The sequence below is a fragment of the Mustelus asterias genome, chromosome 2 (assembly GCF_964213995.1).
Source record: "Mustelus asterias chromosome 2, sMusAst1.hap1.1, whole genome shotgun sequence".
NCBI classification, from domain to species: Eukaryota; Metazoa; Chordata; class Chondrichthyes; order Carcharhiniformes; family Triakidae; genus Mustelus; species Mustelus asterias.
Window position 1 is genome coordinate 53,279,934 of NC_135802.1, and position 72,089 is coordinate 53,352,022.

Sequence of the window (72,089 nt, forward strand, 5' to 3'; positions counted from 1 at the left end):
TTCAGAAAATCACAGCAACCTTGTTATCTCCACAGAGGCATTAATGACGTCTCTGACTGCTTTTTAAGTTTATTTAAGTACTGTCATAAGTAGGCTTACATTAACACTGCAATGAAGCTACTGTGAAAATCCCCCAGTCACCACACTCTGGCACCTGTTCGGGTACACTGAGGGAGAATTTAGCATGGCCAATGCACCTAACCAGCACATCTTTCAGACTGTGGGAGGAAACCGGAGCACCCGGAGGAAACCCACGCAGGCACAGGGAGAACATGCAGATTCCGCACAGACCGTGACCCAAGCCGGGAATCGAACCTGGATCCCTGGCGCTGTGAGGCAGCAGTGCTAACCACTGTGCCACCATTTTTCTTTGCGGAAATCAACTTCCAAGGAAATGCACAAAGGTCCTTTACATTTCTGAGGCAAAGTCCTGGCCAAAGGAGATGATCCGTCTGCAAAGACAATGGACCCTGACACATCTGTTAAACATATTAACTAACATAAACCATCTCAAGAATCCAGACCAGGAATACACATCCATTGTCCAAACCAAGAGGAAGAAGTGGGAGTTATGTAACATGATCCTCCCCACCACTCCACCCTCCGCCTCCCAACCCCCCCACCCCCCCCCCCCCACCCCCCAAGCTATTAGAATCTGTAACATTGTGTGTAGAAGTGTGTCGAAGACTGTGTGCCATAGAAGCAAATCCATGTGTTTCCCAACCGGCAACCATGGATGCTTGCTGAAGTCCAGGTCTCAGGCGTTCAAGTCAGGTGACCCTGACCTACAGTCCAACGCCGGCATCTCCACATCATGACTACCATCGACACCGCAAACTGCCGGCTCCAAGTGGACTTACTGTGATTACCCCAGTCCAACGCCGGCATCTCCAGATCATGACTATACAAGAAAGCCTGATAAGATCTACGGAGATTAATCAAAGATGACAAAAGACAGTACCGGCCCAAGCTAGAGTCCCAGGCTAGCCGACTATGGCAAGGTCTGCAAGACATAACAGGCTGCAAGATGAAGGCATGTAAAATCGCCGGCACCAATGCACCCCTCCTCAATGAGCTCAATGCATTCTATGCCCATTTTGAGCAAGTGAGAGCACGTGCTCCATCCCGGAAGCCTCGGGCAAAACAAGGACACCATTGCAGACCTCAGAGCAGCCTTCTCAAAGGTCAACCCGCGGAAAGCGACTGGCCCAGATAGGGTACCCAGACGAGCTGTGCTCTGAAAGCTTATGGTATTTGCTACCAAATAAACCTGTTGGACTTTAACCTGGTGTTGTGAGACTTCTTACCCAGATGGGGTACCCAGACGAGCAAGCAGATCCTGCCTCGGAAAAGCAGCCAGCGTAATTAAGGACCCCACAAACCCTGGACATTCTCTCTTCCATCTTCTTCCACCAGGAAAAAGATACAAAATTCAGAAGACATGTACCAGCTGACTCAAGAACAGCTTCTTCCCTGCTGCTGTCAGACTTTTGAATGGACCTACCTCGCATTAAGTTGATCTTTATCTACACCCTAGCTATGACTGTAACACTACATTCCTCACTCTCTCCTTTCCTTCTCTATGTATGGTATGCTTTGTATAGCATGTAAGGAACATTACTTTTCACTGTATGCTAATACATGCGACAATAATAAATCAAATCAAACATTGCTTTGTGAAGCTAAACTAAATGAATGTTTTCAAGAAGAAATTAGATATAGCTCTTAAGGTGAAGGGATCAAAAATATAGGAGGGGAAGGTGGGATCAGACTATTAAGTGGGATGATCAGCCATGATCATAATGAATGGTGGAGCAGGCTCGAAGGGCCGAATGGCCTACTCCTGCTTCTATTTTCTATGTTTAAACTAAAGAAGTGGAGATGCCGGCGTTGGACTGGGGTAAACACAGTGCGAAGTTTAACAACACCAGGTTAAAGTCCAACAGGTTTATTTGGTAGCAAAAGCCTCAAGCTTTCGGAGCCTTAAGCCCCTTCTTCAGGTGAGTGGGACTTCTGTTCACAAACAGGGCATATAAAGACACAAACTCAATTTACAGAATAATGGTTGGAATGTGAATACTTACAGCTAATCAAGTCTTTAAGATACAAACAATGTGAGTCAGTCCGACGCGCCACAGCAAAACACCGCACCAACCTCCTCAGAAGACAAACACGGGACACGATGGACAGAGTACCCTTCATCGTCCAGTACTTCTCCGGAGCGGAGAAGCTTCAGCATCTCCTCCGGAGCCTTCAACATGTCATTGATGAAGACGAACATCTCGCCAAGGCCATCCCCACACCCCCACTTCTTGCCTTCAGGGGGGTTTAAACTAATTTGTCAGGGGAGTGGGAAAAGGAGTTGTAGTCCAGAAGTCAGTGTTGAGGGTGGTGAGGTATTGGGGAAGGTATCAGGGTCAAGGGTGGGTAGCGGAAGACAGGAAGGTGGGTTGAAGTGTGTCTACTTCAATGCAAGGAGCATCCGGAACAAGGTAGATGAACTTGGGGCATGGATTGGTACTTGGGACTACGATGTTGTGGCCATTACAGAGACATGGGTAGAACAAGGACAGGGATGGTTGTTGGACGTTCCAGGGTATAGATGTTTCAATAAGTGTAGGGAAGCTGGTAAAAGAGGTGGAGGAGTAACATTGTTAATCAAGGATAGTTTAACGGCTGCGGAAAGGCACTTCGAGGGGGATCTGCACACTGAGGTAATATGGGCTGAGGTTAGAAATAGGAAAGGAGCGGTCACATTGTTAGGACTTTACTATAGGCCCCCAAATAGTAATAGAGATGTGGAGGAAGAAATTGCTAAGCAGATTATGGATATGTGTGGGGGTCACAGGGTAGTTGTCATGGGGGACTTTAACTTTCCAAATATTGATTGGAACCTTTGTAAGTCAAATAGTTCGGATGGGGCAGTTTTTGTGCAGTGTGTGCAGGAGAGTTTCCTGACACAATATGTGGATAAGCCGACAAGAGGTGAGGCCACATTGGATTTGGTACTGGGAAATGAACCGGGCCAAGTGTTAGATTTGGTTGTGGGAGAGCACTTTGGAGATAGTGACCACAATTTGGTGTCTTTTGTTATTGCAATGGAGAGGGATAGGGCCGTACGGCAGGGCAAGGTTTACAATTGGGGGAGAGGTAATTATGATGCGATTAGGCAAGAATTAGGGGGCATAAGTTGGGAACAGAAACTGTCAGGGAAAAGCACTAATGAAAAGTGGAACTTTTTCAAGGAACAAATACTGGGTGTCCTTGATAGGTATGTCCCTGTCAGGCAGGGAGGAAATGGCCGAGTGAGGGAACCATGGTTCACGAAAGAGGTGGAATGTCTTGTGAAAAGGAAGAGGGAAGCTTATGTCGGGATGAGGAAACAAGGTTCAGATGGCTCGATTGAGGGTTACAAGTTAGCAAGGAATGAGCTGAAAAAGGGGCTTAAGAGAGCTAGGAGGGGACATGAGAATTCCTTGGCGGGTCGGATCAAGGAAAACCCCAAGGCTTTTTACTCTTATGTGAGGAATAAAAGAATGACCAGGGTGAGGTTAGGGCCAGTCAAGGACAGTAGTGGGAACTTGTGTATGGAGTCAGTAGAGATAGGCGAGGTGATGAATGAATACATTTCTTCAGTGTTCACCAAGGAGAGGGGCCATTTTTTTGAGGAAGAGAAGGTGTTACAGGCTAATAGGCTGGAGGAAATAGATGTTCGGAGGGAGGATGTCCTGGCAGTTTTGAATAAACTGAAGGTCGATAAGTCCCCTGGGCCTGATGAAATATATCCTAGGATTCTTTGGGAGGCAAGGGATGAGATTGCAGAGCCTTTGGCTTTGATCTTTGGGTCCTCGCTGTCCACGGGGATGGTGCCAGAGGACTGGAGAATGGCGAATGTTGTTCCTCTGTTTAAGAAAGGGAATAGAAATGACCCTGGTAACTTTAGACCAGTTAGTCTTACTTCGGTGGTTGGTAAATTGATGGAAAAGGTCCTTAGGGATGGGATTTACGACCATTTAGAAAGATGCGGATTAATCCGGGATAGTCAGCACGGATTCGTGAAGGGCAAGTCGTGCCTCACAAATTTGATTGAATTTTTTGAGGAGGTAACTAAGTGTGTTGATGAAGGTAGGGCAGTTGATGTCATATACATGGATTTTAGTAAGGCGTTTGATAAAGTCCCCCATGGTCGGCTTATGATGAAAGTAAGGAGGTGTGGGATAGAGGGAAAGTTGGCCGATTGGATAGGTAACTGGCTATCTGATCGAAGACAGAGGGTGGTGGATGGAAAATTTTCAGATTGGAGGCAGGTTGCTAGTGGAGTGCCACAGGGATCAGTGCTTGGTCCTCTGCTCTTTGTGATTTTTATTAATGACTTAGAGGAGGGGGCTGAAGGGTGGATCAGTAAATTTGCTGATGACACCAAGATTGGTGGAGTAGTGGATGAGGTGGAGGGCTGTTGTAGGCTGCAAAGAGACATAGATAGGATGCAAAGCTGGGCTGAAAAATGGCAAATGGAGTTTAACCCTGATAAATGTGAGGTGATTCATTTTGGTAGGACTAATTTAAATGTGGATTACAGGGTCAAAGGTAGGGTTCTGAAGACTGTGGAGGAACAGAGAGATCTTGGGGTTCATATCCACAGATCTCTAAAGGTTGCCAGTCAAGTGGATAGAGCTGTGAAGAAGGCCTATAGTGTGTTAGCTTTTATTAACAGGGGGTTGGAGTTTAAGAGCCGTGGGGTTATGCTGCAACTGTACAGGACCTTGGTGAGACCACATTTGGAATACTGTGTGCAGTTCTGGTCACCTCACTATAAGAAGGATGTGGAAGCGCTGGGAAGCGTGCAGAGGAGATTTACCAGGATGCTGCCTGGTTTGGAGGGTAGGTCTTATGAGGAAAGGTTGAGGGAGCTAGGGCTGTTCTCTCTGGAGCGGAGGAGGCTGAGGGGAGACTTAATCGAGGTTTATAAAATGATGAAGGGGATAGATCGAGTGAACGTTCAAAGACTATTTCCTCGGGTGGATGGAGCTATTACAAGGGGGCATAACTATAGGGTTCGTGGTGGGAGATATAGGAAGGATATCAGTGGTAGGTTCTTTACGCAGAGAGTGGTTGAGGTGTGGAATGGACTGCCTGCAGTGATAGTGGAGTCAGACACTTTAGGAACATTTAAGCGGTTATTGGATAGGCACATGGAGCACACCAGGATGATAGGGAGTGGGATAGCTTGATCTTGGTTTCAGATAAAGCTCGGCACAACATCGTGGGCCGAAGGGCCTGTTCTGTGCTGTACTGTTCTATCTATCTTCTATGTTCTAACCGCACAACCTCAAACAGACCATTGTCCGCAGCAAACTACCCAGCCTTCAGGAGAACAGTGACCACGACACCACACAACCCTGCCACAGCAACCTCTGCAAGACGTGCCGGATCATCGACACAGATGCCATCATCTCACGTGAGAACACCATCCCATCCATCAGGTACATACTCTTGCAACTCGGCCAACGTTGTCTACCTGTTACGCTGCAGGAAAGGATGTCCCGAGGCATGGTACATTGGGGAAACCATGCAGACGCTGCAACAACGGATGAATGAACACCGCTCGACAATCACCAGGCAAGACTGTTCTCTTCCTGTTGGGGAGCACTTCAGCGGTCATGGGCATTCAGCCTCTGATCTTCGGGTAAGCGTTCTCCAAGGCGGCCTTCACGACACATGACGGCGCAGAGCTGCTGAGCAGAAACTGATAGCCAAGTTCCGCACACATGAGGACGGCCTCAACCGGGATATTGGGTTCATGTCACACTATCTGTAATCCCCACAGCTTGCCTGGACCTGCAGAGTCTCACTGGCTGTCCTGCCTGGAAACAATAGACATCTCTTTAACCTGTCTTAATGCTCTCTCCACTCACATTGTTTGTATCTTAAAGACTTGATTAGCTGTAAGTATTGGCATTCCAACCATTATTCTGTAAATTGAGTTTGTGTCTTTATATGCCCTGTTTGTGAACAGAATTCCCACTCACCTGAAGAAGGGGCTTAAGACTCCGAAAGCTTGTGGCTTTTGCTACCAAATAAACCTGTTGGACTTTAACCTGGTGTTGTTAAACTTCTTACTGTAAACTAAAGAAGGCAGTTCGCCATTTTCCAGCAACCAAGTGACAGCAGAACCAGAGCTCTGTCCATGTTTTAATTGTCTGGCCCTCATCTATGCTGTTTCTATGAGAACTTCTGTACCATTGTATACTATAAGACTAATTCATCTCTGCTTGCTTCTCCCATCATAGAAGTCAGTGCTACCGGCAAAGTGGGTTACCCAATGTCAGCTTCAGCCTGCTAACCTCTCTAAAGGAATACACTTTTGACTTTGGACTCTGGACTCACATGAAACAGTAATTCTTTTTTTGTAAGTAGTCTTTGTTCTGTACCTCTTTCTCTCCCTTATCTCTCTTATATTGTATGTGAACACTCCTGCATTTTGAGTGTGTAAAATAAACTAACCCTCTGATTTTACCCTACCTCAAAATATGCTGGGGGAGAGGGGATGTCATTAATAGAGAATTGGATCACTCCAAAACTGGAGGGTTGGGGGGACTTACTTACAAAAGGGGAGGGATCAAAAATCACAAGAAAACCTTTCTGTTTACAGACGACTGGTGAGAGGGGAAATCAGGGCTGTTTATAATTAACCAGTTGCCTCACGTAATAAACAGAGCCAACAACTCACACCAAGCTACACCCCTGAAAGCTGCCCCCAGTCCCTACACTCAATCAGACAGCAGCTTTTCAATGGGAAACCGCACCCGAAGTGGATACACGGTGGGAGAGACCATCGTGACAGAGAGTGTGGGGAGCGACTGAAGAGGAAACCCGACTGACAAAGAAAATAGAACAGGTCGAGATCAAGTAATTGCATCCCCATATTCTATTTTCAAGCAATTGACATCTATTGATACAAAATAAGAGGGTAGAAGTATCTTCTGCGTGTGTACTTTGTTTTATTGGAGGAGCTGTCCTCCCCTGGTGAGAGTGAGAGCGTCCTGTATGTTGCGAGTTGTGGAAGAGGAAGCAAAGCTGAAACTGCACCCGGAGGCTGATACTGACCTACAGACTGATACACTGGGACAATGGCTTATCCTGGATATGGGGGGGTATGTATTTGCTATCAGAAAGCACATCCTCATTCGGTGCACCCGGAGGGGCTTTGAATTACAACTGAACCGGGTAAATTGTGTAAAAGGAGATTGTGGGCAGTTGGACTTTCAAACCAGAAGTTGGATTCTTTTCTGTTCGTGTGGCAACGTTATTTCTATTTTCTGTTTTACTCGCTATATAACTTAATGTTTAAACGATTCTGTGCACAAGTTAACCGCATCGGTGATCTCCCCAGACAGTCAAGTCAATGTGCAACTGGCCACGGGGTAGAGCATCTTTCAAATGCTTCCGGAAATTTGGCCTACTTGTGAATGGTTTGAGTTGTACGTGTGTCTGTGAGAGAGACTGGGATGTGGGTGTTTGTGGCAAGTGAGTGAATACTGCGTGTCTGTGTGTGTGCGTGCATGCAAGACATAGGCGGCACAGTGGGTGGCTCAGTGGTTAGCTGCCTCTCAGCACAGAGACCGGGGTTCAATTCTGGCCTTGGGTGACTGTGTGGAATTTGCATGTTCTCCCCGTGCCTGCATGGGTTTCATCCGGGTTTTCTCCCACACTCCAAAGATGTGTGGGTTAGGTCAATTGGCTATGCTAACTTGCCCCTTAGTGTCAGGGGGACTAGTTAGGGTAAATGTGTGCGATTACAGGGATAGGGCCTGGGTGAGATTGTTGTCAGTGCAGGCTTAATGGCCTCCTTCTGCACTAGGGATTCTATGGTTCAGGTGTGTAGAATAGTTGGCCACTTCCGCTATTCTTTCCAGCTTGGCCTCGCTTACCTACTGAGGTTTCACCTGTGGAACTCACTGTTTTGGTGACAATTTGTATTCTGTTGTGTTGAGCCTCCTGGACTTACTTTGACTCTTATACCAAGATCTGGAGTCATAACTGCACAGAAGAGGTCATTCAGCCCATTGTGTCCATACTAGCTCTCTGGAGAGCAAAATAATCAGTCCTATTTGCCTGCTCTATCCCTGTAGCATTGAAAATGTATTTCTCTCAAACATTTCCTTTTGAAATCATTCATCTCCACTTTCACCACCCTCGTAAGGCAGCAAGTTTCAGCTCATTACAACTCGCTGCATAAAATAAGTTATTTGTTACATCCTCTTGGTATCTACTGCCCAAAACTTTCAATCTATGTCCCCTAGCCCTTGAATCATTAGCCAATTTCCTTGTCGAGTGCAGGCATTACAGGGTAAGTCTAGTGAGCATAGGAGAATCAGGGGAAGGAGAGTATTCAGGTGAATTTTTAAAGATAGAGTCTTTTAACAGATGTTAAAGTTTATTTATTGGTCACAAGTAGGCTTACGTTCACACTAATGAAGTTACTGTGAAATTTCCCTTGTGGGATGTGGATGAGTGAATGGGTAAATGGATAGAGAGGTTGAGGGTGGTCAAGTTTGGTGGGGAGAGAAAGAATATTTGGCCTTTGTCTAGCAAATGTCTGCTCCCCCATTGCATTATACAGTTTAAATAAATCCAGGGACTTCACTTATCCTAACTGGAGGCCAGTTCTGCACGTGTTCGTTTAAAAAAAAAACTCAGAATATCCGTCTCAAATTTCACTCTTGTGGTTTTGAAGTTGGGTTTCTTTCACTCACTGTCAGGTGGTGGGGCTTTGAGTAGTGTGTTGTATTTGATTCTCTGATAGCACTTGCTACATTGTTCATTGATCTGTGACCTGCAGCGTAGTTGTACAATCTAACTGCTGCCTATCACACCTTTGTGGTGGAATTTTGTCAAAGCCTTTTTGGGAGCGTAAGCTTGCCGGTAACAGTATTTCCCATGGTCCACTTAAGGTGTTATTCATTAGGAAAGTAAAGGAATCAGTGTTGATTCTCCAGAAGGAACTCTTCAGTTGTAGGTAATAAAATAATGATGTGGAGTTGCCAGTTTTGGACTGGGATAGGCACAGTAAGTAGTCTCTCAACACCAGGTTAAAGTCCAACAGGTTTATTTGGTAGCATGCTACTAAATAATGGTGCTACCAAATAAACCTGTTGGACTTTAACCTGGTGTTGTGAGACTACTTACTGTGCAGTAAAATAAAGCATACTCCAACTTTTAAATCGAAGAAAGGGGTTCAATAAAGACATTTCAACTTTTCCAACACTTGAGGCTGGACCATTCCAAGTTCCCCACAATTCCCACAGATTTTTATTTATGCTGAGTCAGCTAGTCAGCTGATCACCATATCATTTTGTCATTGGTTACATAGTTTACTGGGTCAGCTGACCCTTATACTTTGTTACCATTGGTCATGCTACAACAGATCCAACGATATCATTGGTTACATTCTAACAATCAGCAGGGTCCCCTCACACAACAATGCTATTTACTAAGTTATCATACAAAAAATGTTGAAGTTTACTGCTAATTGGTTCCATTATTGTACCTTGTGGCCATGTAGAACTAATGGATTTGCAGATTCTAGGATACTTTTTGTCATCCATTTTAAATTGGTTGCCACATTAACTTGTTAAATTAGAGTGATCTCCCCCATGTTTATGGTGACCATCAGTATTCTACAAACCTAATCCTTCTCTCTTCCTTTAGGACAAATATCATTCCGGGAGATTTCTTTGAGCCCCTTTACCATGTTGAGACACTCCACCTCATTGATGTCAAAATTGCTAATTCTCCTTTGAATGTGGAAGGCCTGTTTGTGTTTTCCCTAGTGAATAGATGGAGGATTGTTCACGCTTGGTTTCAGCACATTATCATCTGTTAGGGTATTCTGACTGCCTTCCTACTGTTCTGCTGGGACAAAAAGTCTTGCTGTTGTCAGTAGCATCTGCAGCTTTTTGATTTCTGCGTTGCCCTTGTAAGTCATGATTGTAATGTGATTCTGAAAGTTTTTCTTTGTTTCTGTTGCCCCCTGAAATGTTGACCTCTGATTTGTAGTGTTTTTGTTCATTTTCCATTTCTCATTTGCTTAAGGCTGCTTAAGGCCATGAGTTTTTAAAAAAAGTTCAAGGAATTTCTTTTTTTCAGTAACTAGAGATGGACAGGTTCATGCTTGTAATCTTGAAATCTGATGAATAACTAGTGAGCTTTGCAAAATGTGCTGACCATACCATTATATTGCAGTCAGGCTAATTCTGTGAAAAGCTGCAGTTATTTCAGCTCTACACTATAATCTAGCATAATCATGAATACTGAATTAGAAGTAGCATCAAGTTAAACTGACCTCAACGATTGATTAGATGATGATCCAAGTTTGGACAGATGCTAACATGTTGATAACAGATGATGCTAAGTACTGTGTACTCTATAGTCTGTATACTTTGAAAACCTGGGCATTCATGCGCAATATAGAGTCATGGAATTGTACAGTGCAGAAAAGGCCCTACGATCCATCAAATCTGCATTGACAGTAAGTTGAATTTGATTTATTATTGTCACATGTATTAACATACATTGAAAAGTATTGTTTCTTGCGTGCTATACAGACAAAACATACTGTTCATAGAGAAGGAAACGAGAGAGTGCAGAATGTAGTGTTACAGTCGTAGCTAGGGTGTAGAGAAAGATCAATTTAATGCAAGGTAAGTCCATTCAAAAGTCTGACAGCAGCAGGGAAGGAACTGTTCTTGAGTCGGTTGGTACGTGACCTCAGACTTTGGTATCTTTTTCCCAAAGGAAGAAGGTAGAAGAGAGAGTGTGTAGGGTCCCTAATTATGCTGGCTGCTTTGCCGAGGCTGTGGGAAGTGTAGTCAAAGTCAATGGATGGGAGGCTGGTTTGCGTGATGGCTTGGGCTACATTCATAAACTATTGTAGTTCCTTGCGGTCTTGGGCAGAGCAGGAGCCATATCAAGCTGGCTACTACTTACGACTACTACTACTAAAGTCATGCTAATCCCATTTCTCAGCACTTGTCCCATATCCTTGAACGTTATGATGTTTTGAGTGCTCATCCCCTCATAACCTTATGCACCTCAATCATATTCCTCCCTCAGCCTTCTCTGCTCTATAGAAAACAATCCAAGCCTATCCAGTCTCTCCTTGTAGTTCAAATGCTTCATCCCAGACAACATCCTGGTGAATTTCCTCTGTACCCCATCTAGTGCAATCACATCCTTCTTGTAGGAAAACAACCAGAACTGCACACAGTACTCCAGCTGTGGCCTAATCAAAGTTCTGTACAGCTCCAACATAACCTCCCTCTCTGCCACAACTGATTAAAGCAAGTGTCCTATTTGCCTTCTTAACTAGCCTATTCACCTGCTCTGCTGCTTCAGGGATCCGTGAATAAGTACCCCAAGATCCATCTGTTCCTCTGAGCTTCCTAGTGTCCTGCCATTCATTAAAACTCCCTTGTCTTGTTACTTCTTCCAAAGTGCATTACCTCGCACTTTTCTGAGTTAAATACCAATTGCCACTACTGTGCCCATCTGACCAACCCACCTATATCTTCTTGTAACCTGCGACCTTCTTCACTATTAACCACCCTATCAATCTTAGTGTCATCTGCAAACTTACTTACCCTCGCATTATCACCTATATCATGTATGTATATAACAAACAATAAGGGTCCCTGCACTGAAACTTGCAGTATGCCACTCGACACTGGCCTCCAGTCACTCAACCTTCGCCCACCATCCTTTTATGTCCTATTACTAAGCCAGTTTTGGAACTATCTTGCTATGTTTCCCTGAATTCCATGTATTTTAACCTTCTCAATCGGTCTCTCATATGGGACCTTGGGGCAGCATGGTGGCACTGTGGTCAGCACTGCTGCCTCACAATGCCAGGGACCCAGGTTCGATTCCCAGCTTGGGGCACTGTCTGTGTGGAGTTTGCACATTCTCCCTGTGTCTGCGTGAGTTTCCTCTGGTTTCCTCCCACATTCTGAAAGACGTGCTGGTCAGGTGCATTGACCCGAACAGGTGCCAAAGTGTGGTGACAAGGGGAATTTCACAGTAACTTCATTGCAGTGTTAATGTAAGACTTTTGACTAATAAATAAACTTTAACTTTGTTAAAGGCTTTTCTAAAATTCATATAAACAATATAAACTGCACTTCCCTCATCCACACACTCGATCACAAAAAGATTCAATTAAATTTGTTAGGCATGACCTCCCTCTGACAAACCCATGCTGTCTATCCCTAATTAACCCATGCATTTCCATGTGGAGACTTCTTCAGAATTTTCTCCAATAATTTCCCTACCACTGATGTGAGACTCACTGCTCTGTATTTTCCTGGTTCATTTCTACCACCCTTCTTGAAAAGTGGAACCACATTAGCCATCCTCCAGTCCTCTGACATTTTCCCTGTGGTCAGAGAGGAATTAAAAAATTGTCAAAGCCCCTCCAATTTCTTGCCTCCCCTCCCACAGCAGCCTGGGATGTAACCATCCAGGCCTGAGGATTTGTCCATTTTTAAGCCCATCAGTGCCTCCAATACCTCCCCAATTCCTATGTCAAACTGTGCAAGTTCCTCACTGTCCCTTTTCCTGGATTCTGTACATACATTCTCCTTTTACTCAGCTTCACACACAGATTGTCCCCTTGGCCTCGAATGGGCCCTACTCTTTCCCTGGTTAACCTCTGTATTTATAGAATATCTTGGATGCTCCCTAATCTTGTTTACAAGTTCAGAACTGATGAATCATCCAGACAGCGTTGGCTCGATTCTCTCTCCACAGATGCTGTCAGACCTGCTGAGTTTTTCCAGCATTTTTGGTTTTTGTACTTTATTTATCGTTGGAGTGTGTATTCCAATTAAACAATTCAGCAGCAAACTTTTGAGAATTTAAAATAAAGAAGGTTACTTAATTTCACAGTTTTCCCTGAATTAACAAAACATCACCAACTCAGAGAGAGAGACATGCACAAAGATTGGATACAGACAGAAATAGTGCACTCTTGCAGTTTACAGTTACTTCAGTTTCTGGTCTCCCACATTGTAGGCTTTGGGATTTGATGATTTAAATTTAAAGTGGAGGGTTCACAGCAGGTTGTGAGGTTTTTTTGTTAATTATCTAGGAGGTTGGTTCTCAGATGAGCTTTGAAACAGGGACAAGTTAAATACTTTGGCTGCAATTGCAGCTGGTTTCAGAGTCTAGTTCTCAGACTGGCTGGTGACTGATGGTTCTCATGGATCGGGTTCTGGGATGAGAGAGGTACAGCCCTTGAAACTAATTGTGATCATATGGCTGCTTAACACCTTTGAGGCCTACCCAGTCTAGTTTGCATGGGGAGGCCATGGTGATATACTGGTAAGTTAATAGCCATCTTTGAGTTTCGATTTTCTCTTTTGTCCATTTATGAATCTTGCAGTTTGGCAACTCCATAGTCTTTAGGTGTAGGCCCATCCCTAAACAATGAGATGTGTGAGGTACCTTCTCCATGTCCAGATTTCATGAGGTATTTACCAGATATTTAATGCTGTCTGGAGTCCAATCACAGAAGTCACATGATTTGCAGTAGCTATCTCATAGCTTCTTTGTGTTTGGTTTTTAAAAGTATGGACTGAAAGGTCATAATTTGACATGCCTATACAGCTGAGCTCTGGGCTGTCCCCTGGCTGATGACTAAATGTGGATATTTAGCAGGGGGTTTTGAATAATGATCAAGAACAAAAACGCTGGCTGCTGCTACTCACTCCATAATCTAGAAATGCTGTAGGCATTTGTGGATTACTGACATTTTAACTTAGATAGGGAACTAGGAGCAGGACCAAGATTGCTGAGCTATTCATTAGGCAAACTTGTTGGTTATTAATTTCCATTTATCAGACCATTCTGTCAGTCTGTTTTATCACTATAAATATAGGCATTTACAGATGAAGAGCATTATAAAATCTGAAGGAATTGTACCATAGGAACATGTGGATGAAAACTGTATGAACAGTCACCTTTGAAGAGGTATAGAATAAAATGGTTTCATTTTCTGAATCTGAATTCCACCTAGTAACATTTTTCATGCTGATAATTTTATAATTGTAGAAAAAAAAGCTCAGGCTACAATCGACAGGAAGCTCCGATAGATACTGATGGCAGTTTAACAAGCGTGGCGGCATTTTTATTTGATTTTCAGTGAGTCAATGAATGTGACGGCTCATGGAATGTAAATTCAATTAATAAAATCAGGAATTGAAAGCTACTCTCAATAACAATGACTATGAAACTACCTTCAAATATTGTAAAATCCCATCTGGTTCATTATGTCTTTTAAGGAAGGAAATCTGCCATCCTTACCTGGTCTGGCTTTGGTTCACATTAGGTGCTAAAATGGATTGGGAGCTGTTCTTTTATCTCACGACATTAGGTTTCGATGTAGTGTTGATGTGATGTCTTCTCTGTCTATTCTTAGTGTTCTGGCAAAAATAACTTCTGCCCAATGGAAAATAATTTTTGAGCACAAGGTTGTCTGAAGTTTTTAACTGACTGACTTGTGAAAACCATTGAATGGTTGCTGTTGGAAAACAAGCCAAAGCAGTATTTTGTATTCTGATATTGGGGTCGCAGAGAGCACAACATCTCATCTGGGAGACAATGACCCAGTGGTATTATTGCTGGACTGTAAATCCAGAAACACAAATAATGATTTGGGGATCTGGATTTGAATCGAATTTGAATTCTATAAAAAAAATCTGGAATTAAGAATCTACTGATTTACTATGAAACCACTGTCAATCGTTGGAAAAACCTATCTGGTTCACTAATGTCCTTTCAAGAAGGAAATCTGCCGTCTTTAACTGGTCTGACCTACATGTGACTCCAGAGCCACAGCAATGTGGCTGACTTTCAACTGCCCTCCAAGGGTAACGAGGGATAGGCAATAAATGCTGGCCCAGCCAGTGATGCCCCGTATTCCATGAATGCATTAAAAAATCATTGGTTGGGACACCCGGTGTGGGAAAAGGCCAACTTTAATTGACCGTATGCCTTGGGTTTCAGCACATGACTTGTTATGCCAATTGCCCCTGGTCACTCAAATAACGTCTTCTTCTTCCATCACTTTTATTATTAAAGAATAAATGTCTTTGAAACATGGGGGTAGGTACACATATTAATTCCCTCAATCTTTCTCCTGAGTTGCTGACCTCAGTATCTTTAATTGCTGAAAGACATTCCTGGCGGTTTGGCAACCTGGTGCCCAGGATAAGCAATTGTACTTTCCTGGTGGTGTTGTCCAAGAAGTTAAGGTCTGTGCAGTGTGCATGGTATGTTCAGACAGTCCTTGAGGCTGAAACTGTGTAGAAGATTCTTTTTGGAAGAGTCTGCATCTGTTTCAAATCTCAAATGCATAATTATGTTTAAAAATACTGTCAGCCTTCTATATTTACGTTTAACATATAATAATGAAAGCCTAATTACAAAGCGAAACATAAGTTGCAGAACTATGGTTTTCAAACAGAAAATGCTATTCAGTGACTTCAGTAAGCCTTCTATACATCTGAACTTTTATTTTTTGTGTGAAGTTGCATCTGATCCGCAAGTGTTGTTATATAATTCTGCATAGTTTCCAAAGTATCATATTTAATTTAAAAATAATAGTGTTATATTTTAATTTGTCATTAAAGTTTCCCATTATTTACAGTAGGATCCCTACAGCCCAGTGCCATTCTGTCTCTGCTGGAAAAGCTTCCAGATCATAGTCTAGCTGTCAGTTCAATGGTGATAATTTTAATCTAACTTGCCGGGTGAGAAATTTACAGGATCTGGTGGAATGATGATTTTTGCAGCCTGTCCAATATTACTCTCCCTGAGTTTCAGAGTTATATTGGGTGGAATGTAAAACTAACGCTGCATCTGATCCCATCAGTTTTCTAACAAGCAGGTTCGCTTAATATTACCTGAAATGTGTCCAATGAAATATCAAACTCCATGTAGTAAGCCTACATATTTATGTAAATTTGTCAAAACCCCTTTTTGTTTTATACAACATTCATAGTGGAACCACTGCTTTCTGCTTCCCTCCAAATGGGACATATATTGGATAATCTCTAGCAATTCTCCCTCTGCACTTAGAGTGTAGCTAGCCTGGGGGAAGAGATTTGATGTGGAAGATCAAGAGAAATAAGGGGAAGGTTGTTTGCATGGGCCCCTCCTTGGTTGGCATGAACCCAGCCTCTGGGCCCCATGGCAATAGCAACCAAGGAGTGCAAATGACAGGAAGCAAGTCCGAGACCATGTTCTCCTGATTTACATGGCTTTCCTGCTCACGTATGGGCAGATATGGTGGAAGGTAAGGAGGTGGGGAAACCACCACCACCCCCCCCCCCCCCCCCCCCCCCCTCAACTGGTTTGCATCTCCACCAAGCTTAAATGTGTAGAATGGTTGGTAATGTTGATTTGGAAAGTCTAGACAAGAAACAATAACCTGTGCCGATCGTCTGAAAAATGCCCTCCGACAGGCTGAATTGGGTTGTGCTGCAGGTTGGCATATGAACAAAAGTTTAAAAACTGACATTTTTTGATATTTTCATGGGATGTGAGTACTCTGGCAGCATTTGTTGTTGTCCTTATATTCCCATTAGGAGGTGGTGGGGGGCTATCTCCTTGAACCACTGCAACTCAGCTGGTGTAGGTACAACCGCAGTGCTGTTAGGGAGGGAGTTTCAGGACTTTGACCCAGTGACAGTGAAGAAACAGTGATGTAGTTCCAAGTCAGGGTGGCGTTGGTTGGAGAGGAGCTTATAGGTATCAGTGTTTCCATGCACGTGTTGTCCTTCTCCCAGATGGTAAAGGTCAAAGGTTTGGAAGATGTTGTCAGTGGAGGCTAGCAAAGTGCTGCAGCATACCTTGCCTATAGTACCCACTGCTGTCATAGTGCATCGGTGACAGATGGCGTGTATGTTTAGGTTGGTTGGGGTGCCAATCAATCATAATTTCAGGACATCACTGCAGGTGTTCCTCAGGGAAATGTCCTAAGCCCAACCATCTTTAGCTGCTTTTCTGACCTGAAGGAAGGTCATTGGTAGTGGGGATTTCACTAATGACCGCACATATGTTCGGCACCATTCACGACTCCTCAGATATTCAAGCAGTCTGTGTCCAAATGCAGCAAGACCTGGACAATATCCAGGCTAGGCTGACAAGTGGCAATTAACATTAGTGCCCCAAAGGTGCCAGGTAATGACCATCTCCAACTAGAGAGAATCTAACCATTGCCCCTTGATATTCAATGACATTAACATCGCTGAATCCCCCAATATCAACATCCTGGGGGTTACCATTGACCAGAAACGGAACTGGACTAGCCATATAAACGCCGTGGCTGCAAGAATAGGTCAGAGGCTAGGAATCCTGCAGCAAGTAACTCGCTCCCTGATTCCCCAAGGTCTGTCTATCATAGACAAGGCACAAGTCAGGAGTGTGATGGAATACTCTCAACTTGCCTGGATGAGTGCAGCTCCAAAAACACTCAAGTTCAACACCACCCAGGACAAAACGGCCCACTCGATTAACACCCATGCACAATCATTCACTCTCTCCACCACTGATGCACAGTGGCAGCAGTGTGCACCATCCACAAGATGCACTGCAGGAGCTCACCAAACCTCCTTAGATAGCAGCTTCCAAACTCTCAGCTGCTTACTAGAAGGACAAGGGCAGCAGAAACATGGGAACACCACCACTTGGAAGTTCACCTCCTAGTCACTCACCGCTCTGACTTGGAAATGGATTGCTGTTCCTTCACTGTAGCTGGGTTAAAATGTGCAAACTCCCTCCCTAACAGCACTGAGGGTGTACCTACACCACAGATTGCAGTGATTCAAGAAGGCAGCTCACTACCATTTTCTGGAGGGCAATTTAGGATGAGCAATACATGCTGGCCTAGCTACTGACCCCACCACTCCTAAATGAATAAAATAAATCAAGTGGGCTGCTTTGTCCTGCGTGATATTAAACTTCTGGATAGTTGTATGAGCTGCAGTTATCCAGGCTAGTGGAGAGTATTCCATCACAGTCCTGATTTGTGCTTTAGATGTGAAAAGGCTTTTCGAAGCCAGGGGGTGGTTACTCGCCTGTAGAATTCCCAACTTCTGAACTGCTAGGCACAGAATTTATGTGGCTGATTCAGTTAGTTTCTGGTCAATGATAACTCCCAGAATGGTGATGGTAATGCCATCGAGTATCAAGGGGAAGTGGTTAGATTCTCTTGTTGGAAATGATCATCGCCTGGCATTGTGTGCCATGAATGCTTCTAGGCATTTATCAAAGAACAAAGACAAGTACAACACAGGAACAGGCCCTTTGACCCTCCAAGCCTGCGCCGATCATGATGCCTGCCTAAACTAAAACCGTATGCACTGACGGAGTCCGAATGCTTCCATTCCCATCCTATTAATGTATTTGTCTAGTTGCCCCTTAGTCTAATTGACCCTTCAGCCCAAGTCAGAATGTTTCCAGGTTTTGCTGCGTGCAGGCACGTACAACTTCAATATCTGAGGGATCACACATGTAACTGAGCACTCTGCAATCACCAGTAAGTATCCCAGTTTTGACCTTCTAATGGAGCTAAGGTAATTGAAGCAGCTGAAAATGTTTGGGCCCAGGACTCCTGAGGAACGCCTGCAATGATATCTTGTGACGAGACATTTAGTCCCCAACAACCATAGCCATCATCCTTTGTGCTTGGTATAATTCCAAACAATGAGGGTTTTCCCCCTAATTCCCTTTGACTTCAATTTCCTTAATGCCACACTTAGTCGAACAGTTGCTCTCACCTCCCCTCTGGTAGTCAGTTGTTCTGTGCAAGTTTGGACCAAGGCTGTAATGAGGCTTGAAGCTGACTGGCCTTGACAGGACCCAATCTGAGACATGGTGCGGAGGTTGTAGCTGACTAAGTTCCACTTGATAGTGTCAATGATTTTCCGTCACTTTGCCAACTGAGTGGGTGATAACTGACTGGATTGGAATTGTTCTGCTTTTTGTGGATAGAACATTCCTGGGCAATTTTCCACATTGTTGGATTTTGCAGCTGCACTGGAATAATAGTTCCAATTAGATAAAGGACAGATGGAGGTTAGTTTGATCACAATATCATTTAGAATTAATGTTCCAAATCATCATGCTCCAATTTTCCGTCTATGTACTTGAGATAACTCCCGTTTTATTATTCTTTCTTGGGACTTGGGCATCGCTTGTACAACCAGTATTTGTGCCCATCCCTAATTGCTGTTGAATGAATGGCTTACTAGGCCATTGCAGAGGGCAGTCAAGAGTCAATCGTATTACTGTTCTGGAGTCACATGTAGGCCAGACTTCGTAAGGAAAGGGTACAGTGTTTTAATACCACGCGTGAATGACCATTCTCCTTGTGTGAGCCTGGACAGGTAGTTTTGATTATTTGACAATGGAGCTGGCACAGCACAGTATTGTGCCCACATGGCAATAGACAAAGACATTCTAATACTGGGCACCTAATAGCAATCTGGATATTTCCCTCTCCTCAGTGAGAACAATTAATTAGTACTGCCATTGACCAGCAGTGCAGGTTAAAGCAGGGATCTTTTTTTTGCATGACTTAGAACCACCCTAAGCAGCATATTTATCAAGGAAGATTGGAATTATTTTTTTCAAGTCGCTAAACTTGCTGGTGGGGAATGTTGGTTGATGCAGTGGGTTTTTTGAAACTGGTCTTTCATCTGAGAGGCTTTGGTTAAAATCTAGTCTAGACGGGTGGGATGTAGGGATCTTGTGTGAGAGGAGTTTAAACAGTTTGAACCATTTTCTTATTGGCAAGCAGTAGGTTGGCATAAGTTTGGAATGAGTTGATCTTGTTATAACGAGAGGCCACAGCATAGCTGATGTGAGAAATGTAACTGATGCAGAAGGAGACGATTTTGAGGTGGGGGCGGCGGGGGCATTGCAAGATGAGCTTTACTCTGCATCTAGCTGTGCTGTGCTCTGTAAGTGCTCAACTGCTCCACTCCCCAGTACCTAGATGTGTATAATAATGAAAAGAAAATTCCCAAACAAAACACAAATCTGTCCAAATTTGTTAGTTTATTTTTAGCGTTTCACAAACATCTACTGCTAGCGGACTAGAATGTTAGTGTTTTGAACACTTGCATTGGGGAAATATGTCCTACAACGTACAAATTGCACCTCTGTGCAAATATAGATCCAGGCAGTTTAAGAGATTCATAGACATCACAATTGATGATTGCACAGACAATACTGTTGAGACCCAGGGTTAATCTTGTAAACTGGCGGATTTGAACATGCTTCCCCTTCAGTGTTTTGTGTCTCTAAATATAGATTTCAGACCTTATCAGCTGAGAGGAGAATATCTTTTCTTAAGGTTACTTGCAGAAATGCATTATCCTAGCTGCGTCGGCACTTGCTCTAATGCTACATCTGTATGGGGTAGCTGGCACACATGATTAAGTCTCCTTCCTTGTAGGGAAATGGCAGACCATTTATCTAAACCTGGGCCAAGAGCCAAATCCTCCATGTGGCGGCATGTTGAGCTGAAAACCGCCTCACCATTTTTATGTATAAATGCATACTGATGTGTTGCAAGTCTTATCACCTTTTGCCTTGATAGCCATATCCTTAGTCTACAAAAACTCACAATAGTAACTTCTGGTAGCTAAATATTTCCACATCTTGCAGGCTAATCTCTAGATTTGCATATTGCTGCATCATGCGTGATTAGTTAACCCACAAGGTAAATTTAATTTCTTCTTGTGTTGCTGTACGCATATGTTTACCTTGAATTTTCATTTTATGGAGAAGTGTGTATGGGTAGAATCCTCTATTTTAAATGTGCTCGAGAAATTTCTAAAGCACAAACACATTGATTTTAAGCAGATGTGGAGTTTATATTATTCATGCTGTAAAGGGGAGAAAAGCATTTTTGATACCAATGAAGTAAGACTTTGTGTAATCCCGGATTACCAGGAATTGGGTCTCGGAATTAAGGCATATAAGGATGGTGTGATGGACGATCAGCCATTATCTTACTGAATGGTGGAACAGGCCTGAAGGGCCAAATGGCCAACTCCAGCTCCTATTATATTCTTCATAAATGTTTGCACTGTTGAAGTCAGTTTGTTTCCAGCACTCTGGCTCAGGAAGCCAGCTGTGTAAGATTTTGGATTCAGGGGCCACAGATGCCTAAATTAGGCAGTTGATTAACTTTAAGATAGCTTATTCAAAAGCAACATTTTAGATATGATGCATTAATTAATCACAGGGAAAGTATATGATCATATGATCTGAGACAGTTGATCCCAGAGGAGAAACCAATGATTGACAGTGTTTGATTTGATTTATTATTGTCATATATATTAACATAGTGAAAAGTATTGTTTTTTGCGCACTATACAGACAAAGCATACCGTTCATAGAGAAGGAAATGAGAGAGTGCAGAATGTAGTATTACAGTCATATCTAGGATATCGAGTAAGATCAACTTAATGCAAGGTAGGTCCATTCAAAAGTCTGATGGCAACGGGGAAGAAGCTGTTTTTGAGTCGGTTGGTACGTGTCCTCAGACATTTGTAACTTTTTCCCAACAGAAGAAGGTGAAAGAGAGTATGTCCGGGATGCGTGGGGGTCCTTGATTATGGCTGCTTTACCGAGGCAGAGGGAAGTGTAGACAGAGTCAATGGATGGAAGGCTGGTTTGTGTGCTGGATTGGGCTACATTCACAACCTTTTGTAGTTTCTTGTGTATTGATCTCAGTAGCTTGTGATAGAAGCATCCTGCTCTCCAGTCAAGGTGTTATGGGACTCTTTGCTCAGCCTTTCTCCATCTTTCCTGGTCCATCTTCTATCTGAAGAAAGATGGTTGTCTGTTCCACACCACCCCTGGCATGCACTCATTCATATACTTTATCTCTAGAGGCTGATAGCCTACCTGGTGTCAAATTACCTGTTCAAACCCTTCTGATGCATGAATGGATGCATGAAAGGTATCCAAGATGTCAGGGCGGTCATCTCCTCCACTGTTCATCACCCTGGCTTGAGGTCACTGTGGTATGCAGGGTGCCAGCAGGCTTTCTGCTATCAGTTTAGGAATGTTTGTAGAATCTAGCGACCTCAATGCAGGAAGTGCAGTCTTTGTGACCTTTTATCTGTACTTTGTCTTGGTCCCTGACTCTTTGGAATTGTTTATGTATTTTTTCAGAGAGAGAGAAAATGAAATGCTGTGCTGGCTGGTTCTATGAGAGTTCTATACAATTCGAAAGATGTCCTATAAAGTTTGCGATAGTAAGCCTTATGGTTCTGGATGCTCCAGAGTCTACAGTTGGCTGCAGCTTTTTAATGCCATCCATCTGGTAATGATGATATTGGGCATGGCCACAGGAGCCAGCATCAATCAAATAATCTGATACTACTGTCATCTAGATTTAGACATGCAGAGTAGCCACTTGAGCAATGTATTAGAGGTCTGCTAGTATGGGATTCTGTCCAACATAAATAAATACCAATGCATTGGATCTTGCAGCACAGTGGAGGCCATTTGGCCCATTGTGCCAGTGCCAAATCTTTGAAAGAGCCATCCAGCTAGTCCCGCTCCCAATACTGCAGCAACGTTTCCCTTCAAATATTTATACAATCTCCTTTTGAATATTGCTACAGTCGTCCATTTAGGCAGTGCATGCTAGACCGGAATTCACTGCCTGAAAACAAAATCTCCGACATAACATTAAGTATAGGACACGGAAGATGAAGGGCACTCACATTAAAATCATCTCTGCAGGGATAAGATGAGCTCAGAAGGTGAAGGATGAAGCATTTTGTGTGTTTTTTTTTGTTATTCTTGAGGAGCCAATGAGCCATAGTGCAGATCAGCACCAAGGTGAAAATTATTAAAAGGAGATGATAATTTAGGACGTAATGTTTGGGTGTTGCTAAATTTTTTTCTTTTTAAAGAACCTGTAAATCGTAAGGGAAAAGAGGAATGCCATGTGAGCTCAGAAGAAATAAGGCAAAAGATTTGATTGGGGATTAAGAGTACCATCGAAAGCAAGCCGTAACAGTTGTTGGTTAGACTTGAGCTATGTAATGACACTGTCCCTGAAGATCTTTTACATTCGTCAGTGGGCCACATTGGAGATTAAGATGTAGACATTGACTATTGCACTGCCAGAGGAACAGAAGTTGAGAGCACCGAATGTGATTTTTTTTTTCTCTTTCCACTTTGATATAATGAAGAATCAACATAAGAAACAGATAGTTAGATGATGAGTGGGATGTGATCGTGACTGTAGACTAACTCTTCGGTTACTGGGAAAAGAATCAAATTGAGCCAACATTTGCATTGAAATAAACATGGCCTTCATGGGGAACTATATAATAACTTGCTCAGAAGTGCATGATGAGACTGCTAATCAAACAGTTTGGGTACATGCAAGACAATTACAGGTGATATGCTAAAGTGTTGGGCAGAATTGTATACATGGCAAGATGACCAGTAAGACACATTTGCTAAAATAACGGCAAGTATGGATTAGGCCAGAACTTTCAAGGTGATAAATAATGGAACAGCAGCCTCTATAGCATGTGTAGTTAGTGAATTTAGCTAGATTTACAATTTTAGTATGTCTGGTTCCTTTTCTATCTAACTGGTTATCACCAAAAAAAAACAGAAAAATCTGCTATCACTTTTCTAACTTGATTAAATCCTTTTAGCTCCAAGTCTCATAACCAGAAACCAGCAATTTTTTAGAAGATATTCCAGGGCACTAGAAGAGATGGTGGGAGAAATAGCAAATGCGCTAGCGGTAATCTACCAAAATTCGCTGGACACTGGGGTGATTCCCGCAGATCGGAAAACAGCAAATGTGACGCCACTATTTAAAAAAGGAGGTTGACAAAAGACGGGTAACTGTACGCCGGTTAGCTTAACTTCTGTAGTAGAACAAATGCTTGAATCTATCATCAAGGAAGAAATAGCGAGACATCTGGATATAAATTGTCCCATTGGTAAGACGCAGCATGCGTTTGTGAAGGGCAGGTAATGTTTGACTAATTTGGTGGAATTCTTTGAGAACATTACATGTGCAGTGGACAATGGGGAACCTGTGGATGGGGTGTGTCTGGATTTCCAAAAGGCATTTGACAAGGTGCCGCACCAAAGACTGCTACATAAGATAACGTATTAGCATGGATAGAGGATTGGTTAACTAATAGAAAGCAAAGAGTGGGGATAAATGGGTGTTTTTCTGGTTGGCAATCAGTGGCTAGTGGTGTGCCTCAGAGATCAGTGTTGGGACCACAATTGTTTATGATTTACATAGATGATTTGGAGTTGGGGACCAAGTGTAATGTGTCAAAATTCGCAGATGACACTTAGATGAGTGGCAGAGCAAAGTGTGCAGAGGACGCTGAAAGTCTGCAAAGGGATATAGGTAGTCTGAGTGGGCAACGGTCTGGCAGATGGAGTACAATGTTGGTAAATGTGAGGTCATCCATTTTGGTAGGAATAACCGCAAAATGGACTATTATTTAAATGGTAAAAAATTGCAGCATGCCGCTGTGCAGAGGGACCTGGGTGGCCTTGTGCAAGAATCTCAAGGAGTTGGTTTGCAGGTGCAGCAGGTAATTAAAAACAGAACATAGAACATTAAGAAGGCAAATGGAATTTTGCCCTTCATTGCTAGAGGGATGGAGTTTAAAAACAGCGAGGTTATGTTGCAGCTGTATAAGGTGCTGGTGAGGCCACATCTGGAGTACTGCGTACAGTTTTGGTCTACTTACTTGAGAAAGAATATACTGGCACTGGAGGGGGTGCAGAGGAGATTCACTAGGTTGATTCCAGAGTTGAGAGGGTTGGCTTATGAGGAGAGACTGAATAGACTGGGGCTATACTCATTGGAATTCAGAAGAATGAGGGGAGATCTTATAGAAACATATAAGATTATGAAGGGAATAGATAAGATAGAAGCAGGGAAGTTGTTTGCACTGGCAGGTGAAACTAGAACTAGGGGGCATGGCCTCAAAATAAGGGGGAGCAGATTTAGGACTGAGTTGAGGAGGAACTTCTTCACACAAAGGGTTGTGAATCTGTGGAATTCCCAGCCCAGTGAAACAGTTGAGGTTACCTCATTGAATTGTTCTTAAGGCAAGGATAGATAAAAAAGTTTTGAACAGTAAAGGAATTAAGGGTTATGGTGAGTGGGCGGGTAAGTGGAGCTGAGTCCACAAAAAGATCAGCCATGATCTTATTGAATGGCGGAGCCGGCTCGAGGGGCCAGATGGCCTAATCCTGCTCCTAGTTCTTATACTAGTTATTTCTTTCAATTACTAGTACAAGTCGTTGGTGAGGCCGCACTTGGAGTATTGTGAACAGTTTTGGTCACCCTGTTATAGGAAAGACCTTGGGGTCCATATCCACAGATCTCTAAAGGTTGCCACTCAAGTGGATAGAGCTGTGAAGAAGGCCTATAGTGTGTTAGCTTTTATTAACAGGGGGTTGGAGTTTAAGAGCCGTGGGGTTATGCTGCAACTGTACAGGACCTTGGTGAGGCCACATTTGGAATATTGTGTGCAGTTCTGGTCACCTCACCATAAGAAGGATGTGGAAGCGCTGGAAAGAGTGCAGAGGAGATTTACCAGGATGCTGCCTGGTTTGGAGGGTAGGTCTTATGAGGAAAGGTTGAGGGAGCTAGGGCTGTTCTCTCTGGAGCGGAGGAGGCTGAGGGGAGACTTAATCGAGGTTTATAAAATGATGAAGGGGATAGATCGAGTGAACGTTCAAAGACTATTTCCTCGGGTGGATGGAGCTATTACAAGGGGGCATAACTATAGGGTTCGTGGTGCGAGATACAGGAAGGATATCAGAGGTAGGTTCTTTACGCAGAGAGTGGTTGGGGTGTGGAATGGACTGCCTGCAGTGATAGTGGAGTCAGACACTTTAGGAACATTTAAGCGGTTATTGGATAGGCACATGGAGCACACCAGGATGATAGGGAGTGGGATAGCTTGATCTTGGTTTCAGATAAAGCTCGGCACAACATCGTGGGCCGAAGGGCCTGTTCTGTGCTGTACTGTTCTATAAACTGGAAAAAGTGCAAAGAAGATTTGCGAGGATGTTACCAGGACCAGTGGGCTTGTGTTATAGGGAGAGGTTGGCTAGGCTAGGATTTTATTCCTTGGAACGTAGGAGAATGAGGGGTGCCCTTATTGAGGTGCATAAAATAATGAGAGGCATAGATAGGATGAACGCACATAGTCTTTTTCACAGGATAGGGGAATTGAAAACTAGAGGGCATAGGTTTAAGGTGAGAGGGTAAAGATTTAAAAGGGGCCTGAGGGGCAACTTCTTCATGCAGCGGGTGGTGCGTATATGGAATGAGCTGCCAGAGAAAGTGGTTGAGGCAGGTGCAATAACAACATTTAAAAAGCATTTGGATAAATACATTGATGAGAAAGGATTAGAGGGACAACATCATAGAATACCTACAGTGTAGAAGGAGGCCATCGAGTGCACCAAACACAATCCCACTGAGGCCCTATTCCCGTAATCCCACATATTTACCCTGCTAATCCCCTGACACTCTGGTCAATTTAGCACGGTCAAGCAACCTAACCCGCACATCGTTGGACTGTGGGAAGAAACCAGAGCACCCAGAGGAAACCCATGCAGACACGGGGAGAATGTGCGAACTCCACACACTGACCTGAGGCTGGATTTGAACTCTGGTCCCTGGTGCTGTGTGGCAGTAGGGCTAACCACTGTGCCACCGTGCTGTCAAATGCGGGCAATTAGGACTAGCTTGGAGGGCACGATGGTCGGCATGGACCGGTTGGGCCGAAGGGACTGTTTGTGTGCTGTATTGCTCTATGACTCTACTGTCAGTGGGCAATCCATTTCTGCGTTGAACTTCGTCAGGTAAACGTTTTTTGTGATTTCCCATCTAAGCTGTCTGTGGCTCCACTTGAAGAATGGGGCCTATTTATTAAAGTGGACCAGTAGAATCCAATAGGATTAGGAAAGTCTAACTTAAAGGGGCAACAACAAAAATTAAGGAGTTTCTGGTCCAAGCATGCTGAAAATAAATACATGGAATGAGAACTCTGAGGTTGTAGTAGTCAGAAAAAGAAAATTGAGCAATGTCCACTGATCGGGGAGTCATCTACTTAACTGCCAAAGTTGCTCGGCACAAATTCTCCTTGAAAATGTGAATGAACTATCAATCACAAAGCGACGAATTAACAGTCGGGTTTCACAGGCTCTTGCTACAGAAAGGATTAATCACAAACTCCAGTATGTGAATTCCACAAGTGTGCGTAACTATTTAACAAAAGGGTGGGAGCTGTAAGCTGTTATGTTGCACAACATATGGTGAACAGACCACAAGATTGAGAGAGGTGCTTAACCACTTAACCCATCTCTGGGAGTTCAGAGAGCAGGTGTAATGCTGGACCTGTTGCCAGGGATGGCGGGGAGCATGAGGGAACTTTAGAGAGAAGGACAAAAATAAAATGTATTTTCTGCTAAACTTTACAAATTAAAATCTAAGAAGCCATTTGTAAATTCCAATTTCATAAAGGAGAAGTTGAGTTGATGCAAAACAACAGTAAATTATGACCATTGGTATGTGCCTAGTTAGAAAAATAGTGGCACGTGGTTTGTGCCAAATTTGATTAACTGTGTTACACGTGACCTTATTAAATCAGTTTAACTTTATTTGCTGGTGTCACATGTAGGCTTAATTAACACTGCAATTAAGTTACTGTGAAAATCCCCTAGTCGCCACACTCGGGCATCTGTTCAGGTACCCCAAAGGGAGAATTTAGCATGGCCAATGCACCTAAACTAGCACGTCTTTCGGATTGTGGGAGGAAACCGGAGCACAAGGAGGAAACCCATGAAGAGACGGGGAGAACGTGCAGACTCTGCACAGACAATGACCCAAGCCGGGAATTGAACCCGAGTCCCTGGCGCTGGGAGGCAGCAGTGCTAATCACTGTGCCACCATGCCACCCACTCTTGATTGTGCCCTAGTCAATACAAACATGTAGCACAGTGAGATTTTGACTCCTATTCCCTCAATCAGGAAAATCTAGGCTTTTTTATGCTCCACATTTTTGCGATGTAATAAAATCCCTTTAACAGTTGACGTGATTTGATTTCCCACCCAATGGCCTGATTAAGGAGTGGACAATTGATAACATTCTCTGGCCTCTGAGGGGATTGGACTCGAGATCTTAAGTCTATAAGTTGATGAGAACAGGAGAGTTGGTTTTGAATGTCATTGTTCCTAAAATTGGAAAGAATACATTAGACTTCGCTGCAACTAATTTCATTATTACAGAGGAAACATCGGCACATAAAATCCTAATTTAAAAATGTTCTATTTGTGAATCATGTTGAATTCTTTCATGGCAGATATAGTTTTATTTATTTTTGTTCACTTTTTAGCAGTTTCCTCAGTATGGTGGGGCACCAGGAGCTCCAGGTGGTGGAGGATATCCGGGAGCTGGTGGTTCAGGCTATCCAGGGGCTCCTGGAGGAGGAGGCTATGGAGGGTTCCAAGGCCAACAGCAGGACCCACTCTATGGATACTTCGCTGCAGTGGCTGGTCAGGTAAGTTGCATTCAATAGGCTTTGTATGCTTGCGCAGGCCCAGATACAGTATAAAACCTACTGGAACCATTGGCTCTTTTTAAAATGCTGATCTTTACAGTGTAAAGTAATACTTTATCCGCAATTGCCAACAGATCCCAATCCCCCTCGTGAATTATTTGACGAATAACTATAATGATAAGATAAAGGAGATAATTTAATTCCCAGAGAAACTGGATCAAGCAGAAAAGTTTGAGTTTAAAGGCAGTGAATTTCTAGAATATTTTCGGGTGAATTCCAGATGCCCACCATCTCCTGGGTGAAAAAGCCTTCTCAGTAATTGTGGATAACAAACAAGGAAATAGTAAAAGAAAAGGCTTTTCACATTCGAAGGAAAATGTCAGTCTAGCAGGCTGGGCAAGCTATAAAAAGCATCAGAGGTACAAAGAATCATAAGAAGTGCAAAAATGGAAAAGCGTGCGCAAAAGTGACACTGAAGCTAACTGCAAAAGCTAAATTGCCCCTTAGTGTCAGGGGACTAGCAGGGTAAATACATGGGGTTATTGGGGTGGGGCTTATGTTAGAATTGTTGTTGGTGCAGGCTTGATAGGCCGAATGGCCTCCTTCTGCACTGTATGGATTCTGTGATTCTATGGAAATTAAAAAAAATATTAAGAGGACCTGTTAAAGACAGATGGAGATTATAATGGAAGAGTAAGGAAATAGCAGATTTGCTGAGTGAGCACGCAGCATCGGGTTTTGTTTTCAAAATGGTGAAAGAGGGTTAAGTACCAGAGCTGTATGTGAAAATAAAAATAAATCAAACTAACTGTCACTTGGTAGTACAGAACTTGAATTTTGTTGAAAAGAAAGACCATATCGCTGAAGCTTTTTGTTTTGCACTCATCAAGCCAAACACAAGAATGCCAAATTTCAAACGATCATAACAGTCTATACTACAGGAGAAAAATTAGTAGATTGATTGGCAAGTCAATTCTGATTAGCCAAGGTGTTGCCATAGAGAAAACAATGGGGGAATATAGGCTCCCATTTGTTTGCAGAGAATGGGTCCCATAAATGTATGTCACTTCTGGAAAATGCAAGGCTATGACTTAAATTAGTTGTTAGTGTAGCTATTAACACACTCAGGATTGTTCAGTAAATGCTGCCCAATTGCGGAATCACAGACGTGAATTAAGATAAACATATCCCGAGTATCTGATGGTTCCACTTAGACTGTGGGAAAATTGCAGATGCTTTCATCAGAATTATCCAAAGTGCACATTAGATTCAGGAATTCTGCCTATAGATTGAAACACTGCAAATGCTGTTCAGTTATTTAAGAAGGATGGTGTTGGGTTGGGAGATTGTGCTGATTGTGGGAGACCATTAACCAACTGAACTGTAGCTAAATTTGCTGCTGATAAGGGGATAGATATGAAAGAAATTTGTGAGGAGGAATGTAAAGAGCCTGCTTCTTCACTTATTGGCTTTATTTGAAGTCCTATCTTCAAGGGGCCGACAGGTCTAGTAGCCACCGTCTTTTTAATGTTCACACCGTTGAAATGGCATGAGATAGTCAAATTGCACCTAGAAACTCAATTGCATTTTTAAGCGGATATTGCTTCTGTCTGTCCAGAAACTGCAAGCAGAAGTCCTCTGACTTTTCGGAATCCATTTTGTGAGGGTACAGCATTCATTATTCCATGTTGCTTTCTTCTTAAGAGTACAGTTTCTACTCCCCAATTACCTTTACGGGCATAATGTGACCATCATAGAGGTAATCCATTTTAGATTTAAGCCAAACAGAAATATTGACTTAATAGTGAGAGACTAGGAACTGTGGAAAAACAAATGGATCTGCTTATCCTTTGTGCACAGATCACTAAAAGCCAGGGCACGTGCAGAAAAAATTATCAAAACAGCATATGGAATGTTATCTTTTATTTCAAGCAAGCCAGAATGCAAAATTAGAGGAATTGAGGCTTCAGGTCTTTGTCATATCAATTTAGAGTGAATTTAGTTTTTGACATCCCGCCTCAGGAAGTATCCATTCACCTTTGATTTTTTAGTGCAGTTTCATCAGAAACTTTTGGTACATAAGTGGTTAAATTATGAGTAAAAGTTGCATAAAATTAATTTGCATTTCCTTATGTTTAGAAATTCGACAAGTCAGACCAAAGTATTTAAAATGATAGAGACTTGATCTGGTAGATTCCGAGAAACTGGCCGGGATTCTACGACCTCGCTCAGGCAAGGCTCGTAAAATCCCGCCTGAGGCCAACAGAGAATTCCATTCCATGAGCCTTGCCTGACCCGATTCTGGGGCAGGTGCCACTAAAATTCCAGCCAACTATCTCTGGAGGAATCCAGAACAAGAGGACTTAATCTTAAAATTAGAACAAGACCAGTTGGGATATGAAGTCAAGAAGCATTGGGTCAATTGGCCAAGCTAAATTGCCACTTCGTGTCAGGGGGTCTAGCAGGGTAAATATGTAGGGCTACAGGGATAGGGGCTGGGTCGGATTGCGGTCGGTGCAGACTCGATGGGCTGAATGGCCTCCTCCTGCACTGTAGGGATTCTATGATTTTTTTTTTCCACAAAAAGCATAAGGATACTGAAACAACAGGGATTTAAATGATTTACAGATCCTTATTAGGCAAGGATATTAAGGAATATGAAGAAAAGGTAGGTAAGTTAGAGTTGATGTATAAATGATCCATAGCTAACAGAAGACCCAGAAGCAGGCTGAAGGGGCAGAATGGCTTCCTCCCGTTCGTTTAACTTTTTTTTTTCTGGAATTCCTATAAACAGTGCTAATCGTTGGAAGCTTCATTCTGCATCCACGTGAGTAAACCTGTTAGAACCAGAATTTGCATGCAGCTGTGTCAGATTGCTCAGTTAGTAAACTGATACTTCCATCGTGATTCACCTTAGCGACTATAATATTTGCCTTTTATATAATCAGAGCATTTTGCAGCAGAGAAAACATTTGGCTCATCACACTTGTGCTGGCTGTCTTGAAGGAGTTCCATTCCCTCGTCCTTTCCCAATAAAATTTTAAATTGTCCACACACAAATATTTAATTGTGGGCTTTATTAAATGTACAATGGATTCCTGAAATGTGTTATGTATTCTGCTGCCAGCACTGTTTCTAGTAGAATGGATCATGCCCTTCTAAGCATCTGCAAAAAACACACTCCAATCCTGTCTCTTCATATGCTGATCTTGCATTCATGCCCTCCAGTTATTGACCACTGGATCACTGGAATAGAACTGAATTCTTCCTTTCCTGTTAGCATGTGTCCCTTTTTATATCCACTGAATGGCTTGACGCCCTTCCTATAACAGGGCACTCAAAACTGAACATCATATAATAACTGCAGCAGAAATTTAGCATTGCTTCTATATTCAGTACCCCACTTTGAAAAACATGGGATTCAATATTTTTTTTGAGTTCAACAACTGAATAGCAACCAGTCAGAGTTGAATAGACCACTGGAAACCATTGAGAAAAGGCCCCGGAAATGTTACAAATTTTTGGGAGTCAGCAATGTTCCTCTTGACTTCACAAAAACTACTTTGGGCTGTCCCCTAACTGAAGGCAGCAGCTACTAGAAACAACAACAACAACTTGCATTTATGTAGTGCCTTCAAAAAGTTCCAAGGTGTTTTGCAGAAGCATTGTCAAATCAAAAATTGACATCAAACCACGTGTGATTCTAGGAACAGTGAACTAAAATCTTAGACTAAGAGAGAGATTTTAAGGGGTGTCTTGAAAGAGGAAAAGAGATGGAGAAGTTTGAAAAAGAGCTGGAATTTCCGAGACTGTGGCTGAGGGCAGCAAGAGGTACGGCAATTAATGGTGGAGCAGTAAAGTTCAGGGAGCAAGAGAGCTGAGGAGTAGAGGGCCACAGAGATCTCAGAAGGTTGTAGGGCTGCAGGAGATCACGGAGATGGGGAGAGATAAGGACTTGGAGAAATTTAAAAACAAAGATTAGAATTTTAAAAATTGTGTTGCTAGACCAGGAGCCAGTGTAGATCAGCGAGCATGGTTGAATGGAACTTGTTGTGAAGTAGGATACAAGCAGCAGAGTTTACAGAGGGTTCAAGGTGGAAAAACAGCCAGGAAAGCATTAGAATGGTTGAGTCTAACAACGGCACAGGTGAGAGTTTCCCGATGAGCTGAGGCAGGGGTGGAATTGGGAGACATCACAGAAGTGAGTTAGCAGTGCGTTAGTAGTCATAAGGATAGAGAGGAGATGGCATTGGAACCTGAGCTCAGGATTAGATGGGAAGCCACAATTGCCAGGGAGAGTGTGATGGGCTCAGAAGACAAACTCAATGACTTTAGCTTCCTCAGTATTTTAATTAGAGGAGATTTCTGCTCAGCTAATGCTGGGTGTTTAACTGGCAGCTTCTGGATACCTTACTGGTACCTGTAGAAATGCAGAATTGGCATGGTGCCATAACTGGCACAACCCTTGCATCAGTACAGACCGGCTTAGGCTGACTACTCTCCACTAATTTATTCCCTGTTTTGGGCACAACTTCTCCCCGTTAGTGTTTATTGTAATTTGCACTTTTGACCATTCTAATGCTGACCTTGTTCACATGGTGGACAATGACCTTAAGGAGTAACTTCTTATGTACTTGTTCATTGTAAAATTAACCTCCGGGGAGGCTTGATGTTTGCTAACAAACATTATTTTTGTCTGCAACAAAAACAGAAAATGCTGGAAAAATCTCAGCAGGTCTGGCAGCATTTATGGAGAGAGAATAGAGCTAATGTTTCAAGTTTGGATGACCTTTTGTCTCTTGTCTGACAAAGGGTCATCCAGACTCAAAACGTTAGCTCTGTTATCTCTCACCAAATATTGTCAGACCTGCTGAGATTTTCCAGCATTTTCTGCTTATGTTTCAGATTCCAGCATCCGCAGTTATTTGCTTTGGTGTTTATATTCTTTCTATCTGATTGTGTTTACTGCATGACATGATTTTATTTTCAAAGATACTTATTTAACATCAGCTGATACTGTCGTCATGGGTGAAGCCATGATTGACCCCCCCACATTCTAATTTTAAAATTGTCTCTGTTTTTCCACTGTTTTTAGAACAAAATTTTAAATCCTACTCCGAGACTTAAATTCAAACTCTGGCATTACCAATGTGTCAAACCCCTCATGAATATTTTCCATTAATCTGAACCTAGCGCTGTCATCTTTCACATGGATATGTGGCCTTTCTTTTTTGTAGGACGGTCAGATAGATGCTGAGGAACTTCAGAGATGCCTTACTCAATCTGGCATCAGTGGCACCTACAAACGTAAGTTGTAAATGTGTACGAAATATCTTGACTAAGATTATTATTTCAGTACTCTGTGGAATATGCTCATTCAATCCAAAAGTCTGGGTGGAAAAATAAATTGGTAGCATAGTCAGCCATTTGTAGTTGTGGAACTAATTGTTGGACACAGTGTTGGTTGAGTCCCTGTTCCTTGTCTACAAGACTATGGTCTGAATCTTCCAGTCCCACCTACCGTGGGAATCATCATGGGCTGGGCGGAGAATTTGACCGACAAGCAAAGGCCTGTTAACTTCGGGCGGGAAATTCCGGTCCCAGAGTGGGCTGAACTGGAAAATCCCACCCTATGAATCGCTCACAAAATCTGGAGCTGAATAAGGTATGGACTGTGCAAAGTTTCAGTTTGCTTGTGGCCCTTCCAACAGAAATCATCTTTCAGTGCTCTCGGTAACCAAAAGTGACAAGTTTGCGTAAAATCTGTACTTGTTATAATTGACTCTACCTGCCTTTTTGTATCCAGTCTAACATACAAAGGAAAATATGCACATTATAAAATGATCAGTTTCCAAGCATTACCATTGCATTTTTACAAATGGGATAATTGGCTTTTTAAATTTCCCTTCTATGCATTCGCTCCATATTTGTCAAGCAAACTTGCTCTATAATCCAAATCTACTTTGACATCTTTGGTAGCAAGCCCGTCTCTGAGTCAGAAGGCGTATGAATAAGGAGCAGGAACCATAGAATCCCTACAGTGCAGAAAGAGGCCATCCAGCCCATCGAGTCTGCACTGACTCTCTGATAGAACATCCCACCCAGGCCTCCCCTCTTCCCTATCCTCATCAACCCGCACGTTTACCGTGGCTAATCTACCTAACCTTAACATCTTTGGGCACTAAGGGGCAATTTGAAGCACCCGGAAGAAACCCACACAGACACTGGGAGAATGTCTGTGTGGAATTTGCACCCAAGGCCGGAATGGAACCAGGGTCACTGGCATTGAGGCAGCAGTCATGTGCCGCCAATTAATAAAATGAGTGCTGATCTGACAGTCACCTCAAATCTGCATCTGGCCTATTCCTGATAACATATCACCCCTTTGCTTACCAAGAATTTATACACCTCTGTCTTAAAAATATTCAAAGACTGTGCTTCCACCATCTATCAGGAAGAGTGTTTCAAAAACTCTCAACCCTCAGAAAATTTATTTGTTTTAAATGGGCAACCCCTTATTTTTAAACAGAGATCTCTGGTTCAAGATTCTGCCACCGAGGAAACATCCTCTCCACATCCACCCTGTCGAGTCTCCTCAGCATATTGTATGTTTCAATCAAGTCGCTTCTTACTCTTCTAAACTCCAGCAGGTACAAGCCTTACCTGTCTAACCTTTTCTCATAGGACAACCCGTCCATTCCAGATACCTCCAAACTGCTTCCACTTTACATCCTTCCTTAAATAAGGTGACCAATACTGTGCACAGTAATCCAGATGTGATCTCACTAGCGCTCTGTATAACTGAAGCATAACATCCCTACTTTTGTATTCAGTTCCTCTTGCAATAAATTATAATGTTCTATTAGCTTTCCGAATCACTTGCTGTACCTGCATGCAAACCTTTTGTGATTCATGCACTAAAACACCCAGATCCCTCTACACACCAGAGGTCTGCAATCTCTCACCATTATTCTCTTTTATTTCTCCTGCCAAAATGGACAATTTATGAGGCAGTTTATGCCTCATTCCAGAACCTGAGCATGTAACCATGGGTCACTTTCCAGTCAATACTGAGGCAGTGCCTCATTGCTAAAGGATAAACATTCATTCCTCAACCAATGCCACCAAAGAGTAGATTAATTTAGACCATTAGCTGCATTGCTGTTCAGGAGATCTTGCTGAAAGCAAACTTTCTTCCACAATTTCATTACATGCATTCAATTACATTTTGAAGTGTTGTGACTGAAATATTTTTTGAGATGTTTGTGACTTAATAAGACACGATTTAAATGAAAGTTTGTCTGCATCTAAACCGCATTGTACAATTTTTAAAAATCCCACATCGCTCACTCATTAACTTGTAAATGTCCAATTTTAAAACATCTGCTGATTCATCCTTGATGATTCTTTATATCAACTAGTTACTTTTGAGATTAAATTGTCGAGGCTGCTTCAAAATTTATTTTAGGACATTAAAGTCATAACTGTTGAATGGGACGAGCATAAGATTTGTAATTTTTGAAATATGTTCTGATCATTCTGCTTGTTGGCAGTTGTGGGGAAGAAACACTTTATAATAACTAATATCTAGAAAACCTTGGCTGAATAGTGGTAACATGGTTCCATGATAATATTTATACTAAAAAGTAGATGTTGCTCTTGGTGCAAAGTTTGCATTTCAAATGTTTTGCCAGCATTTAATCACGCCATACTGATTCAGAATAAATCACACAAACATTTGTAGCTTTGTGGCTTGTAGAGTTATTGTATTACTTTTGCTTTTAACTGCTGGCTATGGTTCTCTGAAAACACCTTCCATTGCTGTTTCTCTCCCTCGCGCTGAGTGCTCTAATTGTATTTTTTTTTAAACCCCTACACACATACTGACTGATGCTGTAAACCTCACCAGTGCCCTTGCCATTATTGTTCTTCCCATTGACATCAGGAAAACAGATTATCTGAAAATAATCTGATCACTGTGACTGGGAGCTGGTTGTATGTAAATCAGTTGCCACGTTTCCAACATTATAATAGCCACAAGTACTTCATTGGCTATGGGCCAAGTGCTGGTAAATGGGATTAGGTGGGAGGTCAGGTGTTTCTCGGGAGTCGGTGCAGACTCGATGGGCCAAAGGGCCTCTTCTGCACTATTATTCTATGTTTCAAGCACTTTGGGCTGACCTAAAGCTGCTAGGTTTTTTTCATGGTTAAAACTTAGATGGCCCAAGGTCAAGGAATGCTGTAATGCCCATTCTATATGGGGGAGCAAGATAGTAAATTGGTTAATAAGTGTATGTGATCAACAAACCTGGTGCAGACAGTTAAATAGTTTTGACTATAGAATATACATTTTGAAAGGTGATTGTGCTGTGAATTTTGTGTGGTGTTCTAACCTAGTTGTTTTTCTACAGCATTCAGCATGGAGACCTGCAGGCTAATGATTTCCATGTTAGATGTATCCTTTAATGACAGAAGTATTCATTTACTGCAGAATTGTACAGATTTTAAACATGAGCAGTCATGTTTGCCATTAAGTCAACCAGCTGAATATTCCAATGAGAAACAAAGGAAGACTGTTATGGTTGAAGCTACAAGAGCAAGGGGACACAGATTTAAAGTTTCAGGCAGGAGAAAGGGGGAAACGTGAGGAAAAGCAATTTTATGTGCAGTAAGTGGTACTGACGTGGAACTTGCTATGTACAAGGAAGCAGAGATATGAGAGATTTCAAAAGGAAATTGCGTGAGCACTTGAGGGGAGTAAAATTGAAGGGCTACAGGGAGAAGAGTGAGAGAATGGGACTGATTGGATTGCTCTGCAGAGAACTGCTGTGAGCTCGATGGGCCGAATAATCTTATGCCATACTCTACGAACGTGGTCTATGATAAAAACGAAGATAAAGGCAAAATACTGTGGATGCTGGAATCTGAAACAAAAACAGAAATTGCTGGAAAATCTCAGATGGTCTGACAGCATCTGTGGAGGAAGAATAGAGCCAACGTTTTGAGTCAGGATGACCCTTTGTCAGAGCTCTGGGATACCACCCATTAGATCCAGGGGACTTATCGGCCTTTAACCCCATGAGCTTCTCTAGAACATTTTCCCTAGTGATTGTTATTGTATTTATTTCCTCCACCCCCATATCCACCCCTTCATTATTTAGAATTTTTGGAATGTTATTAGTATCTTCCACCATGAAGGTTGATGCAAATGATTTGTTCAACTCCTCTGCCATTTCCTAATTCCCCAATCTCATTTTCTAAGGGGCCTATGTTAACTTCAGCCTCTCTCTTCCTTTTTGTGTGTCCCAACGGAACTGCAAAATATGGATATGACAAAGTCAAAACACCTCTGTTTGCAAAGCAAAAAGGATGCTCTTTACAAGAAATATAGGAACAAGACAGGCAGGAAACCACTTTTTTTGGTGAAATCAAAAATAATTCAAAACCACTACTGCAGTACCAACATTGAAGTCAATGATCATCGTGCAGAATTTAAGTTAGGTTAAAGTGCAGCAGTCTCAGTTCTGTCTGATGGAGTTAATTGACTGCAAAAAGTTTAATCTCTGACCTTCACCAATTACACCAAGTTCCAGGAGGAATCAAGCTAAAAGTCAAAGGTCACCTTGATGCAATATTGAAGTACAGAGGCACTATTTAAAGTTTTTTTTAGAAGTTTATTTATTAGTCAAATGTAAGGCTTACATTAACACTGCACTGAAGTTACTGTGAAATTCCCCTAGTCGCCACATTCCAGCGTCTGTTTGGGTCAATGCACCAAACCAGCACGTTTTACAGACTGGGAGAAAACCGGAGCACCCGGAGGAAACCCATGCAAACATGGGGAGAATGTGCAAACTCCACACAGACAGTGACCCAAGCTGGGAATCGAACCTGGGTCACTGGCACTGAGGCAGCAGTGGTAACCACCCCTTGTAACTAATTTATCACTAATCCTGAAAGCTGAAGAAGTCAATGACAAAGAACACAACAAAGAATCTAGAAGAGAATTTCCAAAACTCTTCAAAGGCTTGGGAAGATTGAAAATAGTGAAACACATCACGCTAAGAGCAGATGCAAAGCTCATTTATTTGTTTGCACCCAGGAAGGTCCTCCACACACTGATAAAATGGGTAAGAAGTGCGACAGAGATGATGCTTCAACAAGGGACTATTTTGTCAGTTATAAACCCAACCAGCTGGTTCCAAAATCAAATGGACCTGTCCGAATTTGAGTTGACCCAACACAATTGAACAAAGCAGTAGAATGGGAAATCCACCCAATGGCATGGCACTGCTGTGGGACAATTCAATCACCATCAGGAGAGAAACGGGATCAGGTTTCAAAACTTTCATTCTGATGTATGAAGGTTCAGGACCATCATGGACAATCTAAGACTGACTCTCAAAATTTACATTAAAGTCATCTCCTTTTCTGAAATAGAAAATGCTGGAAAATCTCAGCAGGTCGGACAGCATCTGTGGAGAGAGAATAGAGACAACCTTTTGGGTCTGGATGACCCTTTGTCAGAGCTGACTAGCCGCTGTTTCTCCTGAGCAAGTGCATTCGGCATTGTTCACACAAATGGAACACACTTCCCCCTATCTTGCATGCGTTGACCTTGTGCTGCAATATTCTGAACTCCTTTGTCTCACTCCTTGACTCGACTGAAGCACATCTGCCAGCCATGGGTTCTGCCTTTCATCACTCGGTGTGAAGAAACATTTTTCAGCTAATTATTGTTTTAACATTCCTCAACTAACAACTTAGCACATCTACCAATTCAATTAAGCTTGCTTTTCCTGTTTAGTGTTTGATTTTGCTGAATGATACTTTGCAACTAAAATCGTCTAACCCTTTCAGTAAATTGTTTAACCTTTCCAAGTGAACCTCTCACAAACTTGTGAAGCACACAATCTTTTTTTTTATACTTTTCCAATTCAATCAAATCAAATCCAATTCAGAGTCTCAACAAGTTGAGACATTTCCGATCCAGGCTGACAAGACAGGGCGGGCGACTAAACCACCCTGTCCTGGGCCTGATCTACATGAGTCGAGCTGATTGGAGAAGGGGGAGGATCCTCCTCCAAGACTTGAGCTCATTTGCATCTTAGCCAAAAGGCCGAGATGCCGCTTTTAAAAATCTCACAATCTTTACTATGCTCAAAGTAAGTGGCAGATTCTGGCAATTACTGCTGGACCAGGAGTCAAACCTTCTCACCACCTTCGTACCACTTTTTGGACATTATTGTACAGGAAGTAGTTGATGCCAGAACATTGAATGTATTCAAGAGGTGGCTAGCTATAGCACTTGGGACGAATGGGATCAAAAGGTATGGGGAGAAAACGGGATTAGGCTATTGAATTGGATGATCAGCCATGATTGTGATGAACGGCGGAGCAGGCTGAAAGGGCCACATGGCCTCCTCCTGCTCCTTTCTTCTATGTTTTGACCTATTTTTGGCATGATGCAACTGGCTTGCAGGAGGTGGATGCTTATATACGTACTGTTTACATATATGGCCAAATCTTTGACCACAGCAAGGCAATGGTGGGGTTGGCAACTTCCATCCTGCCCTGCCACACAACTGGCCATGTTACTTTGCATAGCTAATTGGGTGGCTGCCACATGATTACACGTGGCTAGCTATCCCACCTGCGGGTGGAAGTCCCGCTCATTCCCAATCCCACTGCTGGGACATTCACTGCAATATGATTCTGCCCCATTTTTCAAAATAACTTTGAGGAAATAACTGGTACTTTTGATAAATAACTCAGAATGAAGCTGAAAACAGTATATTGATGCCACCTGTAAAATAACTGCCCAATGGTTTGGTGATTAAAGGTACCATGATGTAGAGGTCAAATTAAGCATGTCGTTCTTGCCTAACTTGTAATATGATGCAAGTTTTGACAATTAATAGTGTTAAAATTATATTCTGTACAGTGCATCGTTATTTTATGGTATCAAGTAAACCCTTGTTCTTTCACAATGACTTTTGATTAGATTTGATTTTGATTTATTGTCACATATATTAACATACAGTGAAACGTATTATTGCTTGCGCGCTATACAGACAAAGCATACTGTTCATAGAGAAGGAAACGAGAGAGTGCAGAATGTAATGTTACAGTCATAGCTAGGGTGTTGAGAAAGATCAACTTAATGCAAGGTAAGTCCATTCAAAAGTCCGACAGCAGCAGGGAAGAAGCTGTTCTTGAGTCGGTTGGTATGTGACCTCAGACTTTTGGTTTTTTTTCCCCGACAGAAGAAGGTGAAAGAGAGAATGTCCAGGGTGTGTGGGGCCCTTAATTATGCTGGCTGCTTTGCCAAGACAGCGGGAAGTGTAGACAGAGTCAATGGATGGGAGGCTGGTTTGCGTGATGGATTGGGCTATATTCACGACCTTTTGTAGTTCTGGTTCTCGTGCTGGTAACCTCAGAAATCCCAATTTGACTGCCTCGCCTCCATCAGACGGGAACCTTAGAATTTAGGAACTTCCCATTTAGTCCTATGATTCACAAAGCAGTCAAGTTTATGGTATTAATAACATCCTGAGGAAAAATATAATGCCACCTGCGCTTGCAATCACACAACAGTATCGAGTTGGTCAAAATAACCTTTTCATCCATGTGACTGTGCATTCAATCCTTCCACCATTTTGGCAGAAAAGAAAATTAAAATCTCCTTTTTTAAAAAAAAATTCAGAGCCTGAGTGCCTATATTGGGCACTGCAAAGAATGTACAGCACAGAAATTGGTCATTTGGTCCAACTGGTCTATACTGGTGTTTATGCTCCACACAAATCTACCGACCCTACTTCATCTAATCCAATCAACATGTATTCCTTTTTCATTCATGTACTTAGTGCAGAGAAAAGCTGGCTGAAGATAGTTCACACACTATACCATTAGTGCTTGAGTTTCTTTTAGGTATAAATTTGAATTTTGTTTTGCAGGCTCCTTTTCAAATTACTTCTTCAAGCTTTGGATTCGTTGATTAGTACCATATTACAGTTAACTGTTGACTTCAATATTTGCATAGCAGTAAATGATCACTTTCTTTCAAAGATGTTTTGTCCCTTAATGGTAATTTCCAGCGAGATATGTCTGGCACGATGGGTTTTCCAGAATTCAAAGAGCTGTGGACTGTTTTGAGTAACTGGCGGCAGAATTTTTCTACCTTTGACCGAGATCGAAGTGGAACTGTAGAGCCCCAGGAACTACAACAGGCTATAGGTGCTATGGGTAAGTGAGAGATTTTAATGCATTACATTCGATTACTGATTCCTGTTCTAACCTCCCCAGTTACTACAGGAACGCAACAATTGGCTTGGATGTCTGCTCTAGCTCAGTTGGGAGCACTCTCACTTCCAATGGGTCACTGTCTATGTGGAGTCTGCACGTTCTCCTTTGTCTGTGTGGGTTTCCTCCAGGTCTACAGGTTTCCTCCCACAGTCCGGAAGACGTGCTGGTTACGTGCATTGGTCATGCTAAATTCTCCCCCAGTGTACCCGAACAGCCGCCTGTGTGTGGCGACTAGGGGATTTTCACAGTAACTTAATTGCAGTGTTAATGTCATCCTACTTGTGACGCTAATAAATGAACTTTAAACTTTCATGTTTCAGTGATATTTTAAATTGTCAGATTCAAACCCTAAATCATTTGACTGACTGTTCCATTACTAAATCAATTCACCATTACTTTTCCAGGCCCTGCTTGAACCACTTTTTCTTGCTTTATGAAGGAAATCCTGATATAATTTTGTCTGTGAAAATGCTAGATAGATCGCCCATTTTGCAGTCAGGATTGCAAATAGCTAGGCTATCCCATTCGCCATTTTAGTATAGCACTAGTGTGATACAAAGTAACAGCACAGGAACAGGTCCTTCGGCCCTCCAAGCCTGCACTGACCATGCTGTCCGTCTGAACTAAAGCCCCCTACCCATCTGGGAACTATATCCCTCTATTCCCATCCAGTTCATGTATTTGTCAAGACGCCTCATAAAAGTCACTATCGTATCTGCTGCCACTACCTCCCCCAGCAGTGAGTCCCAGGCACCCACCATCCTCTGTAAAAAAAAAAAACTTGCCTCGTACATCTCCTTTAAACTTTGCCCCTCGCACCTTAAACCTATGTCCCTGAGTAATTGACTCTTGCACCCTGGGAAAAAGCTTCTGACTATCCACTCTGTCCATGTCCCTCATAATCCTTGTAGACTTCTAACAGGTCGCCCCTCCACCTCCATTGAGAACAAACCAAGTTTCTCCAACCTCTCCTCACAGCTAATGCCCTCAATGCCAGGCAACATCCTGGTAAATCTTTTCTGCCCCCTCTCCAAAGCCTCCACATCCTTCTGGTAGTGTGGCAACCAAAATTGAACATTATATTCCAAGTGCAGCCTAACTAAGGTTCTATAAAGCTGCAACACGACTTGCCAATTTTTAAACTTAATGCCCCAGCCGATGAAGGCAAGCATGCTGTATGCCTTCTTGACTAACCTTCTCCACCTGCGTTGCCACTTTGTGACCTGTGCACCTGTACACCCAGATCCCTCTGCCTATCAATACTTTAAGGGTTCTGTCATTTACTGTATATTTCCTACCTGTATTAGACCTTCCAAAATGCATTAACTCTCATTTGTCCGGATTAAACTCCATCTGCCATCTCTCTGCCCAAGTCTCCAACCGATCTATATCCTTCATTTTAACTTGTATAAAAAAAACACAGGAAATACCCTGGGAGATCTCCCTGGCAATATTATGTTTCTATATTTAACAGAAGAAAACCTAAGGATCACAATTCTAAAAATTCAACTGGTGTAAAATATCCAAGAACACTACTATGTACAGTCCTAAGATTTATAAACCGTCTTTCCTTTATCGTGATCATATAAATTCTGTCTTTAAATTTTCTATCAGCACAAGATGCAAAAAATCTAGTTAAATTATCCAGTTATTTTGTAACCTGAATGTTCATGCACACCTAAAATATTGTTTCATATTTTCAGAATGTATAAGAACTGTGTAATATTCTGAACATTTTTCTATCCATTTCATTGACAAGGGTACAGATTGTCTCCTCAAGGTTTGAACGGAATAATAAAACGATATAGCACCCATGGGAAGATCTCGTTTGATGATTATGTAGCCTGTTGTGTGAGACTCCGGGCTCTGACAGGTATGTAACTCTGTGAACGTGGCACATTGTACTTGGTTCTGAATAGGCTACATTGGAAATATCAAAACAGAAAAGGATGGAAATGCACTAGTTGATCTGGTAATGTGCGTGGAGAGAGAAATAGAGTTAATATAACAAGACGATGATCCTTCATCTCACTACACAGATACTGCAAGAGCAGCTGGGTGTTTCCAGCATTTCTATTATTATTTGAGGTTTCCAGCATCAGAAGTACTGTGATCTTGTATTTGCAAAATCAATAAAAGCTACGGCCACTGACTATTTGTACAGAAATTGTTTTTGATCTGAACTGTTTTTGGTAGTATACAATGGAACTGAAGTGTCACTAAGATTTCCGAGTTTTTCCAGTCTTCCATGCTAATGTGACGTTCAGACCTTTCAACCTAGTACCTTTTAACCTTCATATGACTTTTAAACTCTATTCTTAAGATATGGGTGTCATTAGCAAAGCTCTAGTTGTCCTGGGAATACTTATCTAATTAGCCTTTAAAAGATGCAGTGGTCTCTGAAGGCTTCCCCTGGCAAATCATTCTTTGCTGCAATACCAACTCCATAAAGATATAGAATAATACAAATTGTACTGTGCGGAATAGTTTTAATAGGGTCAGTGGTGATTTTTATTTTATCATATTCGCATTAGGAATTTTACAGTTAAATATTTTCTTATTTGTTCTTGAGATGTGAACTTCACTGGCAAGGCCAGTATTTATTATCAATCCCTGCTGCCTTCGAAATGGTGTAGAGAGCCGCTTTCATGAACCGGTGAATCCAAGTGCTGTGGGTACAACTATAGTACAGCTATGGAGGCAGTCCAAGAATTTTGATCGAGTGACAGTGAAGGAGTTCCAAGTCACGAAGCCGTGTGACTTAGAGGTGATCTTGCAGGTGGTGGTGTTCCCATTTGCCTGTTGGCCTTGTTCTTCTAGGTGGTGTAGGTTGAGAGTTTGGAAGGTGCTGTCAAAGGAATCTTGATGAGTTTCTACAGTGCATCTCCTTTATGATACATACTGCTGCCACTGTACGTCAGTCGTGGAGAGAGTGAATATTGAAGGTGGTGGGTGGGGTATTCACCAAGTGGACCGCATTGCTCTGGACAGTGTCAAGCTTCTTGAATGTTATTGGAGCTGCACTCATCTAGGCAAGTGGAGAGTATTCTATCGCAGGCGTGACTTGTACCTTCTAAATGGTGGACAAGGTTTAGGAAGTCATGAGGTGAGGTACTCACTGCAAAATTCCAAGCTTTGTTCGAATGGCAGACAGTGACTAGTGGGGTACTGCAGGGATCAGTGCTAGGACCCCAGCTATTTGCAATATAGGTTAATGATTTAGATCAGGGAGATCAATGTAATATCTCCAAATTTGCAGATAACACAAAGCTGAGTGGTAGGGTCAGCTTTGAGGAGGATGGAGGATGCTTCAATATGATTTGGACAAGCTGAGTGAGTGGACAAATGGACGACAGATGCAGTATAATATAGATCAAGGTGAGGTTGTACTCTTTGGTAGCAAAAACATGAAGGCAGATTATTATCTGAATGGCTGTAAATTGAGAGGGGGAGATATGCAATGAGACCTAGATGTCCTCGTTCACCAGTCGCAGAAGGTAAGCATGCAGGTGCAGCAGGCGTTAAAGAAGGCAAATGGTATGTTGGTCTCCATGGCGAGAGGATTCGAGTACAGGAGTAAGATGTCTTGCTCCAGTTATAAAGGGCTTTGGTGAGGCCACACCTAGAATACTGTGTGCAGTTTTGGTCTCATTATCTGAGGAAGGATGTTCTTGCTTTGGAGGGAGTGCAGCAAAAGTTTACCAAACTAATTCATCAGTCCCACCATCCCAAGAATGAGGAGATACTGAGTCAGTTAGGATTATATTCACTGGCGTTCAGAAGAATTATGGGGATCCTATAGAAAGCTATAAAATTCTAACAGGACAAGACAGGGTAGATGCAGGAAGGATGTTCCTGATAATTAGGGAGTCCAGAAACGGGGGTCATAGACTAGAGATATGAGGTTAACCTTTTAGGACTGAGATGAGAAGAAATTTCTTCACCTAGGCTTATGGAAGCTTATGGAATTCTCTACCACAAAAAGCAGTGGAGGCCAAAACATGTTATCAAGAGGTTAGATATAGTTCTTGGGGCAATGGAGATCAAAGGATATGGGGGGGAAATCGGTATCAGGCTATTGAGTTGGATCATCAGCCATGATCAAAATGAATGGCGGAGCAGGCTTGAGGGGCTGAATGGCCTACTGCTCCTATTTTCTAAGTTTCCATGATCTGCTCTTGTAAATATAGTATTTATATGGCTGGTCCAGTTCAGTTTGTGGTCAATGGTAGTTGATGGTGAGGGATTCAGCAATGGTAATGCCACTGAATAATAAAAGGAGAGAGTTAGAATCTCTCTTGTCAGAGGTGGTCATTGCCTGTCAATTATGTGGCAAGAATGTTTCTTGCCATGTTTATCAGCCTAAGCCAGGTCTTGTAGCCTATGGGAAGGATAGCTTCAGTATCTGAGGGTTTGCAAATGTTGCCGAACATTGTGCCATCAGCAGCAAAGATCCCCACTTCTGACTTTTTACATTTGAAGAAAGGACATTGATGAAGCAGCTGAAGAAGGTTGTATCTAGAACATGACCCGAAGTACTCCTGTAGTCACACCTTCCAGGTTGAGATAATGGGTTGGCAACAACCACAACTAACATCCTTTCTGTGGGTTATGACTCCAAAAAGTGGAGAGTTTTCCTCCTTATTTGTCATTGATTTCCGTTTTGTTAGAGCTCCTTGATGCTACAAGGTCAAATGCTGCCTTGATGTCAAGAGAAGTCATTTTCTCCTCTCCCCTCAAGTTCAGCCGATTGGTATACATTTGGACCCAGTCTATCATGAGGGCAGGAGCAGAATCCACTGTACGGGGAATTATTTACCCAGCCCATAATGTTTGCACAGTAAATTTGTGTAGAGCGAGAGAGAATAGTATTTCATTCTGTTTGGGTTCATGTTGCAGTCATGACACTCAAAGTAAAATGGAGATTAGATTATGTTGCAACACACCCTTCATTTCTTTATTCCCCTATGTTTGAACACTAGCAAGAACTATGTTTCATTAAATAAAAAATTGTGAAGTGCAAAATAAGTTTGTAACTTTAACTTTGTTAACTTTTTTAGTTGGTCTCTTTTTAAAGAAAGTAAAAATTAAAAATGATTATGTCCACTTAGCTTTTTTTTGTCTCATACTCTAATTGTGACCTACCTGAAAATAGCACTGATACACAGTTGAATATGTTTAAGAAATTGCCATTTATGGAATTTCTTACTGTCAGACCACCACCTTCGTTCAGGACGATTGCCAATTCCTGTCCCCATTGTGGATTTTCACTGATTTGTTTGAAAATTAACTAACAATTCTTTCAGATATACTTTCTTCAATTAAATGTGTTCTTAAATTAATAGTTTTTGCTCTTTAGATTATTAAATTGTGACTTTTACGTTTGAACTGTTTTCAAGTTTCCTTGATTTTTGAAACAAAACTTCACTTTCAAAACCATTTTCAATCAAAAATGAGGTTGTATATTATAATGGGTGTAGTAATATCAGTTTTTTGTGGGAGTTATTTCAGAGCTTGAATCCTTTTCTATTTGTCTATATTACTGTTTGGCAGTACTCTATCAGCATCACTAATAGGTACAGCCATGGAAATGCCTTTCAGTAGTTAAGTCATGGTACCATGCTATTTATGTTGCTTTCTGTTTATAATGCATTGTTTGGTGAGAACATATAAAATCATCTTGTTCTATGCAAGAAAGAATTGAGTCGCACAAGAGACATGAATCATTAAGTGGAGAGCTCAGTTTATATTTTAAGTTTGGAAACCTTTAGGCTTGGCATTCACATAGTTTCATTACATCATTTGTCTAATATGTTATTATTTAAATGTTTTGCTTTGTTTCCCATCAGAGGCCTTCAGAAGAAGAGATACTTCCCAACAAGGAGTTGTTAATTTTGCATATGATGATGTGAGTACAGATGCATTCTTATTTACACTTGCAGATTCATTTTAATAGATGAATCGCTATACTAATCTAACTGAGGGGAAGAACCATTCGTTTGACTTGTGTTCAACTCCAGTACTCGAATGTGATTTTCAACACCTCAGGGATTCTGCAATGCTGCTTGGAGAACATTTACCTTCTTCACACCTGACGATATAACTCGCTACTAATTGAAATCTAATGTAAAATAATTCTTCTTTGTTTCAAGCTTTCCGAATGGTTCAGTATACAATAGTGTCCCAGTTTTCTGATTGATTGTGTTTCTATTACAAAAAGGAGGTGCAATTGAGCTCCCTGTTAGTTGCTATTAAAATCACTACTTAAATCTGCATAGCTACCTGCCAAAAGGTGCACAGTGATTAGCACTGCTGCCTCAGCGCCAGGATCCAGGTTCAATTCCGGCTTCGGGTGACTGTGTGGAGTTTGCACATTCTCCCCGTGTCTGCACGCGTTTCCTCCCACAGTCCAAAGATGTGCAGGTTAGGTGGATTGGCCATGCTAAATTGCCCCTTAGTGTCAGGGGGATTAGCAGGGTAAATATGTGGGGTGACGGGGATAGAGCCTAGGTGGGATCGTGGTCGGTGTAGACTTTATGGGCCAAATGACCTCCTTTTGCACTATGGGGATTGTATGAAAAAAGCAAGCTGAAAGTGTTTTCCAGCACATTTTCAACTCTGTGGCAACTAGCCCCACCCGTCAGTAGACATCTTCTCCATTGTGCCTGGGACGTCAAATGGAAAACCAAGAAGTCTCGGCCATCAGCTGCCACTTGTTTTCCATTCTATATCTGGCCCTCCTCCACTGAGTATTATTTATCTATCCACCCTATAAAAGTTGCGGAATTGTCAATAAAAACACCATTTCACTACTGGCATTTGGGGAAGGGAAGCTGGTACCCCTCGCCCTGAAAGGCATTCGGTGTGACTCAATAACATATATTGCAGATAATTTCTCCTGAAATGCCCTAACAAGTCAGGTGAGTTATTACGACAATCAGGGATAAGCAAAAGCTGGGCTTGACTGTGTCTCCCACAAGTTGCAAATGGCAGGGTGAGGGATCTTGCTCTGTTCTTAAATGCACAAATAAGACCATAAGATGAAGGAGCAGAAGTAGGCCATTCAGCCTATTGAATCTGCTCTGCCATTAAATGAGATCATGACTGAAATGATAATCCTCAACTCTACTTTCTCGCCTTATCCCCATAACCCTTGATTCCCTTGCTGATTAAAAACCTGTCTATCTCAGCCTTGAACAAGCTTAACCGCCCAGCCTCTACAACCCTCTGGTAAGAATTCCACAGATCCATTACCCTCAGAAGAAACTCCAATTAATTTCTGTCTTAAATGAGTGAACCCTTATTCTGAGGTTATGCCCTCGATCCTAGACTCTTTCTCAAGGGGGAAACAGCCTCTCTGCATCTACACTGTCAAAACCCTGAGAATCCTATATATCTCAATAAGGTTGCCTCTCATTCTTCTGAACCCCAGTGAACACCGGCCCAATGTACTTAACCTCTCATAAGAAAATCTCTTCTCTGGATTGCCTTCAATACCAGTATATCTTTCCTTAGTTAGATCAAAACTGTTCATGTAAAAAAACTTAGAAACTATTATTTAATGACCAACATTGAAATGTTTTTATCCCACTTCAGAAAGTCTGGGGACATTTATGATTATAACTAAAGTGCAGAAATTACATTTTACCTCCAGTTCAGTATTGTATGCCATATGGGAGTGTCAAAGATTGGTGTACCAGTACTCTAAGTGGTATGGGGCAAATTCAGGAGAATCACTAGTTCATTACCTTGCAAATTCCCTAAATCAGATTTCAGGTAAGAGAAGCTTTTCACAATTACTCGTTTAAAATTTCGACTTGGTGAAGAGTAGGAGTAACACATGAAAATCCAAAGTCGAATCCCCATTCTGTTGAACTATCTGATCTCAGCCCAGAGTAGTGGTTGAGACATTGCAATCGACTATGATTTCTGCTCCTGCTCGCTACCCAGCAACCCCTGCAGGACATGTAGCCAGAGCCAAACTTTGCTGTGATTCTCCCATGATTGAATACACTCACCGTCCATTGTTATGGTTCATAACAGTCACTTGAGTGAGTTACGGAAGGGGAGGGCAGCAGAAATAGGAGGCAACATCTCTGGGTGAGGGATAAACATTAGAAGTAAAATTATTACAGTTGTTTAATTTTATTTGATTTGCAAATGGGAGTCATTAACACTTGATAAATATTTTACGATTTCTTTTTCAGTTCATCATGTGCACGATGACTATTTAACTGAAGCAAGATTGAAAAGAAGACTATAATTTCCAAAAGAACCTAATCTCTTTTTGAGTGCCCACTCTAATAGCCAACTGCAACATTATGCAATGTTATACAGTATATATGTAAAGAAAAGTGCATGATACGGAATGTATGAGTTTTGGCTGATTATGTAATGCTGCACTAGGTAACTGCTGTGAAATCAGTTAACTTTTTAATAATGATGGACATTAATTTTTGTACTGAATTCTGCCAATTAATGCTTGGTTTGATAGTGAACATTTTGAAAGCTTATATGAGCAACAGAAAACAATGTAGCTTCCATAATGAAGGTATTGAATTCAAATACATAAGTTGCACAAAGCCTATTGTTGCATATGTTTTGTTCATATTAATTGAAGGTCATATGATGAGAAAACTTGTCAAATAACAAAAGGAAATGAGAAATTCTGATAAGTGAGATGACATTCAGGTCAATGATTTTCCTAATCTCTTTGTAGAAGTAGTGTATTCTTCACTCTGCACAAACTCTTCCTGTGAGTGCTTGGTCAGTTTGAGCCCCACTCCAGAACACATTTGAAGTGTCAGTCTAAAATTATATTATCGAGGGATGTCAACATTGTCAGATATTATTTTTCAGATGAGATTTAAATTGAATCATTGACCTAAAAATTAGAATAGTGTCCAAATCTGGTCATGCTCCTGGTGTAGCTCATGCTGCACAAACCTGATGAGGTTGGAGGCAGGATTGTGGAAAATGGCTCTTGTGTGTTTGTGCAAACTCCAGTTGCAGTCAGTCAACAGTCTCAGGTGAGTTCAGGGAGGGGGTGCAATGGCTGTCCACAGCTTGTGAAACCAATGGGAAGCCAGTGGGAGAAGGTAAGTGAAAGCTCAAACCTACCTTTCAGGCAGCTGTTTCCTTTAGGGTTAGGGTTTGGCTACAAGGCATCTGAAGAAACTAAATGCAGTATGGAATGTGCACAACTTTTACAGAGGACCTGAAACTCTTGTTAAGCCCCCTCGTGTCTAACCAATCTGCTGTTTAATCACATTGCTGGATGGAATTAACACATGAATGCTGTCCATCATATTGAATCTTTCAGTGTCTATCTAATGCTAGTAAAGTGGATGTATAACTATCCAGTTTCTCATCTGCTAGTTCAGCTGGATGTAAAGAAGGTCTTGGGATAGAACAAGGCCGTTTATTTTTTGCCCAGGCTTACATGCTCCCTCAAACAAACAATACCAGAACCAAATTCACTTCACTGTGGGACCTTGCTATGTAGGTATTGACTGCTGTATTTGCTCCAAGACTACAGTGAGTACACTTCAAAAGCAAAGAATTAGGTTGTGAGCTGCTTAAGTACATCCTGAGAATATAATGTGATGTATAACTACAATTTTCCTACCAGACTGCAAGACCCTGATTTGACTCAGACTGGCTCCGGACTGATCCAGTATTTTGCAAGTGAGTGAGTGATAACAAGACAGAGGGAATTCTGTGACCAGACCTCCTGGCCTGCTCTTCATACAGTGCCTTTGCCTTCCTCTGCTGAAGTGCTACCTCTCGTGCTTGTATTAAGACTCGTATGCCATTTTTATACCTTGCCATTTCATGCTCATGGCAATTTTTGTAGCTCGTTATCCCAACCTTAAAACCCCAGCGGTTACATTTTGACCCAAGACCTTTGGTTTGCTTGGGTTGGACGGAGGCTCTGCTGCTCACAAGGCCCCCCTCCAAACCTAGTATACCCAAACATTAGCCTCTTTTACCACCATTGTTCTGGAATCCCCCTAGACCTGTGATGGCATTGTGCTAGGCAGACAATGAATTTTTGTTCTCTCATCCTCTTTCAGCTCAGATAATAATGGCTTTTATGCAATATATAATATGGACCCCATCCATCACCACCACCTTCCACCTGGCTGAACTTGTTCTCACATTGAACAACTTCTCCTTTAACTCCACTCACTTCCTCCATGCTGCTATGACTACTTGCATGAGTGCTAATTATGCATGCTTCTTTGTGGGATATGTTGACATTTCTTGTTATAGTCTTACTCAGTCAGTTCCCTTTTTCACCTCTTTTTCCAGTACATTGATGACATTACAGTGCTGTTTCTTGCTCTCGCTCTGAAATCAAAGATTTTAACTAGCGATTTCCATCCTTCTATCATCTTCACATGGTTCATCTCCAGCTCTGCTCTTTCCTCCCTTATCTCCTCATTCCATACTAGAAATGGAAACAAGGCCGAATTTGGAGTATTGTGTACAGTTTTGGTCACCTAGTTACAGGAAGGATGTAAATAAGGTTGAAAGAGTGCAGAGAAGGTTCACAAGGATGTTGCCGGGACTTGAGAAGCTGAGTTACAGAGAGAGATTGAATAGGTTGGGACTTTATTCCCTGGAGCGTAGAAGAATGAGGGGAGATTTGATAGAGGTGTATAAGATTTTGATGGGTATAGATAGTGAATGCAAGCAGGCTTTTTCCACTGAGGCGAGGGGAGAAAAAAACCAGAGGGCATGGGTTAAGGGTGAAAGGAGAAAAGTTTAAAGGGAATATTAGGGGGGGCTTCTTCACGCAGAGAGTGGTGGGAGTGTGAAATGAGCTGCCGGATATCACTTTTAACATTTTAAGAAAAACATGGACGGGTTCATGGATGAGAGGGGTGTGGAGGGATATGGTCCAAGTGCAGGTCAGTGGGACTAGGCAAAAAATGATTCGGCGCAGACAAGAAGAGCCAAAGGTGTAATTTTCTATGGTTCTATGGTAATCAACCAATATTCCCATAGATATCTTGACTACACTTTCTCACAGCCCACTTCCTGAAGAACTCTATTTCCATTCTCCCAGTTCCTCAATATGTTTGGATGACACAACCTTCCATTCTAGCACTTTCAATTTGTCTTCCTTTTTTCTTCACTCAAGGACTCTTCCTTCCCTCCACCCACCGCCCCGGCCCCTCCAAATGCGGTTGACAGTGCCCTTGACCATGTCCGTTCTCCTCCCTCCCAGGACCACAATTGGATTCTCCTTGTTCTCACCTTCCACCCACTCTACCTTTTGGGAGACCAAGTACCTACTCAGTGACTGCATTGCAGAACATCCATAATCAAGTTTGACCCCAAGCTTCTATTTTAATTCTCTACCCTGCTCTCAGGCTGACCTTTCTGCCCTTGGCCTGCTACACTGTTCCAAGTGAAGCTCAACTCAAGCTTTGTGAAAACACTTCATCTTTTGACTGGACACTTTACAGTTTTCTGTACTCAACATAGAGTTCAATTATTTTGTTTTTTTATTGCTGGTCTGTTTTTCTAATTTGCTTTGCATTGGCTTAGATCTGGTTCCAATATTCACGCTTGTTAAGCCTCATGGCACTCAACCTTCACCTCCCCCACACCCCCATCTATTCGCATTGTGCCCTCCCAAACCACCCCCCCCTCCCCCGCCGCATGTCCTCTCCATATCTTCGCATATCTCCCATGTCTATGCATTTACCATGTCCACATACCAAGCATACTCTAGGTACAGAACACATATCATATAATAACACTGACAAGTCTTTGAAATGCTGGTGAAATAAAAAGAAAATCATGAAACATACAATTGCCAGATGGTCTCATTACAAATGCCTAGTAGCGTTCCAAGATTCCATAATCAATTCAGCCCTGTAAGGAGTTGTTTACACAGCTGCAAAGGGGACTTTATTTAATTGACAATTTTATGAGCTTATAAAAGATTCAATATTTTTCAAAAGGGGATTTTGAAAGGCTGTTTTTTTAATTTCATGAATATTTCAAAGACTTGCCAATTATATGATTCATTAGTTCTGTACCTAGTGGAGACTGGAAGAATGCGTCAAAGGCTCAGACGTCTCTAATACTCTAAAGTGTGTGAGCCCTCACACAGTGCTGGTCAATTTAATATTCACTTACCTTTTTAAGGACAGAACCCTATGATCAATTACTACATTATTAACCAGCATTTGATTATGACATTTGAAATTGGCAAGAGATTTTGAGCTTACCTCGCAAGAGATTCTCGACTCCACAAAAAGCTTCACCGAGGGCTCAGAAACTAACTTACGTGGTGTGATTCCCACAATTATCAGGAATCCATTCGCCATGAAAATTGCAACCGAAGAGAAAATTGTATTTGAAGTAGACATTTAAATAGCAAACCCAGTATTAGAAACATAGAAAAACTACAGCACAAACTACAGCCCCACAAGTTGTGCCGAACATATCCCTACCTTTTAGGCCTACCTATAACCCTCCATCCTATTAAGTCCCATGTACTCATCCAGGAGTCTCTTAAAAGACCCTATTGAGTTTGCCTCCACCACCACTGACGGCAGCCGATTCCACTCGCCCACCACCCTCTGTGTGAAAAACTTCTCCCTCACATTTCCCCTGTACCTACACCCGAGCACCTTAAATCTGTGTCCTCTCGTAGCAGACATTTCCACCCTGGAAAAAGCCTCTGAGAGTCCACCCAATCTATGCCTCTCAACATCTTATATACCTCTATTAGGTCTCCTTTCATCCTACGTCTCTCCAAGGAGAAAAGACCGAGCTTCCTCAGCCTATCCTCATAAGGCATGCCACTCAATCCAGGCAACATCCTTGTAAATCTCCTCTGCACCCTTTCAATCTTTTCCACATCCTTCCTGTAATGAGGCGACCAGAACTGAGCACAGTACTCCAGGTGGGGTCTGCCGAGGGTCTTATATAGCTGCATCATTATCCCCGGACTCCGAAACACAATCCCTCGATTGATAAAGGCCAGCACACCATACGCCTTCTTAACCACCTCCTCCACCTGCGGAGCTGATTTCAGAGTCCTATGGACCTGGACCCCAAGGTCCTTCTGATCCTCTACAGTACTAAGAGTCTTTCCCTTTATATTGTACTCCTTCATCCCATTTGACCTGCCAAAATGGACCACTACACATTTATCTGGATTGAAGTCCATCTGCCACTTCTCCGCCCAGTCTTGCATCCTATCTATGTCCCTCTGTAACTTCTGACATCCCTCCAGACTATCCATAACCCCACCAACCTTCGTGTCGTTGGAAAACTTACCAACCCATCTCTCCACTTCCTCATCCAGGTCATTTATGAAAATGACAAACCGCAAGGGTCCCAGAACAGATCCCTGGGGCACACCACTGGTGACCGACCTCCAATTAGAAAAAGACCCATCTATACCCACTTTCTGCCTCCTTTGGGCAAGCCAGTTCTGGATCCACAGGGCAGCAGCTCCTTGGATCCCATGCCCTCTCACTTTTTCTTTACTTTACCTGAGCACTGGGTTACAACCTATCACATTCCCTGATCCAGGGAAAATATGAGATGGCAAGAATGGCCTAACAAGGATAAACTGTGGCCCCACACATCTGTTTGGTCCTCCTTCAGTGGGTTTGATCAGCATCAGGAGGGAAAAATTCAATCCAATTTCTCTATGTATAGACGCTGTTAGACCTGCTGAGCATTTCCAGCTTCTGCAAACTTTGGCTTTTGTCTTTTCTTTTAACTTGAATTTATAGCCAAAACATACCCTTTCCATTCAAACATGTTTTGGCCAAGGGAAGTAGCAATTGTGTTTTAATTCCAAGGTGCTTACTACATTAATTTGATTCATTAGTGCCAGTTACTGATTTTTATTCTCATGCCCAATTAATTTATTTGCATCATATACGCTGCACCATTAACTCACTTGTGCCTGTTGCTGTATTGATTTATTTCACCCAACTGCAGCTCCCTCACCATCAATTTTACTACTGAGTGGTGGTCTCTCTTATTAATTTCCTGGCTGGTTGCTTGGCTGAGCTGCATATCAAAGCCATCAGTTTTTTTCATTGTAACATGGTAATGTTACGCCACTAATAATATCTGGACCTTGGTTAATGCTCGAAAGGCAAGAGTTCAAGTCCCACCAGAGGGAATTTAAATTCAATTAATTAATAAAATCTGGATTAAAATGTTAGTCTCATTAGTAATGTTCATGCAACTACTAGTTTTTTTTAAATAAAAGCCCATTGTGTTCACTCATGTCCTTCAGGGGAGGAAATCTGTCATCAGTACCTGAAATGGCCTTCACTTGACTCAATGTGGTCAACTCTCATCTGTCCTCTGAAATGACCTAGCAAACTACCCAGTTGAATAATGAAGTGCTACCTATACAACATTGATGCAGTGGTTCAAAAACGTGACCCATAATCACCTTAAGGGTAATTAAAGTTGGGGAATAAATGCCAGCCTTGCCTGTGATACATCACAAGAATGAATAAACCTAGTCTGAGTGATGATTGCATTTTAGTTTTGTTTCTAAGAGTTGAGTTTTCCAGTTACAATATAACATTTTCACCTCGAAACAAAATCCCCCAAGTTTGCCACAAGCTAGGTAACTGCAGTCTCCTCTATTTCTTTTGATTTAGTGGTCATGCTCTATATCAGACCTCCCTGACTTTGAGTCTTTCCAACAAGTAAAGCAAACTCTCTCAGGTTCCCCATGATTGGCAAACTGATGGGGAAAGAGGCAGGAATAAAAATAAAGATCAGGCAACATCTGTGGAGAGGAAGGTAGCACGTGCAATCACCACTGGATTGCCACTCTGCTTCTTTGTCCTTACCTTAGTCTAGAGCTTCATGGTTCTCGCACGGACTTCCAACCTTGGCTTTTTGAGAAATGTGCAGCATTGCTGCTCCTGGAGGCCTTTAGTGCACTTTAGCAGTGTCAGGGATAGTGAAGCCACATCTCTTTTTATGGCACTAGCTGCCAAACCGATAAGTTTAAATGGCCCATTGTTAGGTGTTCATTGTAGACCCCCGGATAGTCAGAGGGATATTGAGGAGCAAATGGGGGCACAATTTGTGGAGGTGTGTAAAGAGAATTACACTAGGGTTATTATATTAGGTGATTTCAACTTTCCCAACATTAACTGGGATATACATAGTGGTAAGTGCTTGGGTGGAATAGATTTCTTGAAATGTGTACAGAAGAACTTTTTAGATCAATACGTAGAGGGTCCAACAAGGGAAGGAGCTGTGCTGGACCTGATTCTGGGGAATGAAGCTGGACAGGTGGTTGAGGTGGTGACGGGGAGCATTTTAGTGATAGCGATCACAACATGGTACAATTTAAGCTTGTTATGGGCAAAGAAATAGACAAGTTGCAAAAAAAAAAGTTTTGGATTGTGGGAGAGTGGATTTTAGTATAATAGCACAGGATCTGGCCAAGGTAGACTGGTGTTGCGGGCTGGGCTTTGCCAATACAAAGACTCACGAAAGCCAGTGTCCCGATCTAAAGACGTATCTTTATTAACCAACGATCGAAGGGAGAGACAACATTGGTCAGTCCAATGCCCCTCTACAGAGAAGGCTCTGAGCTTTCCAATGTAACTCTGAGGTTACAATGCACGGATTGATCAAGTATCCATTTTTCACATCACATCTTCCCACCTTTCATTAGTTGTGATCAAATTATCTTCAGTACAAATCAATCGTCAATAACACTTGTCACATACTTTAGCCAATTGCATGCTACTCTCTGACATCATGGGATTTCATTGGTCCATAGAATCCAGATGCTTCCTCCCTCTATTGCGGATGCTTCTTCCTCTGTTGCCTAGGAACCCCTGACAATTCGCTGCAAAGGTCAAAGTTAGGGTTACCAACAACGTCTGCTATGTCACTGGCCAAACAAGATAGATGTACATTCTCACATTTGAGAAGGGGCCTGTCTTATCTGGATAATGTGAAAAACTCTATTCATAAGTAACCCTGAGAACATTACTCATTACTGCTAGCAACTTTCGCTGATAAGAACTTACACATTCTGAGGTTTCATCGTTTCCAAAGAATGTGGTTCTGTCTCCTAATTCCATCATCCCTCACAGCAGCTTGCTCTTGGCTCAAGTGCAATTGTATAAAATACAGTTAATACATTTAACATACCAAAATACATGTTTAAATCAGAAATACCTGTTCAAATCACATACTTATATGCCTTTATGCAGGCAGTTTCCCTGTTTAACTGTTCTGAAATCGGATCTGAAGTCATTCACTTAGTGTTAGTGGTTTGATTAGTGCCTTAAATCCCCAATTCTTTAAAATTTCTCTAACCCACTAGGATTTTCTCCCCAACAACTGGGAACAGCTACTAGTGGGAAAGCCGACAGAAGAGCAGTGGGGGGCATTTGAAAAGGATATTGGGGAGGGTGCAAGCCCAGCATGTTCCCTCTAAGGTGATAGGAAGGAGTAACTTGCCCAGAGAACCATACATGACTAGAGATATTCAGGATACAATGAGAAGGAAAAGAAAGGCTTTTGATAAGTACAAAGGGAACAAATCAGTTGAGACATCAATGAGGTATAGAAAGTGCAGGGTGGAGCTTAGTGGCACAGTGGTTAGCACTGCTGCCTCACAGCGCCAGGAATCCATGTTTAATTCCGGGCTCAGGTCACTGTCTGTGTGGAGTTTGCACATTCTCCCTGTGTCTGCATGGGTTTCCTTCGGGTGCTCCGGTTTCCTCCCATAGTCCAAAGATGTGTGGGTTAAGTGGATTGGCTATGCTAAATTGCCACTTAGTGTCAAGGGGATTAGTAGGGTAAATATGTGGGGTCACGGGAATAGGGCCTGGGTGGAATTGTGGTCAGTGCAGACTCGATGGGCCAAATGGCCTCCTTCTGCACTGTAGGGATTCTATAAAAGCAAAGAGGGGATATGAGAAAGCTCTGGCTGGTAAAAGTAGGGAAAATCCCAAGATATTCTATGTATATCAATGGGACGAGGACAATCAAGAAAAGAGTAGGGACTAAGGGGGCAATCTGTGGGTGGAGCCTGAGGACATTGGTAGAGTGTTGAATGAATACCTCACATGCATCTTCACCCAAGAGAATGAGGACGATGGTATAGAATTCAGGGAAAGGGACTGGAAGTTCTTGAGCAAATTGGCACAGGGAAGAACAAGGCATTGGAGGTGATGGCAGCCTTGAAAGTGGATAACTACCCAGGTCCAGATGAATTGTGCCCTAGGCTGCTTTGGGATGCAAGGGAGGAGATTGCAGGGGCTCTGACCCAAATTTTCAATTCCTCTCTGGCCATGAGGGAGGTGCCAGATGACTGGAGAACAGCCAATGTGGTTCCGCTATTTAAGAAGGATTGTAGAGATAAACCAGGGAACTACAGGCGTGTGAGTCTCATGTCAGTGGTAGGGAAATTATTGGAGAAATTTCTGAAGGAGAGCATCTATCTCCACTTGGAGAGGCAAAGCTTGACCCTGGATAGTCAGCATAGCTTTGTCAGAGGGAGATTATGCCTAACAAATTTGATTGAATTTTTTGAGGTGAGTAGGTGTGTAGAGTAGTGCAGTCGATGTAGTTTATATGGATTTCAGCAAAGCCTTTGACATCGTCCCACATAGACTTGTAAAGGTCAGTGCACATGGGATACTGGGTAATCTGATAAAGCGGATTCAAAATTGGCTCCATTGTAGGAGACAGAGGGTCATGACTGGAAACCAGTGTCCAGTGGCGTACCACAGGGATCTGTGTTGGGCCCTCTATTATTTGTCATTTATATAGATGACATTGATGACTATGTAGGGGGATAAGATTAGTAAGTTTGCGAATGTCACAAAGATTGGCCAAGTGGTTAACAGTGCAGCGGAGCATCTTGGGCTACAAGAATATGAAGATGGAATGGTCAAAGGGGCAGATAAGTGGCAGATGGAACTTAACTCTGAAAAATCTGAAGTGATGCACTTTGGAAGGAATAATTTGACAAGGAAATATTCAATGAATGGTAGGATACTAGGAAGTCTGTGGAACAAAGGGACCTTGGCATGTTTGTCCACAGATCTCTGAAGGTGGAAGGGCATGTTAGTAGGGTGATGAAAAAGGCATACGGGACACTTGCCTTTATCAATTAAGGCATAGATTACAAAAGCAGGGAAGTCATGTTGGAGTTGTATCGAACTTTTGTGAGGCTACAGCTACTATGTGCAGTTCTGGTCGTCACATTATAGGAAGGATGTGATTGCATTGAAAAGCTTGCAGAGCAGATTCACCTGGATGCTGCCTGGGATGGAGCACTTATGTTACGAGATGTTGGGTAAGCTTGGGTTGTTTTCATTGGAGCAGAGAAAACTGATGGGCAACTTGATCGAGACGTATAAGATTATGGGGATATAGACAGAGTGGATAAGGAGCAGCTATTCCCCTTTAGTTGAAGGGTCAGACACAAGGGAACATAGGTTCAAGGTGGGGGGCAGGGGGGGATGGGAGGAAAATATTTTTTACCCAGAAGTTGGTGACGATCTGGAATGCACTGCCTAGGAGGATGGTAGAGGTGGGTTGCCTCACATCTTTTAAAAAATACCTGGATGAGCAATTGGCACAGCATAACATTCAAGGCTGTGGGCCAAGTGCTGGCATATGGGATGAGGTGAGAGTTCAGGTGTTACTAATGTGTCAATGCAGACTCGATGGGCCTCTTCTGCACTGAATGATTCTGATTCAGAGACTGGGAATACCAGAGGTGCAGACAAATCCACCAGATCCTAAAAAGGAAATTGCCCCAGTTCATTTGAGATGATGAATGGTGTAATTAACAGGCTGGGTAATATGCCTATCAACTGCCAGCTTGACTGGGGAAGTGACTTTACAGATAAACATTTCATCTCCTGGACTGGATTCAAATCACCTGAGGAGTTGAGAGGAATTTTACAGAGTACTTTTTCCTTCATGAACATGGTTTTTCTAGATTTCGCTTTTTCAATGATGTGCCTGCAGTAAAGGATGCGATCATGAATTGAGTAAATCTAACGCACCGGCTGGTCTTTCCCTGCTTGTTAATTTATTTTTGTGGAATGGAACAAGGTGGAAACATTTAGGTGCATAAAAACTTAGATTGCTTGCAAAGGAGCAGGAAGAGACTAGGCAAGTTGGAGAGGGTGCAGAGGAGGTTTACCAGGATGTTGCCTGGTATGGAGGGGAGATCCTATGAGGAGAGGCTGAGGGATTTGGGATTGTTTTCGCTGGAAAGGCGGCGGCTAAGAGGGGATCTTATTGAAACATATAAGATGATTAGAGGTTTAGATAGGGTGGATAGTGATAGCCTTTTTCCTCTGATGGAGAAATCCAGCACGAGGGGGCATGGCTTTAAATTGAGGGGGGGTAGTTATAGAACCGATGTCAGGGGTAGGTTCTTTACCCAGAGGGTGGTGAGGGATTGGAATGCCCTGCCAGCATCAGTAGTAAATGCGCCTAGTTTGGGGGCGTTTAAGAGATCCGTAGATAGGTTCATGGACGAAAAGAAATTGGTTTAGGTTGGAGGGTCACAGTTTTTTTTTTTAACTGGTCGGTGCAACATCGTGGGCCGAAGGGCCTGTTCTGCGCTGTAATGTTCTATGTTCTAAGTTGGCAAGTGTTTTTTAGAAGGAGCTGTATCAGTGTTATTAGGATCAGGGAGTGAAGAGAGATGAAACCCCAATTACCTTACATTACTATCCATCATCAGTGTGTTGTTCTTGAAATGAAGACGTGTGTGTTTCTCAATCCCGGAGCATAAAGGCAAATGGAATAGCCAATTTAAATAGAGGATTATTTATGTTTGCATTCACCCTAATGCTGCAGCTGACACACACACACAAATACGATTGCAGAGGATAGTGAAATTTTACCAACTACAAAGCAACAATTCCTAATTCACGTATTTAATTTGTCTCAGGAAAGCAGCACATATTGCAGACTTGATGAAGGTATTTTCTCTCCTGAAGGGTAGACTGGATGGATTCAAATACAGGAGTCTAACAACACCAGGTTAAAGTCCAACAGGTTTATTTGGTAGCAAACGCCACTAGCTTTCGGAGCGCTGCTCCTTCGTCAGGTGAGTGGGAGTTCTGTTCACAAACAGGGCATATAAAGACACAAACTCAATCTACAGAATAATGAATAATGATTGGAATGCGAGTCTTTACAGCTAATCAAGTCATAAAGTTACAATGTGAGTGGAGAGAGCATTAGCACAGGTAAAGAGATGTGTATTGTCTCCAGACAGGACAGCCAGTGAGACTTTGCAAGTCCAGGCAAGTTGTGGGATTCGCAGCGCTCCGAAAGCTAGTGGCGTTTGCTACCAAATAAACCTGTTGGACTTTAACCTGGTGTTGTTAGACTCCTTACAATGTTTACCCCAGTCCAATGCCAGCATCTCCACATCATGGATTCAAATAGCCAGTTGTATATCAGGATAATTGCAGGATTCCCTTAAAGAGGTGGACTGTTCAGCAAGTCAAAGTTTAGTTACTTGTTGTCTTCTTACCAGATCAAGTTTCTATATCAGTGGACTTGAAAAAGGAACAGGCTGAGACTTTTATGATGTTGCAGTTTCCCAAAGTTTAAAAAGGCAAATGTGTTAATTCCTTATCCACTGCTGTTGCTGCAGTTGTTGTTTGATTGGTTTCCCCGATTCTTGGGTAATAAGATTTGTTATTGAAGACAAGTTTGATCACATGATCAATACCATTGTCCATCAAGAATGATTGAAACTTGAAGACATTGCTACACAATGGAAGCTGGATGGTAACCATTCACACCACCTTATGATTAACTGATTCCTGCAGCTCTATTGTTAAGTTTCAAATTTGGAAACAGTGGGCAGGATCCCGAGTGAGTTGGTGTCCCAAAACCGTAAAATCCCACCTGAGGTCAACGGACCTTTCCATTGCCTGCCCCTCGCCTGCTCTGATTCCCGTGGCAGGCGGGGCAGTAAAATTCCAGCCACAAAGTCTAGACTAGAGTTTTGGATAAGTTCATAGATAATACATGGTGTGAATTCCACAAAGTTTTCTTCTTGATGTGTCCAGTCAAAGGGAAGGCATTCCACCATAGTCATTAAATTAGGAACTTTCCAGAGACTTGGGGGTAGTCAAGACTGCAAGTCATTTGACCCTCAGAAGCCATCTGAACAATGTTACAATTCTAGGGTATCGAAGTCGTGCATATTTAGTCCAAGTTTCCAACATTGAGATGAGTGTAAGAGACATTCACGGAAGGACCAGGGCAGTCTCTTAGAAGTTTAAACTTCCCAGGCAAACATAGCATGTGCGTGCATGTCAGGACTTCTGATGAACTCTGATGAGTATGAGCAACTTGCTGCTCCTGATACCCAAAGATATGGCCCATTATGGTTGAACAGAAGTGCTCCAAATGCACTTACCATGCTGTATTTCCCTTGTCCACTTTTATTCTTGTTCTAAAGTGTGCATTAACAGCTCTGTAATAAAGTCATTATTTTGACCATTTAAATTATATTTCAGACTTCCACTATTTAAGCTATTAGGTTCTGATTCCTGTAGGTAGATGGCAAAGAGTGGATCCAGCTTAGAACTCAGCTTTTCCCAATGAAATAAAATGACTTTTATAAAAAAAATACACACACTCTCCTGTCAATAATTCTACTAGTGTAGTCGATTGTAATTACCAAATAATGGAGGAAACCCAAAGCCTGGTCAACTTTATCAGCACCCTCTTAACCTCGACTTAAAACATGGCTATAGCTTGACTCAATACAGAATCACAACTATGACATAATAGTTATAAAGAACATGAATAAAATTCTGCAGTAACCATTCTAAATTCCACAACTGATTCTGCAGAAGCAGAAATAAATATCAAGAGAAAATCTAAGAAATGAATGCCTGAGAAAAAAACAAGTTAAATGTCATCAACTTTCACCATCCTTCCATGAAGTCATAAAACATTTGTGGGGAAAAAAAATATGGACACAAGAAGAATGCTCTTGAATCACTCCTATTCACAAACCAGGAGATTTCTTCACAAACAAGTTAAGGTGGGTTTCTTACCAATTTTACTGAAGGAAACAAGTAGTGCATTTGGTTTATCAACACTGGTGATACACAGAGATCCCTCTATGTCTGATGAAGAATTTAAATCTCCAAAGTTTCCAGATGACAACGTTAACAGCAGCAATCTTCATGAAGAAAGAGTATCTGCAAATTCATCACTAATATGCTCAGCTCATGTTGAAAGTCATCCAACACAGATGCTCCCCGGTATAAGAACTTATGGACACTTGGAATGGTTCCATTATGAATTACCAGTACCACTCTATCCCTCTTTCTGGGATGTTCTCACAAGCAAAGAAGTTCCTAGGTCCCCTGAACGAAGTTTTCCGGGAAGCAAAATGATCATCAAAGGAAAAAGCAGCAACTGCATATCAGTTCCTCCAATTTTAACAATTTCCACACCGTACAAGTGTACCAGCATTGTTCAAACAAAAATCCAGAAGTCAACTCCATCTCCATTCCTCATAAATGACTACAAGTGTGTGAATTTTGAACCAGCCCTGACGCCATACTGGAAGCAGGAGATCTTCATTCCACGCCCGCTCAAAGAAGAAAAATATAAAATTCAATGGATTGTGCAGTACAAAAAGATCATAAAATAGCCATAAACAACAGCAGAATTCAAGACAGCATAAAAATATGGAGAAGTTCTGTAAAATCAATATTTATTAAAGGTTTCCAAGAAAAATGTCATGGATACATAGATTTTAGCAAAGGCCAAAGAGTAATGGACCCCAAACCTTGTCAGGACTTGTTCAATCCCTCCAGTCTAAATCTGTTGCATTTTATTTTCACATGACTTTATAAATAATTACAGTATAAATTCAATATAGAAGTTGTTAGGAAAAAGAAGTCAAGTTTCTTTCAGCTTCTGCTTGAGCATCATTTTCACTTGTAGGAATTTGCTTTATGTTTAGGCAGGAAAGTGAAATTAGGAGGTACTGGACCCAACAGCATTTCACTAAAATCAGGAAAAAAATATACAAGTGTTAGAATAAGTGAACACATACAAAACAAAAAATTCAACCATTTTCTATAAAATGATAATCCTGCAAGAGCCAAATGAGAAAAATTACATTACCACATTTTTGGGTGGCTGGCTACTATTCAGACAACTAGTTTGAAAAAATAGATTACTGGGAACTACGCAATATATTAATATACTTCACTTCTGTAGTTAGCATTTATATTTAGATCACAACCTAAAATGATCCAGACAAGGACTTTGCATGTCAGAAAGTCATAAAAGAGGGTAACTGATTAAACCTTTAACATTTAAAGAGTATGTGAACTTACCTTATTTTGATCCAATCAGACACATTTTGGCTAGCCATTAGAGTTTCCAGATAATCTCTGCCTAAATAATAAGGAGGCCTTTCATTGATTCTCTGAGGTATATGTTCTAGAAGACCTATTGGAATATACCTGGAACAAACAGTAAATCAAGAAGAAACTTATGGGTATCTTTGTTAATGCCCAAAATACAACTGAAGGGAATGTTTCAACATTGGTCTACAGACATTTATTTTACCTGCATAAGAATGACAGCCACTCGAGGAGAAACTTTCTACTCTTTTCCACTCCCTGTGTATCGGACCCCCAGTGCTCTAGCCCATAATTCCTGAAATCCTGCAGAATTTCAAATCTCTCTCTAGAGGAAATATCCCAGTGTCGTTGCTCTTTGATCTCGGTGAATATCCACGGTTTAATTAGTGCTCCTCTGCAATTCAGCAAATTCAAACAACATGTGAAATTTTATAGCACTTGCAACTTTGGTATCTCGTAGAAAGTCACGAATGCAGAAGGAAAGAAAACGCAATCAGTAGATTTTTTTTTAAACCTTCATTCTATCTTTTGTGCAGGCTACCTATGGTCTATTGTAATTTGTCGAAACTGATGTTCAGCCTAAAATCAACTTTTTATAATCTATGTTAGATAGTGCCAAACTGTCCTGTGTGTAAAAGTGGCATACTGTTCAAAGTTTGACATTTGCCAAATTAAAATTCAGCTCAAAATACCTGATTTGGGGTTGAATTTTGACAAAAGGTTGGAAATATTAGGTACCAAAATTGTAAACCTTTGAACAAGTGAATAAAATTTTTTTCAGCCAATTGTACTGCACCTCAAGGGCCTTCAATAATAATTTTTTAGTGCTAGGGAATAGTGAACTAGATACAAATCCAGTTTCACAGTATCTGCAATTGTCTACAATTATGTGACATTTTACTGGAATGTATTCTGTGCTCGGAATTGAAATCAATAAATTGAAGAGAAAATCGTCATTAATGGATTTTTCATTTAAAAAGCTCCATTCTATTCATTAATAGCTGCAAAGAAAGTTAATGTTGGTTGTGTTCTTCCAAAAATCCCTAGATTGTGCAACTGTCCCCAGTAAAACTCAAGTCAATGGGAATCAGGGGGAAAACTCTCCACTGATTGGAGTCACAGCACAAAAAAGAGATAGTTATAGTTGTTGGAGATCAATCCTCTCAGTCCTGGGACATTGCTGTAGGCAGTGTTCTCGGCCCAACCATTTTCAGCTGTTTCCTCAATGACATTTCCTCTATCAAAAGATTAGAAGTTGGGATGCTCACGGATGATTGCACAATGTTCAATATCATCTACGACTCCTCAGATTCTGAGGTAGTCCTTGGTCATGTGCAGCAAAACCTGAACAATACTGAGGCTTGGGCTGATGAGTGGTAAGTAATATTCACACCATACAAGTGCTGGACAATGGTCAGCTCCAAAAAGAGAACATCTAACCATCTCCCCTTGATGCTCAATGACATTACCATTGCCGAATTCCACACCAACAACATACTGGGGTAACTACTGGTCAGAAACTGAACTGGACCAGTCATATAATTACTGTGGCTACACGAGCAGGTCAGAGGCTGGGATTCTACAGGGAGTAACTCACCTCCTCAATCCCCAAAGCCTGTCCACCATCTACAAGCCACATGTCAGGAATGGGATGGAATACTCTCTACTTGCCTGAAGAAGGGCAACTCCAATAACAAATGAAGCTTGACAAGGCAGTCCCCTTGATTGGCACTCTATCCACAAACATTCACTCCCTCCACCACCAACGCGCAATGGCAGGAGTTTGTACCACTGACAAGATGCACTAGTTTCCTTCGACAGATCCTTCCAAACTTGCGACCTCTATCACTTAGAAGGACAAGGGCCACAAGAAATATAGGAACGCCACCACCTGGAAGCTCCCCCTCACTGTCCTGACTTGGAAATATATTTATGTTCTTTCACTTTCACTGGGTCAAAATTATGGAACACCCTTCTTAACAGCACTGTGGGTGTTCCTATTATATAAGAGCAAGTCTATCTCCACACAGAGTGCATTTCCCCGCATTTTATTCTATCTTCCACCTTCTTAACAGCACTGTGGGTGTTCCTATAACACATGGACTGCAGCAGTTCAAGGTGGCAGTTCATTATCACCTTCTCAAAGGAAATTAGGTATGGGCAATAAATGGTGGCCTAACCAGGGATGTCTGCATCCCATGAACAATTTTTTTTAAAAATCTGTAAAGGGATATGGACAGGTTAAGTGTGTTAGCTAGAAGGTGGCAGATAGAATAAAACGCGGGGAAACACACTCTGTGTGGGCATAGACTTGCCCTTATATTGCACCTTTCATGACCTCAACACACTGTAAAAATGCCTTCCAAACAATGAAAGTGTTTTTGAAATGTAATCACTGTTTTAGGAAATGCACCAGCCATTTTGCACACACAAAGCTTCCACAAGCAGCAATGTGATTGAGACCATTTCATCTGTTTTTAATCGTGTCGATTGAGTGATAAATATTTGCCTGGGCATTAGGAAGAACTTCCTTGCTCTTATTTGAAAGTGTCATGTGACCTCTTATGATGATCTGAGGGGACAGAATCTTCAGTTTAAACATATCCTCTGAAAGACGATACCTTGAACAGTGTAGCACTCCCTCAATGACTTTGCTGGAGTTTCGGCCTAGAGTTTTGCATTCAAGTCTCCAGAGTGGGACTTGATGCCATAACCGTCTGACTCAAAGTTTATTATCTGAGCCATAGGTGGTTGTAGGAATAGGAAAACAGAACATGCTGAGTTTCCCTGGCTGCGGAATCTAAAACTAGGGGTCACAGTCTCAGGATAAGGGATTATCCAACTGAAATAATGATAAATTTCTTCTCTAAGAGGGTTGTGAATCCTTAGAATTCTTCAACCCAGAGAGCTAAGGATGTTCAGTCATTCAGTAATATCAAGGCTATGACAGATACATATTTGAACACTACATTAATCAAGGGATAAGTGGCATGGCCATAAAGGTGAAAGGCCCAAGACACTTTTTTAAATTCAAGAAGCAAAATACTATAGATGCTGGAAACCTGAAATTAAAATAGAAAACACTGCAACTATTCCGCAAGTCAGGCAACATTTGTGGAGAGAAACAGAATGAATGTTCCAATGAAAGACCAACACCTGAAATGGTAACTGTTTCTCTGGACAATGCTGCCTGATCTGCTGAATATTTCCAGCATTTTGTTTTTACTGTAGGGAAGAGCAGCCTGGAGGGGCAATACAGGCTGCTCAGCTCTTTTATGTTTTTAAAATACCACTTCTTCCTGCCTCTTTCTCACCTTAAAAAAAATGAATATTTGTCTTTAGAAATAAAAAGGCATGCATTGTACAGTTGGAAGAACAGAAACCAATTCCATCTGAGACCTCAGGGGGAAACTGTTCAACAATGGGTTCCAACTGTTCAATATAGCCATCAAAAAGAATTATACAAAACAGGAATAATAATTGCATAACTAATATCAAGTTTTAAAAAAAGAGTTGACCTGCTAACATGAATTGGATCAAACCGGACATTAGTAGGGCTCATGCTCTCATCTGCCAGGCCTGGGAGCTCATGTATAGGAGGCCACATGCATCAATATTACAAAATAGATCACTTCAAAGTAGCTAGTACTTGCATATTTCCTCTAACCCATGTAACCAGATTAAAACAGTAGTCTAGACCAATCAACTAAGAAATTTCAGCTAATGCCCAGGTTCTGGCGTCAGATCTCGGTCGCCCAGAGCTGCCAGTGTGGAGGAAGACAGGGCACTGTATTTGGGAATGATATGAATTGAAAAGACATTTACCCCAATTTCAGAATTGCATTACAGCCTTAAAATATTTTAAACAAGGCTACCCAACTCTTCCTTACAACTCCTATTAGGGTTAAGCATCTTGGATACCCTCCTACTCAATTTATTTGATATGTTTCTGATAACTTCAGCAATTAATTTTCACATCAGAAGTAGATGTTTGAAAGCTTTCAACTTTACTCCGAACTTGTAAATCAACCAAATTATGTGACATGGCACTGAGTGTTCTACTTACAGAAACTTATGAATTCCAAACACATAAATAGATAAGCATAGCTTCTGTAATGCGCACACACACACACTTAACGAATTTGATGAAATGGTGCTTTCAGAAGAGCGAGGAAAGTAACATGCTTCTGAACTAATTCAGAAGAGTGATACATTGTGCTTCTGCATAGCTTACACACCTTGCAATCATTACTCCAGAAACACTAGTTTCTGCCTTAGCTCTGTTGGCATCTTCGAAAGACAGTATATCTCCATTGCCTGTGAAAGATTAAGATTTTGATTACACACTGGGCACAACGGAGCGAAAAACAAGTAACACAAACTTTTTAATTAGTTTGCACTGGCAAAGCACTGTAGTATAGTAACTGCTACAGCAGATTGCAAGCCTATTAGAACTATTACCACTCTGTAAAAAAAACTCAATTCTGCATCAGCATTATTGTTTTCTCCTAGCACGCAGATAACGCTCCCACATAGAAATACTTGTGACGCCACTTCTTCATCTTAAACAGAAGCACGCACACACACACGCAGGCACAGATACTAAACTGTACAGTTTTAGGTATGAAGAGGTGGACACATTGATCTGCGCAAGATTATTCGAGAAACTAAATTGAATCAATTGAAAGAGGAATAAAGCACGTTGTACAGAGCCAGTCACCGTAGCTAAGGTCCATTAATTGTGTTTGAAGATCACAAGGGTCAGATTTGGATTGTTTTGGAGCATCTCCAAAAGTACTCAGTGCCTCTTTACACAAAAGATGTTGTGCTTTTAGCAAACTCAGAAGAGCTATTGCACTTAAACAATCAAAACTATTGAACTTAAACAATCAACTAAGGTGTGCAAATTGGCAGCAGATGCTCCAAATCATTACAGCTTTGTAGATCTGAAGAAATGGCATACAGGTTTTTGATTAGAAGATACAAAAGGGTTTGATGCAGTTATTAATTCAAAGTCAGACCAGGGTGTCATAAATTAAGCCTGAACACAGTCCCTTGGCACCACACTAAAGAGGGGCAAAGAGTTACTTGATATTTATTTAGCACCAGTAGAGCAAGTCACTTTGTGGTATATAAGACATGCCCAAATAATTCTTCAGACCTTATAACTCCAACACATGCCATGCTAGGGCATCCTCAAGCCTGTGTGTAAGATGTGGCAATAAAGGGACAGCAGCATCAGGGAAAAAGAGGGTTCCAGCCTATGTCACAAAGTACCCCACACAGAGAGTCAGTAGGAAAAAGCCTGTTTGTCAAACTTGGATGTGGATTAAACAGTTGGTGATGAGGAAAGCTGATTGGGACATCAAAAACAATGCTAGCTGTGCTATGTAGCTCCTTCCAACATTTTGAAACCAGGTGCCCATTGTACAGTTAATGAAGAAATTCCTAGACATAGCAATGACAATCAATAGAGGCTATTATTGGGCTTCTGCATATCAGATTACATGACTCCCATCCAGGGTTAGATGCCTATCTGGATTTTGGTCACCTATGAGATTTTCCTCATCTTAATCATTTAGTTGAGTGACTTCATAAGGGAAGAGGAAGTGTCACTGTGGACTGCTCTTATATTTGTCATTTCAGAAACAACTTCAGTCTAGCTGTAGATACTGTTTAAAATAGACAATAAAAAATATCTAAACTTACCAAACAATGGCATTGGATTAGCCATTTGAGCACAGTAATCAATGTACTCCCAGTCTGACAATTTAGTGTAACGCTGCTCTCTTGATCTGCCATGGAGCTAGGGCAACATGAACATGATATGTTAACAATATGGAACGCCACTATCATATTCATCGTACACCACAGTAAGCAACTACTTTAATCACTGTGCAAAAATACCATTGGGCATTACAAATGCAGGTAAAGCTTTGAAAAACGCATGTTGAGGCAAATTGTTTCAGATACCATATTGGTGCAGGTATCTGCACACACACGCACTCTCACAATGAACATCCACTGGGAGAATGCAGAGCAGTTATGTCATGTCCATCAGTGTGCAACGTTGATTTAATGCCAGTAGTATCAGTAGTTGCAGTTCAACACTCCAACTAACACCCTCCCAACCTCACACAGCAGAACATGCAAGACTGACCTACTTCCCCATCAATGCTATTTAAAGGAATCAGCAAATACGTTCAGGTTATTAGTTGCTGGTTGATTTCTGCTGGCTGTTGCCACAATTCCACAAGTATTTACGGTTTTCTCGGGTTGCTTCAATTTGTAAAATTCCACAGTGAGAGGTGTGGCAGGTGCTGACGCTGACTTAAAGGTTTCTGCATAAACCAGTTGCTTCCAGAAGTGGGTGCACCAGCAGACACTTCCCTTGGAAAACTGCACAACTTGGAGGATGAACAGAATCATGTAAAACAGGACAAGTTGCTTTCCACAGGAGATCAAGAACAGGTCAGAGGCCAGGAACCTTGTGGCAAGTAACTCACCTCCTGGCTCCCCAAGGCTTGACCACCAGCAAGGCACAAGTCAGGAGTGTGATGGAATACTCTCCACTTGCCTGTCTGAGTGTAGCTTCCACACAAGAAGCTCAACGTCATCCAGGACAAAATAACCCACTTGATTGACACCCCTTCCACAAACATTCATTCCCTCTACAACCAATGCAAAGTAGCAGCAGGGTACATCCTG

At 42.0% G+C, this 72,089-nt stretch overlaps 2 protein-coding genes across 6 annotated transcripts in view; one reads left to right on the forward strand and one right to left on the reverse strand.

The window, feature by feature from the left end:
• The first annotated feature begins 6,845 nt into the window (after window positions 1-6,845).
• LOC144507881 (sorcin-like) lies at window positions 6,846-51,340 on the forward strand. Of its 2 annotated transcripts, none has more exons than XM_078235324.1 (8): window positions 6,846-7,154; window positions 28,495-28,659; window positions 33,897-33,966; window positions 37,071-37,114; window positions 41,757-41,904; window positions 43,724-43,837; window positions 47,814-47,872; window positions 50,172-51,340. In XM_078235324.1, exons 1-8 carry the CDS (start codon window positions 7,131-7,133, stop codon window positions 50,196-50,198), a joined length of 651 nt encoding a protein of 216 aa, XP_078091450.1. In that variant the 5' UTR covers window positions 6,846-7,130; the 3' UTR covers window positions 50,199-51,340. The 2 variants fall into 2 exon arrangements, with proteins under 2 accessions (XP_078091450.1, XP_078091460.1); XM_078235334.1 differs by having other exon boundaries at window positions 7,037-7,154; window positions 28,498-28,659.
• Window positions 51,341-64,036: 12,696 nt separating this feature from the next.
• Window positions 64,037-72,089, reverse strand: part of dus3l (dihydrouridine synthase 3-like (S. cerevisiae)) — a 34,062-nt gene continuing 26,009 nt past the window's right edge. For 2 of the 4 annotated variants that reach the window (XM_078235368.1, XM_078235376.1), the window contains exons 10-13: window positions 71,091-71,187; window positions 69,620-69,698; window positions 65,352-65,480; window positions 64,695-65,016 (exon numbers count right to left, since the gene is read on the reverse strand). In XM_078235368.1, coding sequence (XP_078091494.1) covers window positions 64,944-65,016; window positions 65,352-65,480; window positions 69,620-69,698; window positions 71,091-71,187 — 378 coding nt within the window. In that variant the 3' untranslated portion in view covers window positions 64,695-64,943. Of the gene's footprint in view, window positions 65,017-65,351; window positions 65,481-65,586; window positions 65,776-69,619; window positions 69,699-71,090; window positions 71,188-72,089 lie in introns of all 4 variants that reach the window. The other 2 variants (XM_078235359.1, XM_078235348.1) reach the window with 2 other exon arrangements.

Bases quoted from the DNA above. Each gene is read 5' to 3' on its own strand.
- LOC144507881 (XM_078235324.1), top strand. From the start codon at position 7,131: ATGGCTTATCCTGGATATGGGGGG. The intron at 28,660-33,896 runs GTAAGTTGCATT...TCTTTTTTGTAG, and splicing joins TCGCTGCAGTGGCTGGTCAG to GACGGTCAGATAGATGCTGA. The intron at 33,967-37,070 runs GTAAGTTGTAAA...GTTTTTCTACAG, and splicing joins CATCAGTGGCACCTACAAAC to CATTCAGCATGGAGACCTGC.